Raw genomic sequence first — 72089 nt, forward strand, 5'->3', positions numbered from 1 at the left:
TATAGCGCCACCAGGAGGCCGCTTTGTGCAAAACAAGTTTTTGGACAGTACACCTACAGATTTTGTCCAAACATCACGCAAATTGGTACACAGTCTCTCTAGAGCCATTCAACGAAACGGGTCTTTCAGATTTCTCAGACTCTATCCTGATTGGCTAAGATTGGCTTCCAAAGCAAGCAGGAGTGCTCAGTTTCAAACAAAATGCTGCAAATCATGAACACATCGTGTGATTTCCGTGAAATTGTGCACGCACATTCCCACTAGGCCGAGGAAGAAATGCCACATGAACATTTTCAACTCAGCCTCATGGTGGCGCTATAACTGGCAGAAACGTGTTTTTACCTCTAACTGCACGGATCTGTGGATAACTTTGTATGCCAACTCCCTAGAGGCCAAGGAAAAACCTTTGCCTGGAATTTTTCACATCTGCTCTTTATAGCGCCACCAGGAGGCCGACATATGTAAAACACATTTTCTAATATTACTCCTTCAGATTGTATCCAAATTTCACGCAAATCGGTACACATGCTCTCCATAGTCATGTAATCAAGACGGGTTTGTTTTATTTCTCATAATCCACCCTCATTGGCTACGATTGGCTTCTAAACTTTTCAGGAGTAGCCGTTTTGTACAAATCGCCACAACTACTCAACACAGCGTCCGATTGTGGTGAAACTGTGCATGCATATTCCAACTAGGCTTTGGAAGAAATGCCACTTGACAGTTTTCAAATCAGCCTCATGGTGGCGCTACAACAGGCCAAGCCACATCACACAAACGTACGCATGTACGCACGCGCACACGCACACGCACACACATGTTTATATTGCTCCTAAACATTTTGCCAAACATCACACTCACACTCCTATCCTCCTGGTGGAGACCTGTGCCCAGAAGGGCATTTTTCTAGTTGGTATTGAACCAGGAGTGGACAACTACTCAACTTCAGTACTTCAAAGTATCCAATCAATTCAATTTATTTATAACACATTTCACAAACACAAGGTTTCCAAGGTGCTGCACAAAAGAAAATACATAAGAACAATCATTAAAAGTAATACATAAAATAATGCAAAATAAATCAAATTAAAAATAAGAACCCATAAAAAAGTGAAACATCAACTACCAGCAAGGAGATTTAGTTCAAGCTGGATTAAAAGCCAAAGTATAAAAATTTGAGTTAAGGCAGCATTTAAAAGTGTCAACAGTAGGGGCCAATTTGATATGGAAAGGTAGATATTACTTAAGGGCTAAAACAGAAAAGGTGTGGTCCCCTCTAGTTTTCAAATGTGTCGTTTGGACAATTAATTCGTTTTTTCTGACGTGTGGCTCTCAAGGCACTATACTAAAGTAGGCCTATAGATACTCCTGATAAATATTACTCATCTACAAGTGAAATGTGCTCTGTCAAATTTGTACTAGAGTTAAAGTACTAATGCGCCCAGACACTAATGTGACAGGGGTCACGGTGGTACAGTCTGTAGTGCTGTCGCCTCACAGCTAAATGGTCCTGGGTTCAATTCCCACTAGGGACGCTGCATGGGGGTGTGTTGTGTTCTCTAGGTGGCGTTGGCGAGGTGGGGTTGGCGAGGTGGGGTTGGCGAAAGGGCCTTTCTGTGTGGAGTTTGCATGTTCTCCCTGTGTCTCCTAGGTCTCCTCACAAAAAAATGCAGTATCCTGGTCTCTAAACTGCTTTCCCCCTGGTCAGCCAGGGCACATGATGGAGGGGAAAGGAACTGGTCAGAATAATGTGTTCCTTCCACGTGCGTATACATCCAACCAGGGAAACTCCCCCCTGTCAGGTGAAAAGAAGCAGCTAGTCCAAGCTGCCTCCTTCACCTGACAGGGGGAGCTTCCCACCTCATGCACTGAAGGAAGCCAGAGGTCAGTCCGTTGCTCTCCCCAGGTTGGCAGAGGGAGTGTAGAGCCCAGGATAAAAAAATATTGAGAAAAAGAAAAGAAAATATGTTTGACCAAGTTGGTTGTTTTACGAAGTATAATTTAGCCTACTTTTCAGGGGTAAAAAAAAGGTAAAGTATAGGCCTATAGTTTGTTGATTACATTTGACACAATGAGATAGAGGTTTAATAAAATAAAGTCCTTAAATTGTCACTTTAGAAATGTACCGATACACTGTATTCACTTATACAGGACCCACATGTTGAGAACCACTGTCCTAGACTACAGGTAGGCCTATAGGCCAAATCGCTAAAATAAGTAAATATGCGATTATACTTGCGATTAAAATAATTTATTGCGATTAATATAACGGTGAGTTAATCGATGATTGTATCTGTGATTAAATGAGTTAACTCGGACAGCTCTATATTATGTCACATATATTGTATATTATTATAATGTATTATTATATATACAATTTTATATATATATATATATATATATATATATATATATATATGCCTGTAAATCCAGATCAGTACACATTACTGCAGTGATTCTAGTGATCAGCTGGATTCATTCATCACATTTCGGGACCACTTGGGGTGTCTTGCATTATGACGTAACTTTTTCTTTTTTGTACGAGAGTCGAGACTGAGGATACATTTTTTTTCTCGTGCTTATTGGTTTCTTTCTCTCGTGTGAGCGTTTTCGCCGCCGTAGAGTCACCGGGGGGCACATGCACTCGCACACACTGACACACACGCGCGCACACTGACACACAAACACAGTACACACACACACACCGTACAGAGTACACACACGCACAACACTGACACATACACGATAATGCATTGGAGGACCTCGCTCCTCCAGCGGGGATTATTCTTGTGAATGCAACGCTGGGTCCGCTGTGCTGTGCTGCGCTCTGCTCTCTGCTAGGCTACTCGCTCGGTCGGTGTGTTGGCTGGATTGGAGAGGCTGAAGACATGAGATGAGGAAGATCCTGTGGATTTATTGCTAAAGAAAAGAAAGGAATAAAGGCTGCATGTCCAGCAGCGTCGGGACGGACCCTCCTCATCATCACCCTCCTCCTCATCATCGTCATATTGTGTATATTATTGTTTTAGGACGGGCGGTAGGCGCCTGCCCGCCGTGGCCCCTCCGTCTCCGTCCGACGTAGTTTTTAGTTCATGAACATGGCGACTGTACCCGTGTATTGCATCTGCAGATTACCTTACGACGTAACGCAGTTTATGATCGAGTGCGACGAATGCAAGGACTGGTTCCACGGCAGGTGAGCGGGCTCCTGTGGGTCGCGGGGGTTCTGGTGGGCTTTGCACCGCAATAACGCTGCTATATCGCCGTATTAACAGCCTGTTTGACAGCTTTGTTGCTCCATTAGGAGACCGAGGCCGCCTGAACAAGAAGAAGAAGGCGGAGTTATAGCCTCTCTCTAACACACAGAGCTTGACTGAGGGCTATGTGTTGTATGGGGACGATTTTATTTAATGTGAATACTTGAAAAAAAAACAAGATTTCACCCCGCTTTTTTTTGTTATTGTGAAAATACGCCGTTATCGCAGAGCGATCGGATCGCACGCCGGTGCGATTATCGATCGGGACGTATTGTGTGGTGACGGTCACTGTGGTGTTGAGTGTTGGTCTGTTGGATCATTGTTGTGAACAGCAGAACGGGACGGATCGCTACAATGTAGCAGCGTCTGTTCTGTCGGACGAGAGAGACATTATGTCTCTCAGCCCGCCGTCCATATAGACTGCATTTGATGCGTCTGCACACGCTGCATTTAATTCCATGTATTTACAACCACAACGTTCCAAGAACACTACATATTATACACCGATCCAATATGCTGGGAGCGAGCTCAGCTGTAGCTTAGCTGCCAGCAGCTATGGCTGACAATAGCTCATATTCAATATCCATATAGGCTATAGCTGTGAAGAAAAACATACTTTAGTGGATATAGTTTTGTTTCATGTTTATTTTATTGTGTTAAAATCTACTGTAGGGCAGTCAGTCGCGTCACCCATGCATGATGTAGCCTATATCACCCACATGAGCTCCGACAAATGACAAATCCATCTTATTATATCAGGCTATCAGCTTTATATTTTATTATTGCGTTACTGCAGTGTCATTATTGGGCGGTCATTGATTGCACATTGCAGTGTAATATCTGTTGATCATATGAAACGGATCCTTGTTGAACTTAGATGCTTCTTCACGCACAAGCATTTCCGACCATTGAACGGTATTTACGCGCCTGAACATTAACCCTTTGCTGCTGTACTGTTTTCCATGTAGTTATAGGCTACACTATATGAAATTGCCATGCAGTGTTCATTTATCTTTGAGACTCAGTGTCCATTTGCATTTACAATTGCATGTACATTTAACTAAGTTACAAAATTAAACGGATGCTTGTATTGTGTAACAAGCCCCAGACTCAACCAAAGAGTGATGGAGCTTATATTAAATTAAATTATTACAGTATTATTACTAGGCCTATACTGTTTGAGCTGCCTCTTAACTAAACTGCAGGATGTTGTCTCTAAAAAGTGGGATGTATTTGTCCAAAAATGGTGTTATAGCATGTCATTGTTATGATGATGATGTTGATGATGATAATAATAATAATAATAGTGGTGAAATTAATATATGCCTATAGTATCTTTACTGTAAAATCAGTAGGCCTATCACAGATATTCAAAGCCATTCTAAAAGTGTTAATCTAAAACTGCAAATAAACAAAAAAAAATCTTCGTTTACATACTACGTATAGGCTATACTATACGTTATTATATGGAACAATACTCAAGAGCAGTGAAGTTTTATATGCAATTGACCACCAAACCCGATTTGATATGATTTTCATGTCTGGGACCTACACTGTAGTTACAGACCTGTATATGGTTCCATTTGGTTCCTTAACTATCATAAATCATTTAACTAGGGACCCCTCACCCCCCTGGAACCCTCTCAAGGACTGTAAGGGCTGTAGGGTCTATAATACCCTTGTCTGATATGATGTTGTGAAAGTGAGTGTGAAAGTGAGTTGAGTTTTAAATGGGTGTACCGGTAGTTTAAGGTACTGTTAGGCTACGTGATTACATTTTTGTTTTAATTACGTTTCAAATAGCTCTATATTCTTATAGTAACCATTGCAAGAGTGTTTGTATATGGTTATTTAAACAGCGGTCTCCCTGTCTCTCCAGCTCTTGAGTACACGGAACAGAGCTCCCATCATCTCCTCTCAAATGTGTTGTAAACTTTATGTCCTCCTTCATGTACTGTACTGTACTGTACTGTACTGTACTGTACTGTACTGTACTGTACTGTACTGTACTGTACTGTACTGTACTGTACTGTACACAGATGCACTAAAGATGACTGATCTGTGTCATGTTCCAGGACAGTAGTGAGTGTAAATCACTGATTCTTAACCTCTTTTTATTTATTTTTGAAGGACCCCCAGTTTGATATGCAACAGGCCATGGTCCCCATTTGACACCATTTTTTTTTATCTCGGGGAGCCCAAACTACACTGTACATTGTACAATTTAACTCTGAGAGTGTGCAAATGGAACCAGGTCCATTTGGTTCCATTGTGTACACACTCAGTTACAGACCCGTAATAGTCCATTTGGACCCCTGGTGGTCCCCGGATGGACGCCACGGTGTATAAATATGGTGTCAGCTCCATTGTGTGGTTTAGAGAGCGCTGTATGTATGATGATGCTAGTGTCAGCATGGTCTGAATGTTCTCAATGGCTTTATGCTTTATTACCACTGTATCTCCCCCGCCCACACACCCGCTGTTTCCTTGATACAACTACGGAGGAAGGGAGGGGATTTGAACCTGCCCCTTCAGTTTTATATCAAACTGTTATTGCTCCGGGGGGGAAGAGAGGATTGGAAAAATGTTACTGCAACAATATCCGGTGTAGCTTTATTTTATTTGCCAGGTAATCAAACACTGAATAAGACTGCATTGCAATTAATGTAGACAGTTGATTTAGCTCAGAATAAGTTTTATTTGTCACGCCACAGGTGTACATGGGTAAATAAGTGGTTGAATTCTTTTTTTTTTTTTTTTTACATGTACACTCCATCAGTTTGTCATTTTCCTTGAGATGAGAAAGGATAGTGAGAGCCAAAGGGAAAGGGATAGAAAGCAGGTTAACCAGTAAGATGCCCTGAGGGCGAGAAGCGACAGTTCGCGTGCACGCATCCGCCTGGGTGACGGCAGACTGCTGGGCGAGTGCTGGCGCTTTGGCATGGCGGGGTCAGATCAACATATGAATTCTGTACTGGCCATATATGGAGCATGTCTTGAGTGTACAGGGTTTGATGAGGTCAGATCAACATATGGAATGTCAGAACAGGTCAGCTCCATATATGGAGATCTAAGGGTGGCAGCGGGGGCAGTGTCTTGAATGTACAGGGTTTGATGAGGGCCCAGTTAGGGCCGGGCCTTAATTTTCGGGCCTGTTGAGAACTCTAGTTTTTGCCGGCTGCCGGGTGCGGCTACACTAATAACTTTGGGGCGGGCCCGTATAGAGTTTGAATGGACAGGTATCAGTCAAAAGTGAGACATCGAAGAGGAAGTACGGGTGGGGAAGGATCAACATATGGAATGTCAGAACAGGTCAGCTCCATATATGGAGATCTAAGGGTTTGAGGTTTGAGGTCAGATGAAGAGTTGCTGGCCAGCTCCATGCAGATCTAGGTGATGATCCAGTCATCTCCATGGCTATCCAGGGTTTGATGAGGTCAGTGTCGTGATCGTCATATATGGATACGGCCATATGGAGCGTGTCACGAGGCGTGATGGACTGACGGCCATATATGGTGGCGTGATGTGTCACGAGGCGTGCGGGACTGACGGCCATATATGGTGGTGTGACGGAACAACTAACGGAACGACTGACATGTTTTGCAAGTTTTCCTAGTAATCTGCGACCTACCGTCGCAATAAATCTCCATGATTTCAGGGCTTCATAGGGTGTGTAATTGATAGAAAATAAGTTCTTTTTTGGGTGAACTACTCCTTTAAGGGGCTGTTTCAAAGACCAGTTTGTGATGGACATTGGTGTGACATTGTAAATGAAAGTGGTTATTCTTGCTAATTTAAATTAGTGCTTGTAAATACAGCGCCCTTTAAACAGGATTATGGAGAATGATAATCCAGTGAGTGATGTTGTTAATTCTTAAGTGGAGGGACATTTACATGAGAATGGCAGAAGAACTGAATCTCTGAAAAAAAGGGGATTTAAAGTTTTAGGTAAATTAGGGTAGCATTTCTTTAGACCACTGGTTCTCAACATGTAGTTCTGGGGACCCCCATGGGTCCTTGAGGGGGTTCCGGGGGGTCCACAGCTAAATGGGCCCTATGGCTCTGTAACTCTGAGTATATCAGATAATACTCTGCCATGAGAATGTTCCATTTGTACATTAGAGTTAAATTAAAGGGGTATGTATATCTCTTTAAAACACATCTGGGGACATTTTAACGTCTACTCTGGTGTTTGTGTGCACCCAGTGCACCCCTTTTTAAGTTGCTTGAGTCAATATTTACTAGATATTTGATATTAAAGTCATGAGACACACCCCCTCCTATATTGTAACTTCACCACTGTCACCATTTTAACCATGTTGGACTAATTGAAAACACAGTTGAAGTTTAATGGGTTTATATAGGAGGGGCCGGCGTGACTGATGAAACTTATATATCTAAATATTGAATCAAGCATCTTTTTTTTTAATGTTGTTTTTTGTGGCTTTCACCTTTATTTTATATTTTTTATGGAGGGACAGACAGTAGGCTGACAGGAAATGGGGAGAGAGATGGGGGGAAGACATGCAGTAAAGGCCGTCGGGATCGGGAGTCGAACCCGCGGCACACTGCCAGACTGGATTACCAGCCAAGGTGCCTGGACCACTGAGCCATGGCCCAGGCCTGAATCAAGCATCTTAAACCTGTCTGGGATGCACATACAAGTAAATGTTAAAATGACCCCAGAGGTGTTTTAAAGTGAAATACCCCTTTAACACTGAGGATTTTACAGTGTAGATTAGGATCCCAGAGATAAAAAAGGAGTCAACATATCAACATATAATTTAATTAATATAAAACTGGGTGTCCTTGAAATGAAAATGCGTGCTAATCAGTGCTTTTCATAAATCCATGAACAGTGCAGTAGTAGTTTGTGTTGGTCTTTCTGCATTGAATGTTTGGGGACAGGGAATTCCCTCTGCTGGTCCTTTCATTAGCGTCTTTGTCCTTTACAAGTAAGACAGCATAATAGTAGCTCATGTTTCTTTTGCATTGTAACAGTGTCATTGCAGTGAGCGCGCTGCGTTGCATGCATGGCCCCAGTGTGTGATTAACCATGACCCCCCCTCTTTCGTCCAGCACACAGTTTGTGTTCGAATCATTACGTCATGCAGCTCTCCGAGTCCCACTCGTTGCGGAGCTGCACCAAATCAAACTCATTGTTGTCTACCTCAGTGGTTCCCACACTGGGGATGGGGACCCCCAGGAGGTTCGTCCCACACTGGGGATGGGGACCCCCAGGAGGTTCGTCCCACACTGGGGATGGGGACCCCCAGGAGGTTCGTCCCACACTGGGGATGGGGACCCCCAGGAGGTTCGTCCCCAAATTACTTTGGGAGGTCCCGAGATGATTAGCTTAATGTGCAACATAGTTTTCTCACTCAACAGTAAACAAACCAACATGCAGTATAAGTGTGTAAGTTATCTGCACATTTCCAAAGTTACAATCTAATGACTTTTAAAAGATACCAAATTGGCAAATATTACATAAAAAAGGTAATTGTAATTGTAAAAGTGAATTGCCGATCTACAAGCTCTGCGAGGCGTTGTGAGTTGTAGATTGTCTATTTTCACAATAGTTATCTGGGGAACCGAGTCAAACTAAATGTGAAGTCTACAATTCCAAGTGATTGTCAGGGTGGGGGGGTCCCAAGTTCAAATATCATTATTTGAAGCTGCAAAGTTTGGGAACCCTTGGTTTACCTTATGATCTAATTTTCATATCGGGTCGGGAGACCTGATATGAGAGAGAGAAGAGAGACGAGAGAACCCCATTTATCAGCTTCAGTTTTGCTTTTATAGTGTTCCAGTTCCAATTTTGTTTTGTTTGTTTTTGTTTTGTTTCATAACTTCCAATTTCACTTGTTATCTTGTTATATGAGTAAATGTAGGCTACTTAGATAGTGTCATCATTGCATAGTTGTCATACATCATGTGGCACCCTGTTATGTTTTCTGATAGTACACTGTTGTAAATGTAAACCCATATAAGCTATAAATCTATATACCGTAAAGCTGTATATAAACCCATATAGTATGGTATAGTATAATATAAATTGTTCAGGGGGCCGGACTGCCCCCCTGAGCTATCAATCTCATATGTAGGCCTACACTTGACAACGCGCTACCATATTTTCATAACTTTTATTTAAGACGCTATCTAGATGTTGACAGTGCAGCAACAGCCTTCCTTGATGCATTAATGATGGTCAACGACCATCAGCTGGACACACGCACACACACACACGCACAAACGCACGCACGCACGCACGCACGCACGCACGCGCGCGCATGCGCGCCCTCTGCAGTGCTCTACTGAAAATGACTGCATGGAGTCTGTCTCATGTCTCCAAAAGCCCTTGAATATGATGGAATTGATTAAGGATTACTGTGATTATGGTAAGCTCACATTTAGAACTCTTCCGCCAGCCGGTCCAACTTGATTAGCGGGCGGATTTGGCCCGCGGACCGCCTTATTGGGATAAGCTATATTGCCTATAAGCTATACTGTAAAGCGGTATACTACTACAAAGCCATATATACTATAAGCTCACCATAACCCTGTGTGATCAGGAAGTATTACAGCATTCTTCTAGAATGAGAAGGAGAGATTCTTCACTGACACCTTGACCAATTTGGGCCTGCAACTTTTGACAAACGATTATTCTATCGATTACTTTTTTGATAATACAAATAATACAATGTATTAAAAAAGGATTAACCACCCATTTTATGCTTTGCCACATAATGGTGTCATGCAAAAATAGTTAAAATAGCCGATCTACAAGCTCACAAGGTGTCACAGCCCCCTTGTGAGCTTGTTAAGTTTAAGTCTATGAAGAATTTTTTAACTTTTCGTCATACAGCTTCACGCAAAATTATCAGAAAATAGCAATACACTTTGAGCTTGTAGATCTCCTATTTTGCTACATTTGAATTTGAATCCTGAAAAGTAACAGTTTTGGACATGAGGTTTCCACCCGACAGAGACGCTACAATATCATGCCCAAAATAGGATAAATTATTTCTTAAAATTAACAATTATCAATCAGTTTTTAGAACACATAATAAAACACTTTTTTGCTGATTTAACTCCATCTGGTCTCCCCTCTTTGTTATGGCCTTAGAGCCAAACCATAACAATAGATTAACTGTTTCAGTGCTAAAAATACGTTGTGTTTTTTGTTTACCCTCCAACATGTGCTATTATTATTATTAGCAGTGTTTGCTACAGTGAACCATGGCGTAGGTTAGCTGAAGGTCTCCTGAACAGATGTGATAGATGGCCTGCTCTGCTCTCATATGCATTAAATGTAATTAAGGCCAGCAGCCGAACACGTGCTTCGTTACGTCTCTTATGGCCTCTAGGAAGGTATTTGGAAGATGCCAGTTGGTCCCCAAGTTGTGGGAATTTATTTATTGCAGATCTAGAGCATCCAAGAGACCAAGAAAGAAAGGAAGAAATATGCATGTTTACCAGAAATAATACACCTGTTTTGTGTCTGGTGATGGACTAACTAAAATATTAGTCAACTAGAAAAAGTGCCCTTCTGGGCACAGGTCTCTCTCCACCAGGACGATAGGAGTGTGTGTGATGTTTGGCAAAATGTTTAGGAGTAATATAAACATGTTTTTTTGTTTGTTTGTTTTTTGCAACAATTTTCTTCATTTTGTTGAGGAAATGCAGAGCCAGATCACTCATAGAATCTCTGAGGATAGAATTGTGGATGAGCAGGACATGTGCAGCATTTTGAACGAAACGGGCCACTCCTGAAAACTTTAGAAGGCAATGTTAGCCAATCAGTGTAGAATCTGATAAATCCAACAGACTCGTCTTGATCACATGACTACAGAGATCATGTGTACCGATTTGCGTGAGATTTGGATGAAATCTGTGCGACTAACATAAGCAATGTGTTTAGCAGAAATCGGCCTCATGGTGGCGCTATAACCGGCAGATGTGGAGGGATGCAGAGACAATGTTTTTCCATGGCCTCTAGGGAGTAGGGATACATAAGTTGTATACAGATTGATGAAGTTATAGCTAAAAACAGGAATTGGCCTGTTATAGCGCCACCATGAGGCTGATTCGGAAAATAATGAGTGGCATGTCGTCCTCGGCCTAGTGGAAATGTGCGTGTATAATTTCACGGAAATTGCACACTGTGTTTGTGATTTGTGGCATTTTGTTCGAAACGGACCAATCATGTGAGCTTTGGAAGCCAATATTAGCCAATCAGGATGGAACATGGGAAATTGTGCAGATCTGTGTTGATCACATGACTATGGAGATAGTGTATACCGAATTGTGTGATGTATGGATAAAATGTGTATGAGTAATCTACAGAAATGTGTTTTGCCTAAATCAGCCTCATGGTGGCGCTATAACGGGCCGTTGAGGAATATTTGGGGCAGAGGTTCATCGTTGGCATCCATGGAGTGTGTGTGCAAAGTTTGGCATGGATCGGGCCAACGGTACCGGAGATTAGCTGATAACGGACGGACGGAAGGACGGAAGGAAGGAAGGAAGGACACACACACGGACGGAGTGAAAAACATACTCTCTCCCAATGCCATCGGCCTGGTGGAGACAATTACAGTGAAAGTTGCTCTGTCAAATTTGTACTTGAGATAAAGTACTGCATTATTTGCTTTAAAAATACATACTATTTTAGTATTCAAAAGTGTAAATTACAAAGTAAATTTTCTTTTTAATATCAATGCATTATTTACTGAGATGGGCTCATTAGGCTGTAGGGCAGTAGTTGCTGCAGTAATGCTGCATTCACATGGAATCAGGCAAGCGGTTGACAGCAAACGGCAAAACCTGCTGGACGGCACGGAACGGTAAAAAGATTCAATATTTTAACATTGATGCCGTCTGCCTTTACCGTCGCCGGTTCTGGCTGCCAGGCTGCCGCGCCGTCCTGCATGTTCCTTTTACCGTCCTGCTCCCGTCCACAAAAATAAAGTCTGGTTTGCCGTCTACCGCTTGCCTGATTCCATGTGAATGCAGCATAAGTGCGGTTCGAGGCCGGGGGTCCTTGAGGGGGGTCACCACTACTAACTAAAGGACTGATGGACCATTATGCTGCGTTCACACTGGCAGATTCAAAAGATACAAAGTTACACAGCATATAGCTTTTCATCTTTGTAGCTGAAGTCGAAACCAGCTCAACCTTTTTTGTAGCTATGTAGCTGTTGCTTTTGTGGCAGCTGCAAACGTTCTTTGTACTATCTTCATGTGCTTCATGAGCATAGCATTACAGGTCTGTAACTCTGAGAGTGTACACTCATAGAGTTATGGGGGTCAGTGGCCTAATGCATTACCAAACTGTGGATCCTTGAAATTAAAATGGTTAAGAATCACTGCTGTAGGGCATCTGAAAGGGACACAGTAGGTGAAGCATACAGTTTAAGAGTCTCAACCCAGAGACCACTGGATGGGACATGTCTCATGGGGCCTTAAAGGCATAGCATGTAACTCTTCCTGTGTTTACATAACAAAACAATAATTACATTTTTGTACCAATCATTTCCCTCTATACCAGCAGAACTCAGTCACTAGAGTAGTGTGGTGGTGTTTACCAGCAGAAACACGTTGCCCTCTCACTGCATTTAGCTGTGTTCACTGTTTTCACTGTTTTTACAGTATAGTAAGTTGGTCGGAGGGGCTTATTGTCGGTATCAGCCGAGAACGCAGGACGTTATCTACGGTACAATGCGCTAGACCCCTGGGAGATGGATTGCTGAGTTGGAGTGCCACAGCTCCCAGTATGTACCGCACGACTTGTGACCTTGTCGTCCAAAGGCGAGAGCTCTACTGACTGATAGGAAAGTATCAGCAAGAATGAAAGGGAAGGTGTACAAGATGGTGGTGAGACCAGCTATTTTTAATGATTTTTAGAGACAGTCAGTCGCACTGAAGAAAAGTCAGGAAGTAGAGCTGGGGGTATAGCAGAGACTCTGTTGTGGTTCTCTGGGAGTACCAAGGATGGATAGGACCAGGAACAAGTACATTACAGGGACGGCGCATGTTAGATGTTTTGGAAATAAAGCCAGAGAGGCCAGACTGATGGTTTGGACATGTACAGAGGACTGGAGTGAGTATTATAGAAGGTAGAAGGATGCTTACAATTTACAATTTACAATTTAGGCATTTAGCAGACGCTCTTAATCCAGAGCGATTTACATTAAGCAAGAACAAAAAGCATGGGAATACATCACATATGTAAAATGCATTTATCGCGAAACATGCGTAAGCTAAGAACGTAACTAGAACATATCTATATAATGACACTATACATAAATTATAACTAGAACATATCTATATAATGACACTATACATATAAACTATACATATATGCTATACTATGCTGTACATATATACTATGAAGTGCTATGACTACATACAATGCACTTATTGTGCTGTCTACATGACATGCTATAAGTCTGTTTCAAATGCTATCTAAGTCTAAAAAGTGCTGTCTAAGGGGGTAGGGTAAGTGCTATGGGCCATCCATGATGGAGTCTGAAAAGGTGGGTTTTCAGACTACGGCGGAAGATCGGGAGTGATGCTGCAGTTCTGATTGCAACGGGAAGTGCATTCCACAGTTTTGGGGCCAGAAGGGAGAAGAGTTTGGGACGTGTGGAGCGTTGTCCCGGCGTTTTTAGTGAGGGTACTTCCAGCTTCCCTGCGTTGGCTGATCTGAGTGCGCGGGAGGGTGCTGAGGTTGGAACTAGGCAGGAGGCCTATAGAGGACATGAAGATAGTTGGTGTGAGAAGAGGAGCCAGAGGACAGAGTGAGATTGAGACAGATGATTCGCTGTGGCGACACCTGAAAGGAAAAGAAGATCTATGTATTTGTTTTGCAAATATAGCCGCAATGTGTGTTGATGACACACTTTCACTATAACTTTGTAGATCGGCTATTTTATTTGACACCTCTGGGGGTCCCCACTCCCCATACCCCACATTGAGAAGCACTAGTAAACCTCAACTATATAGCTTCTCAACTATAGCATTCTAATTCAATATGAACACTCAGTACTCTTAATATTGAGTTAGAATGCTACTTTACAGTCTCTGTGTCAATGGCTTTGGGTTCTGTATAGATGGGTGAACATGAGCAGGCTGGACACCGCCCTCTGTTTTATTTTGACAGTGGAAGCCGTACGTACGTGCGTGTGTGTGCGTGTGTGTGTGTGTGTGTGTGTGTGTGTGTGCGTGCGCTGCGCACATGCGTGTGTGCGTGGTTGTGTGTGGAATGGAGTGGAACCAAAAGAAAACACACAGAGCTGCCCGCCTGGGGGGAACTCCCAGGACAGTGCGTTTGGTCGGAGCGCCCTCCCGTGGAAAGAATGTGCTTGTGGCTGTGGCAGCTCTTGACTTTCTTGACCAGGGGTCATCCATATGTCCGTACACAGACAAATGTCAATTGTGGAATGTCATTCTCCAAATCTTCCTCAGAATGTGTATGACACACACAGATTAACTACGCCACTATACAGTATGGTACATTAGGAGTTCACTGGAACAGTGGTTCACAAACGTTGTAAATTTGACTCTTTGGCTCTGTCTGTTCTTTTTCCCCCTCTACATCAAATTTCCTGGCCTAAAATAACAAGATCCCAGCCGTTGTGGGCTTGTAGATCTGCTATTTTCTGAAAATGTTCCCCCAGAATAGCAGAATAGGGAATGCTAGGGTTCAACTGGCTAATGTAAAAAAAAAAAGTAAAGAAACAACAACAAAATGGTTCGTATTAGAGAAAGATTTGGCCGCCCCCCTGTAGTAACTCAGAAGATCACCTAGGGGTCCCGCACCCCCGGTTGAAGACCCCTGCATATTGTATGACCATTATCCCCCATTTGATACCATTTTATTTGTATCTCTGGGAAACCAATGTCAAAACAATGTTATTGTTGTTGGGCATGATTTGGTCTGATATGGTCTGTCATTTAGTCCAGAATTCCTTTACTGTGTATTAGACAGAGGTACATGAGTAAATGCCCCCAGGGATATTTGTGTCCGGGTAGCTCAGCCAGTAGACTTCGGACAAGGTCATGGGTTCGACCCCGGCCACCGCCAACTCAAGTGTGCTGTAAGTACTGGGAACTGATGGTAGGTGTTGCAATGCATTTCCCAGGGATCTAGCACATTGAAATGGGGATAGACTCCCCGACTTATACCGTCAATAAGCCTCTCCAGACCTACAGGAATGCTCTGACCCTGGAGGTCAGGTTTGCAGAGTCTGTCTCGTTTTAAATCAGTCTCGTTTTAAATCAGTCCATTACAATACATCAAAAACAATCATAGTAATAATATTAAATAAATAAAGCAAGACAGGTACTTTACCATTGGAAAAATAAAATTAAAAGAAAAGAAAATAACAGTCAGAGATGTTGGCATGATTTAAGTTTTTCTAATGCTGTGGCTAAGATGTCAAGTGTGTTTTCTTGTGCCCCATTGGATCGAGCTCTAGAGAGTTCCAGAGCGATCATGTCCATTAATGAGACGATCCATTGTGAGACCTCAAGTTTATGGGGAGGTTTCCATCTTAGGCCTATTGATGTATGTTGTGTTTTTTTGCGCTCTATTTCTGTTAAGCACGGTGACGTTGTGACTCTGTTCTTAAAAGGTGCTATACAAACAACGTTTATTATTATTATTATTATTATTATACTTACTGGGGAAAATAAATAAATGAGCTCGCACAAACGGTGAATGCATGCTGACAGTCTCCTGTCAGTCATTTGTATTGTGTGTGCATTTAACTGTTAAAGGAGGCTGTTGCTGTGGCTCACGCTGTGGTCCTCCACATTCCTGTACATATTACTACTACTTCCTAGTAAATAAAATGTAATTGTATTTATTTCTTATCATTTCAGTTGTGTTGGTGTGGATGAGGACGATGCTCCAGATATTGATATTTATCACTGTCCAAACTGTGAGAAGGCCCATGGAAAATCCACATGTGAGTTAGCTACAGTACAGTACACTACAGTTACATTAGCACTGTGTGTGTGTGTGTGTGTGTGTGTGTGTGTGTGTGTGTGTGTGTGTGTGTGTGTGTGTGTGTGTGTGTGTGTGTGTGTGTGTGTGTGCGCGCGCGCGTTATGAATGCACACAGCCTTATCATATGTTGTGTGTGTCATGTGCGCTAACGACAGTGTCCACTAACATCTTTTGTTTTAACTTGTTCTTTGCTTTTAATAATCAGTGAAAAGGAAGAAGAATTGGAACAAGCAAGACACAGGGCAGAGCACAGACATCAAAGCTGTTCAGAATGGAAGTCAGGTTTTCATAAAGGAGCTGCGCAGCCGGACGTTTCCCAGGTAAGAGTCTGTCTGTTGGCTTCTTTTAACCCAGAAACTGAAATGTTCCAGATCCCGTGAAGTTCTGTCATGGTTGTATTGGTTACCTTTCACAGTGGTTCTCAACCTGTGGGTCGGGACCCATAGCAGGGGGGTCTCCACATGATTTTGGGGGGGTCCCCAGATGACAGTGAAGTGACACTGTCATCTGGGGACACTGTCATCAAGGACTTTTAAGACCCTTTTTAATAACTAAAAAAAAAAGAAAGAAAGAAAAGAAAAAAGAAGGTGCATCAAAAGCAATCAACAAACTACTATAAAAACTGGTCAAACAAATTGTCAAATAATATAAGAAAGAGGCCATAATCTGAAACAGAGGTTCTGTGGGCCCTGAGCATGGTTCTGTGGGCCCTGAGCAGGGTAGGGCCCAGAGCAGGGTTCTGTGGGACCTGAGCAGGGTTCTGTGGGCCCTGAGCAAAGTTCTGTGGGCACTGAGCAGGGTTCTTTGGGCCCTGAGCAGGGTTCTTTGGGCCCAGAGCATGGTTCTGTGGGCCCTGAGCAGGGTTCTGTGGGCCCTGAGCAGGGTTCTGTGGGCCCTGAGCAGGGTTCTGTGGGCCCAGAGCAGGGTTCTGTGGGCCCTGAGCAGGGTTCTGTGGGCCCTGAGCAGGGTTCTTTGGGCCCTGAGCAGGGTTCTGTGGGCCCTGAGCAGGGTTCTGTGGGCCCTGAGCAGGTTTCTTTGGGCCCTGAGCAGGGTTCTGTGGGCCCTGAGCAGGGTTCTTTGGGCCCAGAGCAGGGTTCTTTGGCCCCAGAGCAGGGTTCTTTGGGCCCTGAGCAGGGTTCTGTGGGCCCTGAGCAGGGTTCTGTGGGCCCTGAGCAGGGTTCTGTGGGCCCAGAGCAGGGTTCTGTGGGCCCTGAGCAGGGCCCACAGAACCTCATCTGAAACAGAGCCATAGTAGTGTATGGAAACAGATCCCAGAATCTTGTAAATACAAGAGCTATATGGTGTTGAACCCAGTGACCCAGCACCTTTCACTCTGCTCTGTACTGCATCAAACATCCCACAAGAGGGCACTGTATCACTGCTTGTCTATGTCCTCTGCTAGGCTGATTGAACACTATCAAATTCTGTAATATGATGAATATAATTTAACAAACAATGACCAATGAAAGATATTGATATGATATTCTTGTTTTCCTTGTGTGTATCAACAGTGTAAAGGTCTTTGCACACTGGAAGTATCACAAATAAATGGGGGGAAAAATGCGTTTGTGAATATTTCACATACAAATATGGTACAGATTCATGCTTTTATTCGCAGTAAAAATGTATTTCGTTTTAAAACACAAATTGTGTGCTTTAATGCTGTGTAATATTCACATTTTGTGTAGATGACACTTCTGATTGCTACTCACACAAAATAAGTACGCCCGGTGTGTGCGTATCTTAAGTGGACAATTATTAACCAAAAATATCTATCTGTTACTTGATTCCCCTTTGTGTTATTTAACTTATTTCCAAATATGGTTTCACTCAGTAAATAAATTAAATACACATAAAATGTGGCAGTATATTGTTGAATTGTCCTAGTTACAATTACAACTTACAATGTAGAATCTCTTGTGGAGCAAGATGACAGACCAGTCTGCATGGTCACTATTTATTCAGCACAAAGTACAATTTAAAACACTGGTTCTAGGTCTAATCTAGCACACATGAGAGCAGGCAAGCAGTCTTCTTCATTGAGTTTCAGGCTGCTTATATACTCTTTCTTAACCTATCCAGGCAGACAGAATCAAATCTATTCTTATCTGCCAATCACTTTGTTTCAATCCTATGAGCATCCTGCATCCAGCATCAGCATCCATGTTGCTATCCTAATATGTCTACTTTTTGTCTAGACTCCTAGTGTGTCCTGTCTCCTTCTCATCTTTATTTAAACAGAGACCTTTAGTGACCAGTAGGCTACACACAAGTGTCCAGTAGCTTGTCAGTGTGACCCTGACAGATCATGTTGCATTACTCCTAATATAGCACTTCAAGCAGGCAGTGATGAAGCAATCTTCAAACTAGTCTTTAGTCTGTCAGACTAATAAACATAAAACATATGAGTATTTACTCCAATACATACACAGTGCATAGTATGAATCTTGCATACCACTGCATAGTATTGCAATTCCCTTAACAGTAGGCATTTAGCAGACACTCTTATCCTGAGCCACTTATACAAGCATGAGGTCAGAGTAAACATGATCTCTAGTCAATAAACAACAACGTAAATAGTCACACAAGTAGAATGCAGAGAGAACAATGCAATGCCTCCAATGGAAACAATGAAGCTAGCATCTGCCTAAACAACATGCCATCTAAATAACATTCTCAACATTTGTGATCAAGCTAAAAACAAAAACACAAGAACAAGTTACCAAGATCTATTTGCAAAGTAAACTAGCATCAATGGAAAAGAAAGGTGACAAGAGCAGATATAAGGAGAGTAAAGTGCTAGGGGTGAAATGGAGTCTGAAGAGGTGACTCTAGCGGAAAGAGTGAAGTCCCTTATTTGCGTGGTAATGTCCGCAGAACACGGACACTCCCAACCCCTTTCGTCTCCCTGTTAGAACTTTACAGGAGCATAAATGGGCCCTGAGTCTGTGGGAGCCAGGAGGGACAATAGTCTAGGACGGGGGTCGGCAAACCTTTTGACATGAAGTGCCTTTGTTTTATATTTTCTTGATAATCAGTGTGCCATACCAACACAAAATGTAATTATGACACCATGTCAACATTCTAAACATTTCCAACATATTTAGATTTTCCATATTCATAACAAGCAATAATGAAGTAATTACAGTGAGAGTTCAGAGTTTGTATGAATGTAGAATTATGTGAAGGATGTAACTTTCATAGAGACATAATTCCACGTTTAGTTTTTCAAATATTTTACATAAATCCTTATGCCATTCTGCCAGAGAAGCACTGATCAGCCTCCCCTGTGCCAATGTTGTAATTTAGATAGCATATCATGTATACATAGCACTCTATATAGTGTATACTCATAAATGGTAAATGGTGCATTTATATAGCACCTTTATCCTAGGCGCTTTACATAGATGCATTACATTCACCCATTCATACACTGATGGCAGCAGAAACCATGCAAGGTACCAACCAGCACATCAGGAGCAATTAGGGGTTCAGTGACTTGCTCAAGGACACTTCGACACTAACTCTGGGGGAGCCCGGGTTCGAACTGGCGACCTTGCGGTTACCATCCGGAAACTCTACCCCTGAGCCACCGCCGCCCCTCATAGTTTCATTGTACAGATATTCTACTGTTAGATGGATGATAGGTTCTTAGCTTGCTTATGATCCTTATTTCTTGATGACTATTTCTATGTATTTGATGTATTATGTATTATGTGTTGTTCTTGCTTACTGTAAATCGCTCTGGATTAAGGCATCTGCTGAATGCTAAATTGTAAATTGTTGCCTAATGCCTACCCCTGGTCTAGGATGTGCGGAGCGTTGTCCAGGGTGTTTGAGAGAAGAGTCTACAGTAGCGTTAACGTAGATTGGTTGTGTTCCAGTGCTGATGACGTGGTGGTGAAGTTGAGCGGCAGTCAGCTGACCATGGATTACCTGGAAGAGAACGGTTTCAACGAACCCCTCATGGTTCTGAAGAAAGACGGCCTGGGCTTGTCCATGCCGGCGCCCACCTTCTACATCAGCGACGTGGAGAACTATGTTGGTATGTGATTACATTTTCTTTCATTATTCTCACTACAGTGTGCATTTGTACAATGTATGTACAGTATATATATGTTACAGTATGATTGGAAAACCAGTCAGATTTAAAAAGGAAGGAAAGAAATTAAATTACGTCTTGCAGGTACCAAGACGGGGGGGGGGGGGCTTTGCGATTCTAACATACAGTAACTCGGACAGTGCTGATGGCTGAAGGTGACTTCGCAATGCTTGGCACCGCGAGTCGGCGACTTGATCTCCTAAGCTCGCACAGCGGTGGCTCAAGTCACCCTTAGACAGCGTGCCTCTCTCTGTGAAAACGAGTGCTCCTTTTTCAATCTGACTGGCAGCACAAAAAGGTCAGCGTAGGGCATCCAAATGGTCAGCAGCTGCCCTGACCTGTAATCCTGTGATGTGACAGTAAAACTGATTCTGACTGATTTGGATTCTGCTCCTCAAATCCACATGAGTCCAATTGTCTTAAACTATACTTTGATTCCTCTACAAAATAAGCTTATTTGACATAGTATTGTTACTGTGGTTGTTTATAGTTTATGTTACCTCGTTTAGCATTTTACAAGTGCTTTGTTTGTCTCAGCCTTTGATAGATTCCTTTCAGCTGGTGATGTGGCATCAGTCTGCCAGTAGAGGGCACCATTTGACTACATTCTGAACAACTGGGCAGAGAACATGACACATGAACAGTGGTGGATAGTTTTGTATTGGAGAAAATGTACTTTGTAATTTGTGCTTTTGAATACTTGAATATATTTTTTAAAAGCACATGCTTTAGAATACTTTAATGTTTTTAAAAGCGAGTACTGTACTTTAAATTTGACCGAGCAACTTTCACTTGTAGTTGAGTATTATTTGAACATTGAACATGAACATGTTCAAGTTGAACATGAACAGGAGCATTTCATCGTCGGGTAGAAACCTCATATGTCCGAAACTGGTATTTTTCACGATTCAAATAAAAATAAAAATAGCAAAAATAGCAGATCTACTACTTTTGATGCGTTTTGTGTGATGATCAAGTAGGGCATTCATTTACTAAAATAAATATTATATTAAAATATGGAGATAGGAGGTTTCTGCCCCAACATAGCTACGATATACTTTGACTACTGGGTGTTGAGTATACGTCTTCGTCCACCACTGCATCTGAAACAGTGTGGGGCCCATGCGTCGGTTCTGTATATGAACAGTGTGGTGCCCATGCCTCGGTTCTGTATATGAAGTGCTGCTTGCTAACGTCTTTTTGTTCCACCAGGTCCCGACGTAGGTGTGGATGTGGTGGACGTGACCAAGCAGAGTGACGGCAAGATGAAGTTGAAGGAGTTTGTGGACTATTATTACAGCACAAACAGGAAGAAGGTTCTCAACGTCATCAACCTGGAGTTCTCAGACACCAGGTACACACAAAAAATACATACATGAATAAATAAATACGTAAGCAAATACATAAATAAATACAGTAGATGATCACTGTTGTGCAGAAACCTTGTATCTCCATATTTTTTATTTAATTAATTAATTTTTTTTGTTTGTACTGACGTACAGTACAATGACGTTACAATAAATACAATGTCTCAAAAGAAGGAAACATGGCCGATCTACAATGGTCACGACAAAAGTGAAAGTCAAGCTGATTGATTTTGTTTTAGGGCTTTATAAATACTAATGAAAAGTAGTAACAAGAGATTGTGACTAAATAATAACTACAATTTGATCTAATGGAACACAGGTTATTTTATTTATTTATTATTATATATATTTTTGTATTTCCTGTTTGCTACATACAATGTTTCCACCCAACAGTGATGATATTTGTACATTATCTCATAATTAATAATTGCGATTACGTAGGCTAATAATAATAAATAATTGTGATAGGCCTATAGAGTCCAGAACATTGCCTCCACAGTAAAATCCTCAGTGTCAAATTATAGATAGATATACAAATCATATTTGTATCGTACCCTCAGGATTTCACAGTGTACATATTGTGTACGTGTGTGTACGAGCGTGTGTGTGTGTGTGTGTGTGTGTGTGTGTGTGTGTGTGTGTGTGTGTGTGTGTGTGTGTACAGGATGGACAGCATCGTGGAGAGTCCTCAGATCGTTCGCAGGTTGTCGTGGGTTCAGAACTACTGGCCGGACGACGCACTGCTGGGGAAACCCAAAGTCACCAAGTACTGTCTGATCTGTGTGAAGGACAGCTACACCGACTTCCACATCGAGAACGGTGGCGCCTCCGTGTGGTACCACGTCCTCAAGGTACCAGCACCAACATTCACACAACGTTGTCAACACTTTGAGAAGTACTGCACTGCTTCACCGCAATAAGACCCGAGGCCCAATCTAAAAATTCCTTCTAAATCAGTACTTCTCATACTTCTCATACTACATCCAGAATTTGTAAAATAAATAGCAGAAGATAGCGTTGTGAGCTTGCACATAATACATAATATAAGCTCAGTGCTTGAGTAAATGCACGTCGTTATTTTCCTCGGCTGAACTGAACCCAGAGAGTGTTTAGGAGTTAAATTATCACCGAGGATTTGACTGTGTAAACAGGGTTTTGTTTTCAATTGAATTCAATCTGTTTAAATTGGAACGAGTTGTTTTTGAAGGTCAGGAATGCTCTTGAAGTTTGACTAAAGTGCTTCAAAATGCTTTTCTTTGAATCACTGTCTGTAATTTATAGACATAATAGGTATAATAATTTTAATCGTTACATGATCTCATAAGAACAGTCCTATAGAAGCTAGATTGTAGCATGGTCTAATGTCACTTACAATTCCATTCACTAGAGTTAACCTCTAAAACCCCAGCATCCTCGTTTTCGCTGAAAATAGACAATCGCTGATCACATTCCCCACAATAACAGAAAACACAAAATACACTAGCATAATCCTTGCTGTCCGGAAGAAACCACCAAACTTCACTTTTGAGGTTTTCGATTCTTTTTTAAATTTGTATGGTTGGTTAAAAAAATATTGAACCAATGGAATGTATTAAAAAGAGCTTAGGCACAAACCTCCTAACTCCATTGGATCCTCAAACTATCTGCCAAGCCAGCAATCTTTTTTTTTCTTTTTTTTTCAAACCTCCTAACTCCACTTGAGCTGGATGTTTTTTAATTTCCTAAAACATGAACATTTTGGAGTTTGGTTGTTTTTTCCAGACAGCACAGATATAGCCCTGAGGGACTCCGGTTAACCATATGGCATTAAACCTATTTAGACTGGCGACCAAAGGACCAATTCTAAAAATGCCTTCTCAATCCTAACCTGAGTTTTTGGAACAATTTTATTATTATTATTATTTGAATAATGTTGCTCTATATTGTTGTTGTCAGGTGGAAATATTTTAAAAAACAATTTAAAATAGTGAAAATCTACAAGCACACAAATCTACAAGCACACAACGCCTTGCGTTGCTAGGCATTGTGCGCTTGTAGATCAGCTATTTTCACTACTTTTGTGTGACACGCTTGTGTGATGACGTAGAGATTTAATTTATGAACAATGTAAAACTTGGAGATGCAAAGTTTCTACCCGACAGTGCCGTCTGCAACCATTTATTTTAACATCGGAGCTCTTCCATGACACATTTTGTTGTTTTTGTTTGCTCAAAAGCACAAATTGACCCGTACTATTCTAAATGTATGATTCAATGTTTCCAATTTCTCATGTACAATTATGTCATTTAGACAGTTTAATTTAATTCAAACAAAGACATATTTTCATATCAGGGTCATATAGAACAGGATGCATGGTCTAATGAAAGCCTATTTCGTGGGTCAGTGACATGAAATGGTTGCTGAATGTTTTGGAATGTGTTTGTGCACACTACAGATGTGGTCGTTTAGTTGCATGTCACTTGAATGAAATGGCTGGGTCCACATTAGGCACCTCTGAGGTAGCTGGACGACCATGCAGTCTGGTGCAAAAGGTTTACATGTCATTTAGTTGGCATGTTATTTAGAAGATGCCAGTCCATTTGTTGACCTGGTTGATCCTTTAGTTTGTATAGTTCCAATGCATTGATTTTATTATTATACTGCTAGGTTGGTTTATCTATGATCCTAGATTACTGAGGCTCTCACTACACTGTCTCTAATAGAGACATGCATTTTACTGTATCCTGTTTACTGTAAATTGCTCTGGACGAACCCTTTGAAACCAGGAAAGCATCTGTGTCATTTTAGATTGTAGCGTTGTTGGCAATTCAAAAATAGCAGATATACAGTACAAGCTCACTGAGAGTGTGTGTGTGTGTGTGTGTGTGTGTGTGTGTGTGTGTGTGTGTGTGTGTGTGTGTGTGTGTGTGTGTGTGTGTGTGCGCGTGTGTGTGCGCGTGCGTCTGCAGGGAGAGAAGATCTTCTTCCTGATCAAGCCCACCTCTGCCAACCTGTCGCTGTATGAGCGCTGGAGGTCCTCGTCCAATCACACAGAGATGTTCTTTGCTGACCAGGTGGACAAGTGTTACAAATGCACTCTGAAGCAAGGCCAGACGCTGTTCATTCCATCAGGTCAGTGCAGCAGGACAACACTATTATGGCATGTTTCTAAGTACCCAATGATGATTATAATTATAACACTATCATAACGTGATCATAACACCATCATGACCAGCATTGAGACTAATGCTTTATTAACACGTTACTGTAATGCAACTAGTTTTTGTGGTAACTAGTGACGCAAATAGTTACTTTTTCCAACTACAGTTATTGACATTTGAATGGCTGCGTTTCTCTTTATTTCTGCGTTTATGTGAAAATGGCCGACAACTTCATAGGATTAAGGGTTTAATTATGATCCGACTTTGGCCTGTGCCAAATGCATATTCATTTTGAGGGTCTTTGACATGAAAATGTTTGAGAACCACTGAGAGTAGAGTGACAAGGCTTGTAGTCCCAGAAACAAATACCCTGTTTATTTTCTTTTTGTATGAGATTTTGGTTGATTAAACAAGGTATGTGGTTAACATGGTATTAAGGAAATGGCACGTTTTGTTCAACTACAAAAAAAATACTCCTGCCGATTGAATTTAAACCTCTACCTTACAAATTGGCTAAAATAACATTTTAGTAAGTTCCGGTGTGCAGCTTTGAGTATTGCCTGCGTTTACAAATGGATTATGGATTTGACAGTGTGTTACTGAGGTTTAGTACTGTGCATCTGTACAATCTCTAGTGGTACATACAGTATACATGCGTGTTTTGTCTCATTTCTACTTTTGATTTGTGTTTCTTTGAAGGTTGGATCAATGCAATACTGACCCCAGTAGACTGTCTGGCATTCTCTGGACATTTTATCCACAACCTGAGCGTGGAAATGCAAATGAGGTGTGCACATTCATTCTTTATAACATTCTCTCCACACACACACACACACACACACACACACACACACACACACACACACACACACACACACACACACACACACACACACACACACACACACACACATCCTTCATTCCCTGTAGTTGCATCTAGCCAGTTCCAGTGATTCCAAAGTTTGATTCCATAATAAATTTTGATGATATATGTACGTATATGTAGAGGGACTTGTGTATTCTAGCCCTGATGACATGATGGCGTGTTTTACTTAGGTTATTCTTTAACCATCTGTGTATTCCACTAAGACTGTTTATGAATTCTCCACAATCTTTGGACGTGTGCTGTAAACAGCAGAGTTTTGACGCAGTAATCCGCTGTGCGATGCATCATGGATGTCCTCTGGGTGTCTCTCTCTCTCTCTCTCTCTCTCTCTCTCTCTCTCTCTCTCTCTCTCTCTCTCTCTCAGGGCGTACGAGGTGGAGAAGAGGCTGAAGGTCAGGTCACTCACGCCTTTCGCCAACTTCGAGACGGCGTGTTGGTACGTGGGACGACATTACCTGGAGCGCTTCAAAGGTGAACTCTCATTTCATCACCAATCAACACGTTAAGTCTATTGAGTGCACATTCTCTACACAGTCTACACCAGTGGTTTTTAGTCTTTTTGTTCACAAGGTTTTGTATGCTTTATTTATATTGCAATAATAATGTGTGTTTGCTCTACACTTGGTTTGGTTTATTCTTTTAATGTGTTTTTTATGGAACATCTTATCTTTATTTAGCTCTCTGTTTCCTCCAAACAAACCATGCACACAGCAGAAAATACTCTCTCTCTCTCTCTCTCTCTCTCTCTCTCTCTCTGTGTGTCTCTCCCTCTGATCACCCATGGTTCAGTGTGTTGTGTCGCGTGTCTGTGGTGCAGATGAGGAGGCTTGGATGCAGAGATATTATTTCAGTCATTAAATCGGTGAACGGAGGAGTTCACAGATAATTAGCATCAAAAGCCTTGGCTGAGCAAGAATCACTTGCTCCATTACAAGCCTGTGTTTAAAAACTCCCCTCACATGGCTTTGGGCAACTGTTTATGTTTCCACAAAATGTCTGTGTGTGTGTGTGTGTGTGTGTGTGTGTGTGTGTGTGTGTGTGTGTGTGTGTGTGTGTGTGTGTGTGTGTGTGTGTGTGTGTGTGTGTGTGTGTGTGTGTGTGTGTGTGTGTGTGTCTGCGTGCATGCATGCGCGTGTGTGTGCGTGCGTGCTTGAGTGCTTGCCTGCATGCGTGCGTGTGTGCATTATTTTATTACTTGTGAGGGCCAAATAGCAGAATTTGTGAAACACATTATGAGTAGAAATGGTTTTTGGGTTAAAATGATTTGGGGAGTTAGGTTTAAATTAGGAAAAACAATTTGGGGTTAGAGTTTTCCCTATTTTACATTTAGTTTTGTGCCAAATTCTGCCAATGTCACACACTTGGAAAAATAGGCAATCTCCAAGCTCACAACTTGTTTGTATATCGGCTATTTTTTATTTGCTGTTTACAATGCTGCTAAAATTATGATGTCAATTATGATGTCATATATATACATTTTGGCCATTTGAAAATAAAGCTCACATTCACGTTTTATACATTTGAAAACTTGTGAATGGTCTATCTTTACTCAAGTAAATTTAGAATTCCGGACTTCTACATACAGTATTTCTACATTGCAGTATTGATACTTTTACTTAAGTAAAAACTGTGAGTACTATTTCCCCCATTGTTCATTAGCATCGTGTTGTGCTTGTGATCATAGCGCGCTGTAATCAGTGCTGAGGCAAAGCCTTCCACGGAGGCATTTGGTCGAACGCAATGCCCCCGAACGGCCTCTTGTTTGATAAATACCTTTCATGAGCTGACAAGTCCTAATCAGATAAGCTGCTGATTGTTTTCTATCATCAAAACACCATTAAAGGCGGAAAGCCACATTAAAACTTCATTCCCATAACTGAATTTTATGGTCTGAACCGCTTATTTGAGAACACAGCGAGTTCCTCAACGACTTTTGCAGAGTGGGTTCTGACTAAGGAAGAGTTTTGATCTCCAAGTGGGAAACAAAAGGAGGTAAAAGAAGAATCTGTTCTTATTGTCCAGAGACGCAGCCTTGGAGGCCGTCCATACACAACAAAACCGGAGGCCAGGGGTTTTGGGACGGCGCGCTTGTTTCTCGTCCAAATAAGTTCTGTTTCGCTGCACTGCGTCTCGAAACAGAAAATGTAATTATATCCTCAAGCAAATCACCACTATTACTGATTGTCCGTGAAGTCGTTTCGTTTGACGTTTGACGAATGGGAGCCAGAGTGGCTCGCGGGGAGCGAGCGGAGAGAGGCCGAGTGTCTCACTCAAGGACATGTTGTTGAATGTTGGATAGAAAGTTGGCGGTGTTGACGGACATGTTGGGTTGTTTCGGGGGCCCTAACTACCAGGCCGTCCTGGGGCCAAAGTGGCCCCGCTCCAGACTGTCTTGATAATATCACAGCGCAAGCTATTACAGTTTAGCTTTATTAGAAACGTGAACGCCGCTCTGGGAGAGATAATACGCATACTGTGTCGTTTTTTATTTTAAATTATTTTAGTTCTTCAACACTGTGCTCTCAACTTCTACAAAATTGCTTCGCAGGAAACTCTTGAGTGTTGATTTAACTCTGAAACATCCTCAGACTCAGAGTCAAATTAACTCTCAGGATTTATGCTGACCTTATCTGATTAAAATATTGTGGTACTCACTAAGGTAATGTTTGTGCCTGTGTTGCAGGTTTACACAAGGCTAATAAACAGCCGGCTCCCTACTTGGTACACGGTGCCAAAATTATCAACGGAGCATTCAGGGCATGGACTAAAAAACAGGTGAATATACGCACGCACGCACACACACACGCACGCACGCACGCACGCACGCACGCACGCACGCACGCACGCACGCACGCACGCACGCACGCACGCACGCACGCACGCACGCACGCACGTGCACACACACACACACACACACACACACACACACACACACACACACACACACACACACACACACACACACACGCACAAATGTTCTTCCCGTGTCCCCTAGGGTAGGTACCCTCACAAAAAAACATGCAGTAATGCTGGTCTCTAAACTGCCTCCCCCTGGCCAGCCGGGGCGCCTGATGGAGGGGGAAAGGAACTGGTTGGAATAACGTGTTCCTTCCACGCGCTACGTCCAACCAGGGAAACTCCCCCCTGTCAGGGTTAGGAGCAACTTGGACACTCAGGCATGAAGGAAGCATGAGTTCAAGTCCGTTGCTCTCCCCATGTCCCCCATATATGGGGACTAGGTTGGCGGAGGGTGTGTAGAGCCCAGGATTACATTAGATAATTGACACAGGGGTGAAAAATGGGTTACAAAATCATGGGATAAAAATTATAAAAAAAAGAAAAAGAAAATGGAATTAGTCTGGGTTTTTTTTCTGTATAACTTTATAATGCTACTGTATTTTACGCAACACTCTGGAAATAAAGTATTGCATTGTGGGTTTGAGCTGACTGCAGGCCCCTTTGGAATCAATCAAGTCACCTTAATTCAAGTGGCAGATGCAGATTGTTTTTAAGGGCATGTCATGTGTTCTACCTGCACAGCCTTTGTGATCTACTGGTAGATAGCGATCTACCTTTTGGGCACCCCTGTGCTATATAAGTGCTATGTTCTGATAGTAATCATTAGTGTCTGTTCAGTAACAGGGCATTCCCCGTCTCTCCAGTTCATCTCCAGTTTCATCCAATCAGGAATGAGAACCTCACAAAGTTTATCAGCTTATATTCTAGTTAAAATTGTCTGCAAAATTTTTTGTGTCATTATTACTTCCAATGTTTTCTCCTGTAATGTGTATGAGTTCCTTCTCCACTTACAGCACTAGCACAATGTAGGTCTATTTAAGTTACTGTATCACAGTACTTATTCTAACAAGAACTTGCACTACCTATGATGTATCCATTTGTAACTCTTGAGAGTGTACAAATGCCACTTTCTACACTCTCAGAGAGTCAATGCTGTTAAAGCTAACAGTGACGTGGTTGTTGTCCATCCCTACAGGCTCTTCTAGAACATGAAGATGAGCTCCCAGAGAACATGAAACCCACCCAGCTCATTAAAGACCTGGCCCGGGAGATCCGCATGTCAGAGGTCTGTCTCTCTAATGCCGTCTCTGACTCTGTCTGTCTGTCTGTCTGTCTGTCTGTCTGTCTGTCTGTCTGTCTGTCTGTCTGTCTGTCTGTCTGTCTGTCTGTCTGTCTGTCTGTCTGTCTGTCTGTCTCTCTCTCTCTCTCTCTCTCTCTCTCTCTCTCTCTCTCTCTCTCTCTCTCTCTCTCTCTCTCTCTCTCTCTCTCTCTCTCTCTCTCTCTCTCTCTCTCTCTCTCTCTCTCTCTACGTTCTTTTGACATGTGAATATTCCATTGTGAAGACACGTAACTTTCAGTGTGCCCTGGAGAAACAACGTAGACAGTCAGTTTATAATTGTTGCAGCGGGATGAATGTTTATTTGAAGACCTTTTTTTGACAGGGAACTTTATTTCTTAAAGGAGAACTGATGTTGATGTTCACTTCGGTAGGCCTACATTGTCGATGGTTGTCATCAACAACGTCATCGTTGCTCTCGGACAGAAACCTATTATCTCATATTTTAACTTTTGTGTTTTTTGGTAAATTAACGGCCTACTTGGTCACACAAAAGTATCAAAAATAACAGATCTACAAGCTCGAAACGTGCCGTGAAGCGATGCACTTTGACCTTGTCGATCTGCTATTTTTTAATTGGAATCCTGAAAAGTAACAGTTTTGGACATATGAGGTTTCCACCCGACAGTGATGATATTTTATGAAGACGTCATCACTAATTTACTGTAAACACTGAACATGGACAATGTTACACATTGGCTAAAACACTAGGATCATGTAAAGAAGGATATGACAGACGTTCTATGCCACAGCATGCGCCAAAGATTCACTGGAAGGCTAACAAAAAACGCCTGGGCTCCTGAGGCTACCGGGAGGCTAACTGGCTCCGGAAGTTCAGAATCTTTATTGTTGTATCACTAATCGAAAAACAAGAAACCAGAAAACAATGTGTGACATGTCTTCTATTTTCCTGAAACAATTATTGAACGCAGGTGGCAATCATTAAACAATGGTGTTTATTCTTAAACTTGTCTACCCGGATCTCATTGACTTCAATGCATTCCATCCAAACTTCCGGCTCCAGTTTGCCTCCCAGTGCGATGAATCTGCCAGCTGGAATTGCCAAGAGAGTTTCTGTCCAACTGTAGTTTCTGTCCAACAGTTGTAGTTGTATTTGTAGTGGAGGTAATGTTTTCGTCACAACTTCAGCAGCATTTCAGAGACACACAGAAAACTGCTGCTCAGTGCTACAGTATGATGCTATACAAATGGTACATTAACCCATTTTGACCTGAGATCAGATTCTAAAAATGTCTTCTACATCCTGACAGTTTTCTGAAAAAGCTATGTTTCTATGTCAGTCGTTCTTCGATTTTTCAAAAATAGCAGATCTACAAGCTCGTAGCGCGCCACTCGGTGGCGCGCTATGAGCTTGTAGATCTGCTATTTTTCAATAGCTAAAGCATAACATAATGCTAACACCAAAAGGGACATAATGGTGAAAATGGTGGGGGGTTTCACTTTAACAATCAATTCAGATGCCTGAAGAAGGTATTTTGACCGAAACATTGCTTAAATAATAAAAGTGTTCATATTGCAAGTGCAGACAGTGCATTTGTTTTAATACGTTGATCCCTGCCTAGTACGCACCCATCTCTGAGCCGATCAGGTGTGCATAAGACTTTGTTTCCTTTAACAATCACGCCGTCGTTTTTCATTCGCAGAACGCTACAAAAGAGCCATTAAAAAAAGCCATTAAGAGCGAGCCCCCCATCGCCAAGCCGCCGGTGGAGGAGGCTCCGTCCACGCACTCTGACCCGGAGGAGCCCGTGTCCCCGGCCCACGTCCCCTCACCCTGCAGGGACAAGGAGTCTAGGAAGAAGAGCTCCAGCAAGCCCCCCAAACCCCCCAAGATGCCCAAAGCCCCCAAACCAGCCAGGGTATATCCTATGGTTTCAAATATACAGAATGTTATTTTGATGGCATGTCTCACAAGAGACAGTGGTACATTGTTTCCCATGTATCCTATAGTTTCAAATATACAGAATGTTATTTTGATAGCATGTTATTTAAACAGATGCAGGGTTCATTGTTTAACTGGTACCCTATAGAGCGGCGCAGTTCCGCCTCCTACCCTGGACCAGGAAATGAAACCCAATGCATTTTTCCCATAGACATTTCTTAAAGTATTTATTTAAAGACGGTTACGCCGCGGACAAAGCCAACTCGAGTCGTGACAACTCATGACAACACAAACAATATTTTGGACCAAACAAATAATTACAAAGAAGAAAAACAACAAAAAAATTGTTGTAACCTGACGTTTTTTTCTTCTTTCTAATTATTTGTTTGGTCCAAAATATTGTTTGTGTTGTCATGAGTTGTCACGACTCGAGTTGGCTTTGTCCGCGGCGTAACCGTCTTTAAATAAATACTTTAAGAAATGTCTATGAGGAAAATGCATTGGGTTTCATTTCCTGGTCCAGGGTAGGAGGCGGGACTGCGACGCTCTATAGTTTCAAATGCTATTTAGACCATTGGTTCCCAACCTTTTTATACTGAAGTACCAGTACCATCTCAGAAAATATTTGGCTCTCCATGTACAACCATAATAACTGATGTTAAAATAGAGGACCTTATAATAATACCTGCCCTTTTTGTTCCATTCCTAAGCCAATAATGCTGCTGCTCTGACAAAACTCTGTCTAATCACTAATAAGCACAACTGATGATATGTCTAATGTGATTTATCCGTTCTCAAATCTTCTATTGACGGGGGACTCCTCTGTGTACCACCAGAGGGGGGCTCAAGTCCCACCAGTGGTACACGTACCAGTGGTACACGCACCAGTGGTACACGTACCAGTGGTACACGCACCAGTGGTACACACGTACCAGTGGTACACGCACCAGTGGTACACACGTACCAGTGGTACACGCACCAGTGGTACACGTACCAGTGGTACACGTACCAGTGGTACACGCACCAGTGGTACACGCACCAGTGGTACACGTACCAGTGGTACACGCACCAGTGGTACACACGTACCAGTGGTACACGCACCAGTGGTACACGCACCAGTGGTACACACGTACCAGTGGTACACGTACCAGTGGTACACACGTAACAGTGGTACACGTACCAGTGGTACACGCACCAGTGGTACACACGTACCAGTGGTACACGCACCAGTGGTACACACGTACCAGTGGTACACGCACCAGTGGTACACGTACCAGTGGTACACGTACCAGTGGTACACGTACCAGTGGTACACACGTACCAGTGGTACACACGTACCAGTGGTACACGCACCAGTGGTACACACGTACCAGTGGTACACGCACCAGTGGTACACGTACCAGTGGTACACGTACCAGTGGTACACGCACCAGTGGTACACGTACCAGTGGTACACACGTACCAGTGGTACACGCACCAGTGGTACACGTACCAGTGGTACACACGCACCAGTGGTACACGTACCAGTGGTACACGTACCAGTGGTACACGTACCAGTGGTACACGCACCAGTGGTACACACGTACCAGTGGTACACACGTACCAGTGGTACACGCACCAGTGGTACACACGTACCAGTGGTACACGCACCAGTGGTACACACGTACCAGTGGTACACACGTACCAGTGGTACACGCACCAGTGGTACACACGTACCAGTGGTACACGCACCAGTGGTACACGTACCAGTGGTACACGTACCAGTGGTACACGCACCAGTGGTACACGTACCAGTGGTACACGTACCAGTGGTACACGCACCAGTGGTACACGTACCAGTGGTACACGTACCAGTGGTACACGCACCAGTGGTACACGCACCAGTGGTACACACGTACCAGTGGTACACGCACCAGTGGTACACGTACCAGTGGTACACGCACCAGTGGTACACACGTACCAGTGGTACACGTACCAGTGGTACACGCACCAGTGGTACACGTACCAGTGGTACACGCACCAGTGGTACACACGTACCAGTGGTACACGCACCAGTGGTACACGTACCAGTGGTACACGTACCATTTCCTGGTCCAGGGTAGGAGGCGGGACTGCGACGCTCTATAGTTTCAAATGCTATTTAGACCATTGGTTCCCAACCTTTTTATACTGAAGTACCAGTACCATCTCAGAAAATATTTGGCTCTCCATGTACAACCATAATAACTGATGTTAAAATAGAGGACCTTATAATAATACCTGCCCTTTTTGTTCCATTCCTAAGCCAATAATGCTGCTGCTCTGACAAAACTCTGTCTAATCACTAATAAGCACAACTGATGATATGTCTAATGTGATTTATCCGTTCTCAAATCTTCTATTGACGGGGGACTCCTCTGTGTACCACCAGAGGGGGGCTCAAGTCCCACCAGTGGTACACGTACCAGTGGTACACGCACCAGTGGTACACGTACCAGTGGTACACGCACCAGTGGTACACGTACCAGTGGTACACGCACCAGTGGTACACACGTACCAGTGGTACACGCACCAGTGGTACACACGTACCAGTGGTACACGCACCAGTGGTACACGTACCAGTGGTACACGTACCAGTGGTACACGCACCAGTGGTACACGCACCAGTGGTACACGTACCAGTGGTACACGCACCAGTGGTACACACGTACCAGTGGTACACGCACCAGTGGTACACGCACCAGTGGTACACACGTACCAGTGGTACACGTACCAGTGGTACACACGTACCAGTGGTACACGTACCAGTGGTACACGCACCAGTGGTACACACGTACCAGTGGTACACGCACCAGTGGTACACACGTACCAGTGGTACACGCACCAGTGGTACACGTACCAGTGGTACACGTACCAGTGGTACACGTACCAGTGGTACACGCACCAGTGGTACACACGTACCAGTGGTACACACGTACCAGTGGTACACGCACCAGTGGTACACACGTACCAGTGGTACACGCACCAGTGGTACACGTACCAGTGGTACACGTACCAGTGGTACACGCACCAGTGGTACACGTACCAGTGGTACACGCACCAGTGGTACACACGTACCAGTGGTACACGCACCAGTGGTACACGTACCAGTGGTACACGCACCAGTGGTACACACGTACCAGTGGTACACGTACCAGTGGTACACGCACCAGTGGTACACGTACCAGTGGTACACGCACCAGTGGTACACACGTACCAGTGGTACACGCACCAGTGGTACACGTACCAGTGGTACACGTACCAGTGGTACACACGTACCAGTGGTACACGCACCAGTGGTACACGTACCAGTGGTACACGCACCAGTGGTACACACGTACCAGTGGTACACGTACCAGTGGTACACGCACCAGTGGTACACGCACCAGTGGTACACGTACCAGTGGTACACGCACCAGTGGTACACACGTACCAGTGGTACACGCACCAGTGGTACACGCACCAGTGGTACACGTACCACTGGTGCGTCTGACTTAGACAGCATGTAGTGTTTAGTCAGATACTAGGTTCATTGTTTACCTGGTATCCTATAGTTTCCTGAGGCACTACACACTGCATTCTTGGTATGTGATTATTTGCCTTGCTTATTGTTAAGTAGCTCTGGATAAGAGCATTGTAAATTGTAATTGCATTAAGGTCCCCAAGGTGAAGGAAGGAGGGAAGAAGAAAGCCAAGAAAGTGAAAGAGACGCCGGTCACTCCTCCTCCTCCCAAACCTTCCAGCTTCGCTGCTCTGGAGTCTCACGCCAAGGACATCCTGAGCAAGATGGACCAGCAGCCCAAGAAGGCAAAGGTGAGCGTATACATCATACATACAACACATAATGTAGAGATAGATCACTAACATATCGTTGCCGTCAGGCAGAAACTTCTCATCTCCTTATTCTGTTTGTGTTCTTTCGTAAATGCCCTGTGTGTCATGCTACACAGCATCACTCAAAAGTAGCAGATCCATAAGCGACATAAAGCGACACGTTTCGAGAGATCTGCTACTTTTCTTTTTGCTATTTTTGAATTTGAATCTTGAAAAGCAACAGTTTTGGACATATGAGGTTTCCACCCCACAGAGACGATATATTGTATACTGTAGATAATACCGTATATCAACAAGATATACAGTTCAGCTATGTTTTGTTTTTTGAATGTATGATAATCAGATAATAGGTTTAACTCTCCTACCTCACAGTATAGACAGTTGTAGAATTATGTACTTAACCCATTTTGACCTGAGATCAGATTCTAAAAATGTCTTCTACGTCCTGACAGTTATCTGAAAAAGCTATGTTTCTATGTCAGTGGTTCTTCAATTTAAAAAAAATAGCAGACCTACAAGCTCGTAGCGCGCCACTCGGTGGCGCGCTATGAGCTTGTAGATCTGCTATTTTTCAATAGCTAAAGCATAACATAATGCTAACACCAACACGGCTTCCCGCCCAAAATGGGTTAATCTAATCTAACAGCTAACATCTTCTCTTCTGTTCAAATGGGAGTCTGTCATGCAAATGTTTGTGACTTTTTACTTATGTGACGCTCTCCTTACATCCCCAGGCTGTTAAGAATGTCCTGAGCGTGTCAGAGAAAGAAGTGTCCAAGCAGAACAACGTGGACAAGTTTGAAATCAAAGAGCAGAACAAGAACAAGACGGAGGCCAAATGGAAGTACAAGGTAAAGAACGCAACGTTGCCATAGTGGGGTTGTGAGATCAGATGGCCCCATAGTGGGGTTGTGAGATCAGATGGCCCTATAGTGGGGTTGTGAGATCAGATGGCCCCATAGTGGGGTTGTGAGATCAGATGGCCCTATAGTGGGGTTGTGAGATCAGATGGCCCTATAGTGGGGTTGTGAGATCAGATGGCCCTATAGTGGGGTTGTGAGATCAGATGGCCCTATAGTGGGGTTGTGAGATCAGATGGCCCCATAGTGGGGTTGTGAGATCAGATGGCCCTACTTCAACACAACGTTGCCATAGTGGGGTTGTGAGATCAGATGGCCCCATAGTGGGGTTGTGAGATCAGATGGCCCCATAGTGGGGTTGTGAGATCAGATGGCCCCATAGTGGGGTTGTGAGATCAGATGGCCCCAGAGTGGGGTTGTGAGATCAGATGGACCTATAGTGGGGTTGTGAGATCAGATGGACCTATAGTGGGGTTGTGAGATCAGATGGCCCTATAGTGGGGTTGTGAGATCAGATGGCCCTATAGTGGGGTTGTGAGATCAGATGGCCCCATAGTGGGGTTGTGAGATCAAGCCAAACTAAACAAAACAGCACAATAATCCTTTAAAAGTTCAAATAAACTGAAGCATGGTGTCTTTTCGCGAGAGGTAATCGTGCAGTCGTGAAGGTCAGGTGCTATAAGGACTCGAACAGAAAAAAACGAAGGATCTTCCGAAAGCGATTTGCACACTTCACTTCAAAGCGCTCGCGGCAGATCGCGGCGTGCCCGAAAGTCGCAGGTTTAAAAGGCCTGCGGCTCATCAAAGCCGCTGCAGAAACATTTCGCCCTTGCAGAGTTTACCTAACAGAATTACACTCATATCGTCATATCCACTGCAGTGCGTCTAAGTATTTACATATGCCCTTGTCCTTTAAGGAGCTTGTTGTGTCATTACCGTTGAACGACATGGAAAGCATTTTCAGAGCAAAAGCACAACTCTCCAATGGGAGACATTAGAGGGATTCGGTTTCATGGAAAATCCAATGCCAAACTGCTTTGGAATGCTTGTACTCACTCCCAAGGTTCCTGATCCAAAGTGCTCCTTCACATCAAGACAAGCATTCGCAGATGGTAGGGATTGTCTTCTATAGATACAGAGCAAGGTCACTGCCGCATGCATCTTCACGTTGGACCACAGCTGAGGCTGCCAAAGCTATCACACAGCTCTGCGTTTTTAGTTTCTTTATAACATTGAGTAGAGCATTGAGGCCTGCCAGAGTGGTGGACCGTAACGTAACCAATTAAGCCATATATCAAATATAGTGAAAATAGCAGATCTACATGCTCACAGCATGTCTTTGTCTTGACTTTGAATTTTCAGAGCAACTGTCACTTTAGTTGAGTACTATTTGACCAAGAGTATCTATACTTTGAGTTTAGAGTACTTTGTCCACCACTGGGCATGGATGTAAACATTGTTAAAACATGATTCTACGTTATGTAAGATGACACAATGTCACAATTACTAAATTAACCTTAGCGCATCCTGCCAATATAGCAGATCTACAATTGTGTCATGACATGTGGTGAGCTTGTAGGTCGGCTATTTCCCTCAACAATATTATGTGGATGGTGAAAACAGGAGGAGGCCTAGTATAAAGACCTGGGGGACTCCGGTCCATTAAGTGTATAGGGTTTAAGTGGTTAAAATGAATCAAGAGTTAAGTGAGTAGGCGTAATATTAACAGTAGCACTTGCATGTTCTGACTTTTCCATAATGTCTTGATTCCATTTGGCATTTTGTGATGTTCCCTTACGGTAATATTGTGGTTTGGTAGAACCGGGCACACCAAATGAAAAACAAAAAAGGCAGGAAAGTGAAGCCTTTTAAGTTTTTTAACATCATAGGGTTTAGATTTAGATTAATCCCTTCTTTATGTCACCATTGTTTTTCACCAAAGTGTCTTTTTCATTTTTACAGAATAGCAAACCAGATTCCCTGCTGAAAATGGAAGAGGAATGTAAATTTGACAGAACGCCGCTCATGGGCAGTAAAGACAAGTTCAGCTTTACAATGTCTCACAAGAAAATGCTGGGGTATGTATGTATGTATGTATGTATGTATGTACGTATGTACAGTATGTATGTATGTATGTACTGTATATCTATGTTGCCAGGCGGAAACATTGTATGTCCAAAACGGTTACTTTTAATGAAATGTTCCAAAAATGTTCCAACAGATCCAATAAAGTTATTATTTTATCCAATTAAAGTATTATTTAGTCACAAGCTCTTCTTAATACTTTTAATTGGTTACATATTACACCTACAGACACATTTAACTACTTTCACCCACCAAAATTATAATAACAAAAGAAATTGCTACAAGGCTACAATGCACCGCGATGCAACTTGTTGTGAGCTTTTATACCAGCTACCTTTATGTGACAAATTAGGGCATTCATGAAAAAAAGTAAACGTAAAAAGTTGAATTATGGAGATACAAGGTTTCTGCCTGACAGTGACGATATTAATTGCCACATAATGTCTCCCCCCTCCAGAAGGGAGCATGTTAACCTTGTCCTGCGGTGTATTATGATGATCATATCGTTTGCGGCCATCAAGCGCTGCAGCCATTACGCTCGGCTCAAGGCCTGCCTGCCTGCGTGCGTGCGTGCGTGCGTGCGTGCGTGCGTGCGTGCGTGCTTCCAGTACCAGCCCCTCTTATTGTGCTTTGCGGTTCCCCCACACCAGCTCAAAGGCACTGAAACCTCAGACCAACTCCAGTGTTTTTGGATCGTTACAAAACATCAAAGAGGACAAAGCCAAGCCAGTGAGAGACGAGTACGAGTACGTCTCGGACGAGGGCGAGCTGAAGATCGACGAGTTCCCCATCCGCAGGAAAAAGAACGCCGTGAAGCGAGACCTGTCCTGTGAGTACTGCAGCACTTCAGCAACATTACACGGGTATGCGCTTACCGTGAGATTATTGGATGACAATGATGCAGTCAGGAACGAGGCGGAGCAGAGTTCCGCAACCATCACTGAAGTGCCAATAATCATGGCAAAACCACCCTCGAGTTTAATATATAATTGCGATTATACAGTACAACAGTTGAATAGGCCTACATACAAAAATATTATTTTTTTGGGGTATTTCGCTCTCAAAATATGTTTTATCTATTATTTATATATTTGATACATTATATTGTGCTACAGTAAGCAATTTATATTGCTTACTGTACATTTCTCTGGATTAAGAGCGTCTGCTAGATGCCTCAATTGTATATTGTAAATTGTATTATTTAGGAAAATATATGGGGTCTGGCAAAAGTGAGACAGAGTCTCAGCCAGTCCAGTCAGCGCTAGACAGACAACTTTGCCCAAACTGAACACACAGAGAAACAAAACTGTCTAGCGACCTTTTCTTTATCGTCCTGCAGTTTTGTCTAACATCAGAGAACCCATACAGCCAGCAAAGAAACCAAAGCTACAACCACCAGTTACTAAGGTACTGTATGTGCACGCACGCACGCACGCACGCGCGCGCGCGCGCGCGCGCGCGCGCACGCGCACACACACACACACACACACACACACACACACACACACACACACACACACACACACACACACACACACACACACACACACACACACACACACACACACACAGGTGTGTACCAGGGCTGTGAGAGTGTTCCCATAATGCAGCTCCATGCGTTGATTCAAAGAGGAGTGAAGCTGAGGAGATTGTGCCAAGGATCACCACAAACTGATGATGGGGAAATAGCAGTGGTACAAATGGTGGATCAGAGCTCCACCAGATGCACGAGTGTTTACTAAGCGGGAGGTTACGGCAGGCCAGATAACAACCATGGTCTGTTTCAGGCAGTGTTTTTTTTAAAACTCACTCTTTTGGGCCAAGCTGGTGTCGTGGTAACGGCTAGTTAATGTGATCAGCGACAGAGCAATGCAAATGCAGGAAAACATTAACGACATTCAAGGCGGAGAAAATGGGCTACACATGACATGTCACACAAAATGTGAATTTGGATGCAATACTTCTGTTTTTGGTGGATATTATGGGTATTTATCTGTTGTTTTTCTCCTCCGAACCCCCTCCAAAAAACAGAGTGCCGACTCCTCAGATGAAGAATCTCTCCACATAGACACCGAGGCCAAGCCAGAGGTCACCGTCAAAGGTCGAAATTCTAAGGTCAAGAAAAAGGCCGGCAGCGCGGCCGGGATTCTTGACCTGTTGCAGGCCAGCAAGCAAGTGGGCGGGGTCGACTACAGCGCCAACAGGTACTGTAACCTCATCTCAACGTCACCAGTTCCATTACATAAAGTGACACTTATAATCCCATAATAATAAGGCAGTGCTATACAGTTGGGTGCCACCGATATTGGCCCTTATCATTTGACCCATTTAGGCCTGACCTCAAAATTTTAAAAAATCCTTCTAAATCCTCCAGTTTTCTGAAATAAATATTTTCACAATTTTTCAAAAATAGCAGACCTACAAGCTCGTAGCGCGCCACTCGGTGGCGCGCTATGAGCTTGTAGATCTGCTATTTTTCAATAGCTAAATTATAACATAATGTTTAAAACACCAAAAGGGGTTCCCGCCCAAAATGGGTTAACTGTCCTTTTGCGCAGATCACGCAAACCTCAGCAAAAAGAAAAGGACAATATCGATGGCCTCCAACTGTACATCTTAGCACTAATCAGTGGTTCTCTGTCTCTGGACTAGTAGCATATCTCATACAGTCTAGAAGCGCTCTTCCCGGGTCCAAAATGACAGACCCAAACCCTAATTGCAGCCATGAGATTCATTCAGAGATCTTTGTTCATTTGTTCTGAGATATTACAGAACCGACCCCAACACTGGTGGGCATTATATGGACAAACCTGACAGTTACAATTGCTGGGAAAAATGCAGTTCTATGCCAGTAATCCATAATCCATAATGGAATCTAGCAACTACGACTTGGCCTACAATAATAGACAATTACATTAGATTGCATGTTTTCACCTCGCTGAAGAAGGAATCCATGATCACACACGCTGTGCGCAGCTTTGATCCCATGGAGGTGTAATTTGATGCATTCTGACACTCAGCTGTCAGCCTGGCACGCATGCACAGCTTGGCTTTTTGCCTCCTTGTTTTGAGTACATTTTGCAGTAAATATGATTCTAGTTCAGCCTAATCATCACACAGCACTTCATGCCTTTCTGTCCTGATCAGCACTGAGTAGCGCTTCTTCTCTGAGTAAATGGTTGAACTACTCGTTTAAAGCCAGATTTTAACTTAGTCGCGCCAATCAGTGTTGCACAATATATATCAAGATCTTAACAGTCAATCTCTCATTTCATGCTCATTTCCTACATTATGACTATTGCAGTACATGAATGAAAGAGTACAATATATCATTTAAAAACATTTCCCCATGGAACACTGTAATTATGCCATGGAGTGGAGTCTGGACCACTTGTGGTCCAGGACACCACTGGGTGAGAAACAGTGAAATATCCACATGGACTGACTCAGCCCACTGTGCCACCAGCTACCTCATTCAGTCATTCATTTCGCTCTTCGTTCTTAATGGACAGAGCCACTGACAGGCAAATGGCCGCTTCAGTGACAGATATGATCGGCCCTATACTTCCGATCTCTCTAGGCCGAGAAAATCGTCTGGGAATTGAAGTAACAATTTACACAGGTCCTGTTAGCGGTTTACGCGTCGGCTCTGCATTTGTTTAATCTGCCGTTAATTTGTCAAGCATGGCGGTGGCCTGGCTCAAGCCCCCCCCCACAAACCCCCCGTGTGTCCCACTGTTTGCTGTTGTTTTCCACTCTTGATGGTCCACTTCCACCACAGTGAAAGCTACAAATGAGCGACGAAGGGCCGAAGCAAAACACAGCCGAAATGTGTTATTTTCTTCAATCCCCAGCCCCCCCAACCGGCCCCCCCTGCGCCTTGAAAGCGGACGCATGACACAGCGATGACAGGTCACCAAATGACCAGGGATCATTATGGTTGCGCTTAAAGGAGCCTTTGTTACAGCTCACTGCGTAATGGCTTTAATAGCTGCTAATCTGGACAGTCTGAATTAGCGTTTAAAACTGCTGCTATAAACGGCAAGTAGTCCATGGAGAATATTTATATATAGATATTACACATACTTTTTCTTTGGGCTAAATTAACACTTGGCTAAAAGCGGTGCAGTAGGCTAAGTGATATGGCTATTCTAAAACAGCCGATCCACAAGCTCACAGAGCGTCACAATGAAATGCATTGCCGTTGTGAGCTTGATATTCTTTTAAATTATTTTGTATTAATAATTTATTATTATATAATAATATTAAGTATTTATCGAGCAACTAAAGCTGTCAAATAAATATAATGGAGTAAAAAGTACAACACTGTGTGCTGTAGTGGAGAATTAGTATCAAGAAATAGAAACAGAAGTAACATAAAAGCACTTAGAAATTGTACTTTAGTGCAGTACTTGAGTAAATGTACTTGGGTAGTTTACACCACTGGTTCTCAACGTCGGGTCCAGGGACCACCAGGGGTCCAAATGGACCCTAACAGGTCCGTAACAGGTCTGTAACTCTGGTATGTATACTGTCTCAGAATTTAAGGTAGGTTAAGTGATATTGTTTGGTTAAAACAAAAGTTTTTTGTTATAAGGTACAAAGCACTATATTCTGATAGTAATCATTGCTAGTAAAGAGCGTTTGTTATCTGTCTCTCCACCTCTTTAATAAACAGAAAATACATGTTCAAGTAGGTGACACAATCTCAGCCAATCAGGAGACCGAGGAGATAGTACCCATTTATCAGCTTAATTTTTGTAGTGTTCACCGTCACTTCTTTGTGTGAACCCTTCCAATTTCACTTGTTTAATCTCTATCCTGTAAAATTGGTATCCTGACTGAAAAAGCACTTTCTGTGTTGAATAAAGAGCTGGAGAGACAAGGAGACTCCTGTTACTGAACAAACACTCTACTGTATGTCAATGAGTACTATCAGAATATAGAGCTATTTAACACTTATTTTAACCAAATAATATCACTATCACCTTTAAATGAACACGGCAGATTTTACAGTGTAAATCAGGGTCCCAGAGCTGACCCACCTGCTGACACACTCAGAGTTACACAGACCCTGTAGGTTCCATTAGGACGCCCGGCGGGTATAGTGCTCGGACCAGGCGTTTGGTTGAGAAGCAGTGCTTTATAACACCAGAGGTTGCAGGGCTGGCTCCCGGGCTGTGCGTGTAATGTCTTGTGTGTTGTGTGTTATCTTCTTTATTGACGTACTTACAGTCAGCCACCTGCATCCCCCAGCACACAGGAGGCCATCCAGGGCATGCTGTCCATGGCCAACCTGGCCTCACAGGACAGCCTGCAGCCGCCGTCCTGGAGCAACAGCCAGTCCAAGGGCAACGGCCAGTCCAAGAGCAACAGCCAATCCAAGAACAGCCAGTCCAAGAGCAACAGCCAATCCAAGAGCAACTCACATGGCGGGGGCGCGCAAGGAGGCAAGAAAGGAGGAGGAGGTGGAGGTGGCGGAGGTGGAGGAGGAGGAGGAGGAGGAGGGGGCACCAACAGCAAGCGGCCCACCAAACGCCTCCCGAAGAAGCCGCGCAAGAGCAGCAGCATGGACAGCGCAGACTTCGACGATGACCAGGACCACATGGACGCCTGCTTCAAGGACTCTGACTATGGTGACATGTCACACTGACTAGATACTAAATACAGTCAACCCATTATAAGACCTGAGGTCCAGTCTACCTATGCCTTCTAAATCACTAGTTATTGCAGTTTCACGATAAACAACTAAAACTAAAAGTTTAAAAATAGCAGATATAAGCTGTGAGCTTGTACTGTATATCTTCTATTTTTTTCACTGACGAGCTGGATTAGACACAAAAAAGCTTGTTTCCATTGTGGTCCGCTATGAGACAATACAACACACAAAACAAACGATACAGTGATAACATCCATAAAACACAAATAATTATACAGTTTAGTATAACTCAGGCTTGTGCTAATTATGTGTTATTAAGGAGAAAATATGACAAAGCAGCAGTGGAACGGACAGAGACATTTTCTTTTCTTTTGTTTGATTTGAGGAAAATGATTATCTGCCATGTCTCTCTCTCTCTCTTTCTCTCTCTCAGCACTGCTGTTAACAGGTGTTGTTAAAAACAGCGTGACCTTGGCTAGTATCAACATGTGGGTCCTTTAATGCTAAATGTGGCTTCAGGAAGTTTTCATTAGCAGTAGATGATAGGCCGCGCTGTTTACTTTGTGTGCGTTCCTTTCCAGATACACTCTTTAGTGTAGCTCCAATTTGCTAAATTTTTTCCCCCCGCGCAACTTCCTCCATGTGAAGCCCGTCCAAAAACAACATGGCTGACCCTCCCCGCTTGTTAATAAGCCATTAACATGAGCTCACGATGGCTTTCTCCTCTACATGCTTTCTCAACTGATTTTCTAATTAGTCATTAGTTAACACGAACGTTCCCCCGCGCTCTCATACCACCCCCACCCCACTCAAACGCCACAGTTCCTTTCTTCTCTTGTAAACAGGCCATTTTTTATCTTGATCAACCAATTATGGGGAATTCAAGTGCACATGTTTTAAACGCTGGTGTTGGGGGGGGTTGCAGAAGGCAGTGAGTGGGGCGGGCAGTCGACAGCTGTCTCACAGCTGACCGGGGGGGGGGGGGGGGGGGGGTGTGGATGGAAACGAAGTAGAACGCATGCATGCGTCGCACATTATGAACAAAGTGAATTAAAGCAGTGTCTCTCAACCTTTTTCCATTTCAAGGACCCCCAGTCTGATATGCATTATGCTGCGTTCACATTGGCAGATACAAAGTGACAGGCTACCATTCATTTTCAATGGAAGCCAGCGAACCAAAGCGACACCCGACGTTTGTAACTGCTACAAAAAAGTGTTGTAACCATTTTCCACTCGTATACAATATCTGCTTGTATACTTTTTATACTTTTGTGTGCCACTGTATTGTAAGGATCAAATATAGGGTGTTTACGACAAAACAGAACATTTTTAAATATGGAGATGTTAGGTTTCTACCTGACAGCGACAATATTGTCCTTTATATGTTTCGCTTGCTGACCTCAACGAGCATATTGATAAGAACTTGAACAGCGACGCAGTGACAGATATGTAGCCTGTAGCTTTGTATCTTTTGTTGCTGCTGGTGTGAACGTAGCATTAGGCCACAGACCCCCATTTAATACCCCTGGGACCCCGATCAACATTGTAGAATCAGGTCATTTAACTCTGAGAGTTTACAAATGTAACAAATGGACCGTTGGGGTTTACATTTCTACACTCTCAGAGTTACAGACCCTCAAGGGTCCATTTGTCTCCAAGGGTCTCCGGACCCAACATGTACATCACGTTCATTTTGACTCAAATTCTTCACCTTCTTTTTTTCCCTTTAGTTTACCCTTCGCTGGAGTCTGAAGAGGATAACCCCGTCTTCAAATCCAGATCGAAAAAGAGGAAAAGTACAGACGACACTCCGTACAGCCCCACAGGTAAACAAAAACAGCCAAAAGGGTTCCTTCCTTACTGAAAGGTTTGGCCAGAGGTTCTGACGTGGGTTCTTCTGTGTTGACAGCGCGCGTGGGCCCGTCGGTTCCGCGCCAGGAGAGGCCGGCCCGGGAAGGGGCCCGAGTGGCCTCCGTAGAGACCGGACTGGCGGCAGCCGCGGCCAAACTCTCCCATCAGGTGAGCCAGTGTTCATTTTGACTGCAAATTTTGATTTAGTTTGATTTAGTCATAGCCTTTTGAATATGATTTCATTTAGTTTCATTCATCGGAAAAGTTTTAGCGGTGCCTAACGTCTTCGGTAACCTGTGCTCGGCTAATCGTCTGTGGTGTCCAACATGTTATTATGTCTATATCAGTAGTAATTGTCTCCACCAGGCCGAAGGCATGGGGAGAGAGTATGTTTTGCACTCCGTCCGTCCGTCCGTGTGTCCGTGTGTCCGTCCGTCCGTGTGTCCGTCTGTGAACAGCTAATCTCCGGCACCGTTAACCCGGTCGATGCCAAATTTTGCACACACACTCCCTGGATGCCAACGATGAACCTCTGCCAATTTCCAGAATGGCCTGTTATAGCGCCACCAGGAGGCCGCTTTGTGCAAAACAAGTTTTTGGACAGTACACCTACATATTTTGTCCAAACATCACGCAAATTGGTACACAGTCTCTCTAGAGCCATTCAACGAAACGGGTCTTTCAGATTTCTCAGACTCCATCCTGATTGGCTAAGATTGGCTTCCAAAGTTTGCAGGAGTGCTCGGTTTCAAACAAAATGCTGCAAATCATGAACACATCATGTGATTTCCGTGAAATTGTGCACGCACATTCCCACTAGGCAGAGGAAGAAATGCCCCATGAACATTTTCAACTCAGCCTCATGGTGGCGCTATAACTGGCCGAAAAGTGTTTTTACCTCTAACTGCACGGATCTGTGAATAACTTTGTATGCCAACTCCCTAGAGGCCAAGGAAAAACCTTTGCCTGGAATGTTTCACATCTGCTCTTTATAGCGCCACCAGGAGGCCGACATATGTAAAACACATTTTCTAATATTACTCCTTCAGATTGTATCCAAATTTCACGCAAATCGGTACACATGCTCTCCATAGTCATGTGATCAAGACGGGTTTGTTTGATTTCTCATAATCCACCCTCATTGGCTACGATTGGCCCCTAAACTTTTCAGGAGTAGCCCGCTTTGTACCCGTTTTGTACAAATCGCCACAACTACTCAACGCAGCGTCCGATTGTGGTGAAACTGTGCATGCATATTCCCACTAGGCTTTGGAAGAAATGCCACTTGACCCTTTTCAAATCAGCCTCATGGTGGTGCTACAACAGGCCAAGCCGCGACACACACACACACACACACACACACACACACACACACACACACACACACACACACACAACACACACACACGTTTATATTGCTCCTAAACATTTTGCCAAACATCACACACACACACTCCTATCCTCCTGGTGGAGACCTGTGCCCAGAAGGGCACTTTTTCTAGTTTATCTTTAATTTACCCAACAATATGCAGTAAATGTAGTTATGGTAGTTACTTTACACCACTGCTGAACAATCACCTCCCTCCCTCGGGTCCTCTGCGATGCACGCGTGCAGTTTGAAGTTGATCTTTCAGACGGTTCCTGAGATACGTGAAATAAAGCCACGCGTTCACGTGACAAACACACAGACAGACAGATTTTGTGCATTTACAGTAGGATCACGGAAATCATAAAAGCAGAACACACAATAATGGATGTTTTTTTTTAGTAGCGGGTTGCATAATATGTATATCTTATTTAAAATAATAATATATATATAGGAGGAGCAGCAGAAAAGCAAGAAGAAGAAGAAGAGCACCAAAAAGAAGGCTCCTCCGGTGCATGCGGAGGACACGCCGCGGACGGGCGGCAAGTTCAGCCAGGACAGCGGCGGCAGCTCGCCGGAGCACCACCCGCCCCATCGGCACCACCAACCGGACGAGCAGGACGGCAGCCATGAGTCCGACCAGGAGGAGTACCACCACCACCCCGGCACGGGCAAGTCGCCGGGGGCTCCGCAGCCCATGGCGCCGGGGGTCTTCCTGTCCAACCGACGGCCGTCCACGTCCTCCCAGAACACCAACAACAGCACCAACACCACCACTAGCAGCACCACCACCACCACCAACACCACCAACAACAACAGCAGCAGCAGCAGCAGCAGTAAGAATGCCACAGAAACGGCAGCGGCGGCCAAAGCAGACCGCGGGGCTGCCGACGCTAAAGGTGAGCTGAGGTGGAGGTGGAGGCAGGGGCGGTGTGGTGCGGTTAGATTGTTACAATCGTTGGCATCTTACTGAAGCGACAGGATGTCTTAGATAGACAGATCTTAGTAGGTATAGTTCAGCGGTTCCCGACCTTTTTTTCTATAGTGTTATATCGTCAATTAAATCGTAGTGTTTTGGCAATTATTCGGGGGGCCCACTTGCAATATCCTCGTGGCCCACAATTGGGTCCCGCCCCGGCACCCACAGGTTGAGAATTGCTGAGTTATAGACAGGCCTTCATTTAACAAGATAACTAAGAATAAAAAGAAGCAACATGTGAAGCAATACAGTGGTAATATATAGTACAGTAGAACACAGTATCATAGTCAGTGTCAGTACAGTATTGTCCTCAGAATCTTCAGAATCTTACTTATATAGTTCTTATATCACAGCTTGTATCACAGCATGGCACTGAGTATTATCAGGAAAGGGGTGTGTGCATGCGTATGTGCGTGCATGCGTGAGTGTGCACATGCGTGCATGTGTGCATGCGCATTTTTGCGCAATATTGTTGAGCATATTGTCAGCCAAAACGTCTCCATGTTACTTATTTTACTATAGCAACATTCTTCGCACAACTGACCAAAAATATTTTGTTTACAACTATTATGCCTGCAAAGTCTTTTGTGTCAAAAAAGAAGAATGTGGCATCATTTCAGTTACAAGACTTTTGTAACTTATGTTATGGCAGCAAAGATGAACCAGATGGAAGTCCTTATGTGTGTGTGTTTTTTTTCTCTCTCTATCCTTTGGTTCTTCACAGCGAAGCGGCTAAAGAAAGGAATGGCAACAGCCAAACAGAGACTTGGAAAGATTCTAAAGATCCATCGAAACGGAAAGCTCCTTCTGTAGCCCGCAGTAAGACTGTCGTAAGACGCAAACTCACCCTTCTTTAAAAAGCCAACCATTGACAAACAAACAAACACAAACAAACTGAAAAACAGAGGAGGGAACAAACGGAAGACAGAACGAAGAAGACGCAAAAATCATGCATTTCTTTCCTCCGAATTTCTAAGAAGAACATCACTTCAAATAGGTTTTTGCCTCTTACTTATACTTTATAACTTTCAGATATTAAAAGTGTACAGAACCTACTATAAATATTTTTTAAGAGAAACACGTCTCATTTTACTACAGCTGTCCGTTTATCAGGGGTTGCAAAAAAAAACAAAGAGAGAAAATATGAGAAAAAAACAAACAAAAAAACAGGAAGTTAGAAATACATTGCAGTCATTCCAAGACTTTGTGAAAGTATCCCTTGCATGTATTCAGTTGCATGTGCGCTCGGGGGAGGGGTGGGGGTGGGTCTTGGGGGGGTAGGGGTGCTTACAGGTTAACTCCTACTATATATGGATGCAGCTTATCATTGCCACTCAACCATCCGTTGATTTATGATGGAATAATTTATACTCCCGTCGCGTGACGCAGCGCGGTTCGCCAGCAAGACCCGAATCTTCGAGTGTGTTAGGTTAGACTGAAGATCAATGTCTTGTCGCAGAGAGATTACTTATAAATTACCGTATGAATATTGTGCTTTAGAACGATAGATAAGCAGGACTTGTCCCTCCATTCTGATCCACTGGTCTGTGTCATAGACCCACAGCTTTCAACCTGGTGGCCGGCCTATCTTTGGCATTGTTATTATAGGAAATAGGACACATTTATAGGAAAATGCCGTAGGACATTTTTCAAAAATGTTTCCCAAATAGCAAAAATAGTGAACGTACAAGCTCACAACGTGCCACGACGATGCGGACCGCTGTGAGCTTGTCGTTCTGCTATATGCTTGGTATTCGGCGTACAACAAAGTATATACTGTAGGACCTAAGTTGTTAATTCAACCTTCATCTTGTGTTATTTTTTTTCTTTGTCACACTTTGATTTGCAAAGCACTATCAGCGATAATATTTATTTATGTTAAGGACAGCACTCCAAAACGGCACTTATGAAAACAACAGCAAAGCACAAAGGACAGACCCTTACCGGAGTACTGTCAGACCTAACAGTGGATCACGCCGTTGAATCGTTTATCTTCTTTTTCTGTTGAGGATTAAACATTTCCACCGTACGTACGCAGTTCCATTCAGTGTAAACCATGCTGTCGTCGAAACAAAGCGATTTTTCATCTTTTCTTCTTACCAAACGTTATCTTATATGGACGGACTGCTGAAATGGAAACATTGGTGGAAATTTGCAGACATTTGCAGTCTTGTAATTTTTAATTGGGTCGTATTATGCAGCTGTTAACCCGTTAGCTCTTAGATGCTCCTCTCTCACTGACATGAAGGGGAAACAGTCAAGTCTGAATGGTGTACTAGGAGGTGCAACAGTTATCTGAGCTTATACAGTAGGTCGGCTGTTGTCTGTATTTGTACGCAACACCATTGTATGACACAAGTATTAAATAAGTGGTTAATCAGAATAATCATCTTAGTCAATTATAGAAAATCAATTGAAAATATTTTACGTTGCTTCACTGATACTTTTTTTTTAACTCATTATCAAAAAACATGCTTCGCCATTATTCGTCTGATCGGAATAGAAAGTAATTGCAAAGAAAATGATCAATTGTTTCAGCCCTATTATGGTCCCCTTCCAGGTCCATCTTTACTCTCCAACTACCACTCCAGATTTGACTGTGTAGGATTAGTGAATCTCCAACACTAAACGGGGAGAGGAAGTATAGTGAATTATATTAATGATGATAATGATCATTATGATCATGATGATCGTCATAATTATCATAATGATAAGCCTCATCCATGTCAGTTACTATGGTTACATGGGGATACTTTCTTAGCTTCTCTTGCTTTCCCAGGCAACACCAGCATCATCATCATCATCACATACAGGATGTAGAATGTAGCTTGTACATAGCCTTTCAAATTAATACTTTTTGTATCCTTTTTTCCTTTACGACTTAATTCTACATTTGTACCAATTTTTGCTAATTATGAACAAATACATATATATATATATATGGATATATAGTCATGACTTTTCCATTTTGGAACCTTTGTTTTTTTTATTAAAGATAGCAGAGTTCCATTTTTAAGCATTTTTATTTTCCTGTTAGTTTTTTTTCTCGTTGTTTTTGTTTAAGACCGAGGTGTTGCCTGGAAACCAACGGAAGAAATAGTACATTTATCGTCATATGGCCTTACATACACAAAGCTAACTGTATTGTGATTCCGTTCGAACAAGAGACGAAGCTTTGGGGTCGGGTGGGGGGTGGGGGAGACAACAAAAGGCAAACAAAACAAAAAAAAAAACACAAAAACAAAACAAAAAAAGTAACCTTAACAAAGTTTCTATGACCAGCCTCTTGTTTGAACTCTACTATCCTAAAAGGGGGTTCAAGAGTTATTTTACTAGCACCTTGTGAAGTGTTTCAGTGTCAGTGATGTAATTTATTAATGTTTGTAGCTTTTTTATACTTGTACAATTCTTAAGAGAGTTTGTTTGTTTGTTTTTTTGAATATTTCATCGACTTGTGAAAATGCCCTTATTATAGGCAAACTCCACTTGTTTTGTTTTGTTTTGTTTTGTGTGGGCAGGGTGTTTACTGGGCCACACTACGTTTTCACACACACACTAGGACGTCCGTTTGTGTTAGTATACCATTTTTTATATTCATCCTGTCAACACCCTGTCAATGTTAATCATGGTCAACATTGAAGATGTTACATATTATTATTGTTATTATTATTATTATTGTTAATATTACTATTAAGCAGCTATGTCAAAGGTTCCATCAATCATGACATTTTTATTTTTTCAGAAAAGTTATGTACATTTTTAACACGGTTTTAATGTGCTATACTAAAATAGCAGTGTTTTAAGTCACATCATTATGTATCATCATGAAATCCACTTCTTCAAAATGAGATCAAACATGTCAACAGGACATTTTTCAGGTTATTTCTTTTCTTTTCTTTTCTTTGTACAAATACGTGTGATTCTTTGTGGTGGTTTATTTTTGTATGTCCAAACCTTATTAAAATGCATTTTTCACTGTGCCAGGGCAGTGAAGGAGAGCTGTTGTAGCTGTCTTCCCTTTCTGTATACTCTACAGGACGCATAGGTATTTACAACCCCTTTTTCTTATTTTGTTTTTTGACCCAAATTTATATTTTTCTGTATTTAAACGGTTCTGTTCAAGGCAATGATGACTCACTTTTCTTTTCCTTTTCTTTTCTTTTTTCTTTTTTTTGTACATGGAGAAGTGGAGATAAAACTGGGATGAAACAAAGATTATTGTTGTTCAATGATGATAATGATTGTCAGCCTTGTTTACTTTTGCAATACAGTTAATGTGCAAAACCTTATTTTGTAATGTATTCCTCTACCCGTCACTGCTTATGTGAACATTTCTGTACAACTACGCCATACTGTAGTCATCACTAAAACATTTTGATTTTCCTGATTTACACAGTACTGTCATGCTTCTGGATAGAATTCTAACTCGACAGTGTCTAATTCAACAGTGAATGGCGTTGTCCGAAAGGGATTCCAAAAAAACTGATTTTTCTCCTCAAAAAGGGGGTCGAGGCTGGGGGAGCCTCCCTGAGTGGTCAAAGTTTTTTGGGGCCCCCGGGACCTCCGAGGAGGAACAGCCGAAGCTTTAGCCAAGCCGTTAATTCCACCCCAGCCAAGGTCAACACCATTACAGCCATGTTAACGTACAACCATTCTCTTCATTGATGGTTGACAGCAGCAACCATCAATGAAGAGAATGGTTGTACGTTAACATGGCTGTAATGGTGTTGACCTTGGCTGGGGTGGAATTAACGGCCCTTCCTACAGTATAGCTGCTCATTTACATTTCACATTGAAGCCTAAATTATATTCTGTAGTTCAACGTGTCGCTTGGAAATAACTGATCTACAAGCTAACAACACGTTGATGCATTGTTAACCTGTAGATCAGTTCTCGCTTTCAAACAAGGCTGCCATGATGTGGTTTCATTATGAATTAATGACTGGATTATAAATTAGGCTAAATAATACGTTTGGTTCACTGAAGGCTGGAGTCTTCTTCTTTGACAGAGCCAAGTTACCAGATTTATTTATTTTTTGGTTGTTTTTAGATTCAATTTATTCTGGTTTACTTTCATTCAAACGTCCAAGTAAATGTGAAGCTTTGTTCAAGCAATTGCAAATCACTACCACTAGATGGCATTAAAATAGACTTTCCAATTGAAGTGGAGAAAGGTTATATTTTATGGGCAATTGTTTTGTTTTGTTTATAATCCGTTACACATACGTTATTTTATAATAATCTAACTGCAAGCCAGCAATCCATTATTCTGTATTTCAGTATAATATGCAGATTAATTCCCTCTTAGTTAGGGCAATTAAGAAGACATTAGGTATTAGAAGTAGCTCTATATCTTGTCTTGAATTTAAAAAAAGAAAGTTCCATATCAAGAACATTTCACACGTATTCAGCCTAAGTAATAAATGTTGACATTCATTCTGGAAACAGTGAGTTTATTTTCTGTGTTTTCAGATGATTACACGTATGCGTCCAATATCGACTTCCGTGTGTGTGTGTGTGTGTGTGTGTGTGTGTGTGTGTGTGTGTGTGTGTGTGATGGGTGTTACTTTGGTGATCAGTGATTGGTTATTATTGCAGCTTGTTGTGGTGAATGTATGAATCATGTCACATTGATCATGTCACATTGTTTTGACAATAATACATCAGGGTATTATTGTTTGTAAGATAATTATGGTTGTGAATATTTTTATTTAACTGGTCTAATTTTTCATTTTTCCCTGTTGTTGATCAGGTGCGTGTGTGTGTGTGTGTGTGTGTGTGTGTGTGTGTGTGTGTGTGTGTGTGTGTGTGCGCGTGCTATGGCACGCACGCACACTCACGTGTGCTTATAGTATAATTAGTATAGTATAACAAGTATAATTACTATACTTGTGAGGGCCTAATGTCTCCAATAGTAGAATTTGACAAATAGACATTGTGAGGGCAATTGTCTTGGTGCTCACGCGAGAAATGTTTGTTTTATGGTTGAATATGATTTTTAGCGTAACATTAACAATTATAAAAAGACTCAGGTTGGGGTTCTGGTTAAACAGAGGTCAGGTTTAGGGGTTCAGCATAGCGTTTGACTATTTTAGACGGCATCTATACGTAACAGCGGAAAATAGCCGACCTGAGCTTGTGGATTGTCAATCTTGACTATTTTCAGCTATTTTCAATGCTGTCCTAAAATTGTTATGTTCTCACAATTATAAAGGCGTGTGTGTGTGTGTGTGTGTGTGTGTGTGTGTGTGTGTGTGTGTGTGTGTGTGTGTGTGTGTGTGTGTGTGTGTGTGTGTGTGTGTGTGTGCGTGAGCATGCGTACGTGCGTGCGTGTCATTGGTGAAGGGTCGTGAGTCGTGACCCTGTTTCCACCCTGCTTAGCATCAAAGTGAGTTGTTATTGTTGGCTAATTGTTAACACCAGACTTGAAGTGTTCCCAACACCACTAAATGAAACAATCACATCATTTGTCCTCCCAGACACACACAACATGAAAGGACATTTATGAAATTATTTGTGTCCAGCGTGACACACACACACACACACACACACACACACACACACACACACACACCAGCCAATTCAATATGCAGTATGGGATTGGCGCATATATATATATATATATATATATATATATATATATATATAAAATACATTGTGTGTATAAACATATTCTCGCGAAAATATGCCTTGCTTCCTTTATTCATTTTCATTTATGATTATTTGACAGGCGGGATCTATGTGCATCTGGGCCATTGCAGAAAGGACCAGGCCTGCATCATTATTGCTATTAGGATTCTTCTATAACAAAGCCATCAGTGTTGGTGTATCAGTCTATTTCTCTTCTTGCCATAATGTGTTTTGGAAGCACATTTCTCATTGGTGTGTCAGAGCGAGGCACCGTGGTGCGGTTGGTGCCCTGGAAAAGGGCAAGTGGGATCACAATTTAACCGTCAGTGTATTAACAACAATGCCTGCGGAGTGTTAGGGCCTAACTGCATTCACGGTCATTGTGCACAGGGGTTAGTGATCACAGATGTGAGTCCCAGACCCCCCCCCCCCCCCCCCCTGCCTTTGAACCTGGCCCCCCCACGCCTGCACACTGGTCTCACATGGGATTCCCCTGTGGTGGAGTGAAACGTGCCATGTGAAAGATGTCTTAATTACACAGGAATGTCAGGTTCAAGCTGTGTCTCTGTGTGGCCGGCCGCTCACTGATGCAAACATTACCGTCGGTCGCACCATGCACCGCCATGTTAGATACACTTAGAGCACTTAAGCCCACTAAAATACACTGTGTGACGACTATAGCGGAAACAGCCCATCTATAAAGCCCACGTGTCATATTGTGGCGCGTGTTTTGGGCTTGTAGATCTGCTATTTTTTTATCGGAAATGCTGGGAAATGTTGGAAAAGTTGTCTTTGACGACATGATGGCGGACATGCCCAAAATAGGAAGACTGCATATTTAAAGTGGTTATTTACACAGAGAGGAATGTGGGGTCTAAGCTTCATCTTTTGTATGTAGCCGTTCAATGATGCAAGCTTTTTTAATTCACGTTTTCACACACATCGTTATTCGTTATTGTTGTATCTCTCCAGCTTGACTTTGTTTATGAAGACATGCCTGGTAGAGATTACTTTTTGAAAGACGAATGCAGTCCCATTAGTGTCTCTGAGTTCTGCCAGTGACTGTACATTATGACCCAGCAGGACCTCAGCGGTTTCCTGGAAGCATGTCACCCATAGTTCGTCCGTTAGAGTCTTCTATTTGGATCTTCAGTAGAAGTCTGTATTTAAAGTCTGTAAAGGTTTTTTGCATTTGGAACATTAGTATTTTCTACCAGTTCCAGTTCTTCAACTTTCTTGTTACAGTCTGCACTGGGACACGCCTTGTATATGCAGTTGTACATTCGAATGTCGACAAGCTTTGCGACATTCCATATGTTGATCGTTCCCCATCCATCCTTCCTCTTCGATGTCTCCCTTTTGACTGATACCTGTCCATTTAAACTCTAGACGGGCCCGCCCCAAAGTTATTTGTGCAGCCGCGTCTGGCAGCCGGCAAAAACTACAGGCCCGAAAATGAAGGCCCGGCCCTACCTGGGCCCTCATCAAACCCTGTACATTCAATACACTGCCCCAGCTGCCACCCTTAGATCTCCATATATGGAGCTGACCTGTTCTGACATTCCATATCTTGATCTGACCTCATCACACCCTGTACACTCAAGATACGCTCCATATATGGCCTCGCCCTAAAGGGCAATGTCGCTGGTACAGTGGTACAATGTCTGTCTGTCTGTCTGTCTGTCTGTCTGTCTGTCTGTCTGTCTGTCTGTCTGTCTGTCTGCCTGCCTGCCTGCCTGCCTGCCTGCCTGCCTGCCTGCCTGTCTGTCTGTCTGCCTGCCTGCCTGTCTGCCTGCCTGCCTGTCTGCCTGCCTGCCTGCCTGCTGCTACACGCCTTTTATCCACTTCATTTTTCCTTGCCAACAGGAAGCCGTGTCAAGGCTCATTCATAGTCTGGATTTTCGGTGGTGAAGTGACCAGGTGACCACCGGAGCTGAAATAACGTTGAGCGGTGGTGAGTAAAAACAGAGAGAAGGGCTGGGGCGGTGGCGGTGGCTCTTCACCGCGGCTTGTGACGTCATGTTGTAGTTCGGTGGTCACCTCACCACCGAAAATCCAGACTATGAATGAGCCTTCAGTGGCAGCCATGATGAGCAGCATGGAGAAGCTCTGCGACAGTCGAGGACCGCCAAATTCATAATGTATTTTTGAGTGGTGTAAACCACTCCTACAACTGGCTTTTGTGTGCAGAAAAAAATGAGCATGGTTGCTATGTTCAAAATAATTTCTGACGTAATTAAATCACACCCGGGTGAACTGGATGACCGTAGCAACCATGGTCATTTTCTCTGCACAGAAAAAGCCAGTTGTGAAATCACAACCGGGTGTGATTTCATTACGTCAGATCAGAGCTGATCAGGCTACATAATACCTTACCTTATTTCATTACGTCAGACATTACGTCAGACCACAGCTGATCATGCTATATAAAACCTTACACCACTCAGTTCACACGGGTGTGATTTTTTTTACAAATACTTGATACATAAGGCACATACATGGACAGTTGTATGTTTTTTTTATTTTTAGAAATTATGGAATAATTTCAATTAAAAGATATTTATGACAAAAATAATACATTTAAATTATTTAATTAATTTGAAAATAGATCTACAAGCTCATGTGTCACATCATTGCAATGCATTGTGAGCTTGTGGACCTACAGTGTGTGTGTGTGTGTGTGTGTGTGTGTGTGTGTGTGTGTGTGTGTGTGTGTGTTTGTGTGTGTGTGTGTGTGTGTGTGTGTGTGTGTGTGTGTGTTTGTGTGTGTGCGTGCGTGCGTGTGCGTGTGTGCGTGCGTGCGTGCGTGTGCGTGCATATGTGTGTGACATGCCCCAAAATGGCAGCCAGGTTGAAAGTTGAAGGAGCGCACACAGAATGTAACGCTTGTCAAACAAAGCAGAGCGACTGTTGGGGACAAAGAGGAAACCGTGGACGGATGACGTGAGGACTCGAGGAGTGTGAGCTTCACACATCTAGCTCCCCACACACGGGCTAACAAAGAGGTTACTGTGTTTTAAGGTGGTGTGTTGCTCTAACCTTTGGCAGGCCTGAACATTTGAACTGGAAAACAGTACTTCGTCCTTAATTTTTGGGGCCGCCCGTCAAGGGAGTCACTGTCATGACTCATGACTGAAGTGAGAGCCCACCCAAATATCATTATTATTAATGTGAATACTTGAGCCATGCAGCGCTCATTGACAAAGCCACTGCTGCTGCTCACGGCATGTTAGTCCTCAACTAAACTTATATCCATTATTATCACACAAGAACACCAATATGCCACATGTTATGCGTATACTGTAAAGTCAATGTTAACAAAATGATTGATTGTATATATCAGTGGCTCTCAAACTTTCTTAATTTCAAGGACCTCCGTAACTCCAAATGGACCACCTGGGTCCATTTGGAACCCCCTTAAGGAACCCTGGGACCCCACTTTGAGAGCCATTTGTAGATAGGGCTCCATCTTGCGCCACCCTTATCCCTTATCCCTTAACTTATTTGCCATTTTTTACTATTTTGAAAAATCTTTTAAAATAGTTCAACTAGCCGATCTACATCAAGCCGTTGTGAGCTTGTAGATCGGCTATTTGAACTATTTTAAAAGGTTTTTTTAAATAGTAAAAAATGGCAAATAAGTTTAGGGATAAGGATTAAGGGGTGGCGCAAGATATAGCCCACAATCAATTGTTTAATTAATGCAGACAGTAAAATAGTATTTATTTGCTCAATGCTCTTTAGTTTTTGTATTTACTATATTTTTGGTAATTATTTTTACTACAAGAAAAGCATGGCATAGGCCTTTGTTATTGTGTATTTCTATTTCCCCCAAACAAACTTCTCATTTTACTCACGTCATGTTTGTGTATTTTATTTCTCATTTTCACAGCACAACTTTGGATTTCCCAAACGTATTGTTTGTGTGTGTGAGTATTGTCTTTTCCCACAGGGAGCCACGTCAAATGGGCGACACACGCTCGGCCGTCCTCGGTGAACAAATGTGATTTTGAACGCGGCCTGCTCCGGGCGGGATGAGAAAGACTTTGAACTTGTGTTGCCCTGTTGAAAAAGTCAAATGAGTGAGTAGTGTGTTTTACGCTGGGATGAAAGCGTCCCGACATAAACACCTATGATCTGAAGCTCCTGACAGATCTTTGTAAACACAGAGAGAGAGAAGCAGGGCAACAGATGCGACATATTTAGCCTCGCAACACACAAATGCAAACATGTGGCGCTGCTATGCCGCACGTACAGGCCTACTGTGCCATCAGTAAACTCACTGCTCCAAAACGAAACCTAAAGGATGAATAAGAGTCTTAACAATTAAGGTAATGAATTACTATTAACATAAACTAACCCTAAGCCATATACATTCATTCACTGAACGAAGATAATATAAACAGAAAATACCGGTACACGTGATGCTAGAAATGTTATCAAAATGCATGTTGATGCTGACACCATCGTAATAATGTATGACAATCTGCCATGTATTTATTTATTTGACAGGGATAAAGTCATGTGACTGCTTTGTAGGACTATTCAAGCTAAATGGGAGTGAGTATTAAATGCACGCATCGGTGGGTATGACGTATGCATTGCACATGTTTGTATGGGTAGTGGGTAATAGGGTACATAACAAAACACACCTTTTTGTTAGGATCCTGTAGTGTTGTAGCAATAAACAATACAATAATTTTGAAAAACTAAAACAAAGAACAGGTTCTCAAACTCAGGCCCAAGTGGGTTCGCGAAAAAGTGACAGTGCGGTCACACATTCCAAATAATTTGTGAATGCATTTTATTCATGTTTTTTGAGTGGTGCAAACCACTCCAACAACCAGCTTTGTCTGTATGTTTGTGTACCTGTGTACGTGTCCGTGCACAGGTGAGCATGGTTGCTATGGTTAGTGTGTGACGTCACTGACATAGCTGATCAGACTATATAAGACCTTGCACCACTCAGTTCACACTATTTGTTTTTTTTTTAAATTAAGGTTCTGGCCACACATATGTAGACTAAACTTTATGCTTCAATTTACTAAATTGCACAGAAACTTTTTGTTACTATTGAAAGGCTACCAATGTATGCTTTATTTTTGAGGGGCGATATCCCCTCCTATATGTCCAGCTTTTAGTGTATGTGCTAACACAAACTCAATTGTCCTACACAATCATAAATGCCATTAACAATGAATGGACAATTTTGAGTGTTCGTGTTCGTGTAACTGTTAACACAAACATTGCGTAACACAAACATTGAAGACGAAGGTGCGGACGCAAATTCTGATTGGCCGGAATGAGATGATGTATGATGATGTACGATGATAAGATCGCCCCTCACTTCACACGTGTGTGATTTTTATTAAACTATGATTTAGCTCAATTTTGAAATTGCACTATTAATCAAGTGTGTGGTCACCAAAAAATGTGGGTCCTGGACTGGTATAAAAAGGTTTGAGAACACACCAATATATAGACGTTGTATATGCAATAATACACAACATCTGTGTACAATACAATAGCAGCACACAAATGTTCCTGTCTAATGTTCCCATCTATATACAATACCAATTCTAGTTCATAAACTCTTCATTTATCAATTTGTAACTTGTTAAATGATGTTACTGTGTAACATCATTACACTTCATATTGTAGTAATCATTAGTGAGTATTATTATTGTTATGACTGTCATTGCTCACATCAGAGAGGAACTGACTTTCATAGTGGATGTCATGGGAATAAATTGCATTCAGCTGGCACTGGGAGTCTCCCACAAGAACAATTACTCTGTTTACATACAGCAGTAAGGGATGGAAATTGCTTTTGAAAGCGCTCTTTAAGGTCATGGGTTTGTTGCTGCGCATAAGCCCAATATTTACGGGACTATTTAAAGGAAACTCAATGCCGTGCCACGCGTCAACAATCGCCTAGAAAAGGTTCCGCTGCACAAAAAAGGGCCCCGGGTTTTTCTTTTTTAGCCGTGCTGAGGCTGAACGCTCACCTAATTCCTCTTGAGAGGCTGAGAGACTGTGACAGGCCTCCTTCAGAGCAGAGGAACCAGCCACTTGAAGCAGGCGCTCCAGTCACTTAACGCTAAATAAACAAACAAACAACTCCTTCCTGACATAAGCGAGCTTCCTCCCGCGGACTCAATTCAATGAACGCTCGTTACACACACCAGGAACGTTTGTTTTGTGTGATTCAAATTTGCATTGGATTTAATTGATGTCTGTGTCAATTGAGTATAGCTACATCCACACAGAACGTGAATATAATTTGCGTGAATATTATACAAGTTTTCTAACGGGTCTAACGGGTATCCTATACAACACTGGTTCTCAAAATTGGGTCCAGGGGGTCCTTGCGAGGGTTCCAGGGGGTCTCCAGGAAAATGAGGAACAGTTTAAACACTTTAGCCCATAATATATTTGTTTCGGTATTCAAAGTCTACCGGTACTCTTCTTCTGGCACAAAAGCTTTTCAAATGGGGTACGGGACTGTCAATTTGGTGGTCCTTGACATGAAAATGTTTGAGAACCACTGCACGGTCTATTTACCGGTTGTGTCCAAAAAATTTAACCGTTCCTGCGTGGTCATCTGTTGTTAATCATTCATCTTTCTATATGGGAACGGCCACTGCATCATCGCATCGCCCAGGCAGACGCTCTCCTCTCCCAAACAAACTCTCTGTTTTTCCTCCGTTGGACCCAGATTGCAAAAAAAAAAAAGCTTGTGCGTTTCTCCAGGCTGTGTAACAGATACCATCTAAATCATTAGGCCTCATTCACTGCCATGTGGCACGCCGGGGTCTTGGGTTCCCCTGACCCTGGGGTCAAGCGGCTGAGAGCGCCCTGACCCCCAGCACTTCCTCCCGATATTAACAGGGTAGTTATGCAGTCAAAAGCCCTGATATAGAACATTGATTCGTTTCGATAATAGCCAATCAGGGGCGGCTGAGCGGCGCAGAGTGCTGCGATCCGCTCCAGGACGGGCCGGGCCCTTCATGTGGCTTCACTGACGGCATAATGACAGCAAACAGAGGAAACGTTAGGCCCCTCTGCCTGAAATTATGTGGTCTCATGCCTGCTGGCTGTAATGCATTCCTCTAACCCAGCTCAATTGGCTGCTTAAAACCGGGGGGACAGATCCCAGCCAGCCTCCATTATGAAGATGAATGTTGTGCAGTTATCTTCCTCATAGATGAATGTTGTGCAGTTATCTTCCTCATAGATGAATGTTGTGCAGTTATATAGTTTTTGCCTGCAAATGCCAGCCAGGCTCCCTTCATTGATTTGTACTTGGTGTGGAACCAGTGGTGGAAGAAGTGCTCAAATAATAAAAGTTTTCAAATAATTGTAGTGGAGTAAAATTGTACAATGTGAGAATCGGATCACTTGAAACTCAATGAGGCAATGAGAGCTGCAGAGGGCAGAGAGGGATGGAGAGAGCTGGTCAACAGATCGTCTGTGGTGCTGCAACGACCCTCCGGGGTTATGGGATAGGTACAGGGTACAAATATTTGTGTCTGAGATGTAGTGTGGACTGTGGAGTAGAAGTATAAATCATTGAAAAATGTAAATACTCAATAAAGTAGAAGTAACCCAAAATTGCACTTAAGTAGTACATCACTTGAGTAAATGCACTTAGTTTACTTTGCACCACTGTGGCCCCTTTTCCACCGGTTGGGAACCGGTTCAGTTCTTTTTCGTTCTTAGTCCATGAGCCAGAGCTCCAAAATTGGAACGTTAATTATGAATTGAGTGTGCAAAACCATACCTATATTAAATTGTTATCACCATGAAACTTCCCAAGTTTATTACTTACACAAAGACAATGATTTATTGTTTTACAAATATTAAAATTTAAATATGAAAAAGGCATTATATAGGAAAATATGCAACTGTGGAAGGGTTATCATTATATTAATTTACTTCTATTGATCCTATAAACAATTTAAAATATGTATGGTTTTGCCCACTCAATTCATAACCTTCCAATTGTGGAGGTCTGGCTAATGAACTAAAAACTGGTTCTGAACTGAACCGGTTCCCAACCAGTGGAAAGGGGGTCTGTGTGCAACTAAGTATAAATGCCACATGGGGAGGAGACATTCAGTAGGAGAGAGGTGGGGCAGCGTGGCTGTGTTGGCCTCACCGTGTAACCTCTACACACCACTGTAATGCAAGTGAGAAATCATTCAAATGAATTTCATTTTATTTATCTTTTTCTTTGGGAAAAGCAGTGTAACTTAAAGATGGTGTAATTGATATCTTGTGTTAAAATAAATATCACTATATTGTGATTGTGCTACAGACTACAGAGTGTTATGTACCAGTAGTCTCCTCGTTTCTCCAGCGCAGATCAGGATACCGATTTGATCCAATCAGGAGAAAGAACTCATATATGAATCAGGATACAGGAAGGGCTAGGCCACTAGACCCTACTGGAGGGTCACAAGTGACATTTGAAGTCATTATAAGTGGATAAAATTGGAACACTATGAAATTAAAGGTCATAATTGGTAGCCTACTATCTCCTGATTGGATCAAATTCTCAAGTATTTTACTTTATGTTCTGTAAAACTACAGTACAATATCTGAAGAGTGAATATAGATCTATAGGCCTACTGTATATCCTTTTAATAAAATGACATCTGCACACTTAAATCTAACCAACTCAAAATTAAATTGATTTATTGCGGCTGTGTGGCTTGCCTTTCATCATGCTGTACCAAAGACACCCTGGTTTTTAGTGGTGTACAAAGTAAGCTACTCAACCCCACTGAGTCAATTCAGTCAGTAGATACTTTGGGTTGCTCATGCAGTCAACTCAAATTTGTACTATTAGAAATCGAAGCGAATGGCCCATACAGAGTTGCATCTTAAAATATTTAGTACAAGAAGAATTCATGTTTGAGAATCATTTAAAACATTTCTATGAATTACGCCTACATGCCATACCATGGAACATTTCAGTTTTTCACTGGAAGAAGAGTAGTAATAGAACCCCCTAGAACATCACATGCACCAATACATTATTATTAAATAAATAATAAGGTAATATAGCAGACTACTGTTGCATTGACTTGCCTATAGTGTGACGATGGGTTATTTTGTCTTAATTCACTATGACTGTATTCTCTCTGTTTAATTGGTACAATTGAATAAACAAACAAATGATACTTTCTCAGTTCAAATAATTTTCACATGCACTTTCTCAGTTCAAAGTATTTTCACATGCACTCTAAGTTCAAAGTATTTTCACGTGCACTTTCTCAGTTCAAAGTATTTTCACATGAACTCTCAGTTCAAAGTATTTTCACATGCACTCTCAGTTCAAAGTATTTTCACATGCACTCTCAGTTCAAAGTATTTTCATGTGCACTTTCTCAGTTCAAAGTATTTTCACATGCACTCTCAGTTCAAAGTATTTTCACATGCACTTTCTCAGTTCAAAGTATTTTCACATGCACTTTCAGTTCAAAGTATTTTCACATGCACTTTCTCAGTTCAAAGTATTTTCACGTGCACTTTCTCAGTTCAAAGTATTTTCACGTGCACTTTCTCAGTTCAAAGTGTTTTCACGTGCACTCAGTTCTATCTTGTGTGTGCTTGCTTCAACATCTGGGGGCAACATGCAAATGATCAATAGGCTATAGTCTTCAAAACGAAAAAAATAAAAAATAAAAAATAGAAAAAGAAAAAGAAAAAAAGAAAAAGAACAACAACAGCTAAACAGCGAATTGAGACACAGAATAATGGCTTTATATTGTCAGATACTCTAGAAAGTAGGCTATATAAGTAATTTGTACACACTCCCTATAGGCTTCAGGGCAATAATCTTTAAAATAAATCATCCGGTGTCTCCGCCCCTTCTACGCACCTGCTGCAATGCACATTATGTTTGGAAGTATTAAAGAAAGTGTGAAATAAACAACTTGTATAATGTTCAACCTTATGGAAGTAGAGGTAGATAGTAGAGCAGAGCAGAGTGAAAACTGCTGAGTCAAGTGACATGTGTGACAGTTGAATTAATTATCTTGATGACAAACTGCGTTTTGTTTTCCAACTGAGTTTATTCTCAAGGTGAGTTATTAGATATATGGCCTGCCCTTCAGTTAGCTTAGCATTAGCCTAAAATGTCCATGCGATAAAGAGCTGAAAGGCCAGATTTGAACTGAAATGAACAGACCATGATTAATATCTTATTATAAAGTTAACATAGCCTACTTCACTTACCGGTAGTAGCCTGTACTGCACCTGAGTTGGCTCCCGTTTTTGTTCTCTCTACAATCTCTGCGCCAAAAATAGCCAAATCTACAAGCTCACAGTCACAACAGAGTGTGTTGAGCTTGATTCTATTTTTTGGTATAGGGTAGAAATAGGGTCCTGGGGCTGGGGTTCAACTAAGGTGCTTGAAGGTGCTATGGGTCCTATATACTTTTCTAGTCTAAATAAATAAACACACAATGCTTTGTTGGGGTGTCACAGCACCAAATAATCTTGTATGAAACATCATACGTAACTTTATCAAATCATTGTTTAATTGAAAGTAAGGAGTAAAGGAGCAAAAGATGTTTGAGCCTTATTTCAAGGCATATTCCTTAGGTGCTGCTTAGCCTTTTATAATGTGTGCATGATTAAAAATGTGACTGGATAGACAGGACAATATAGACCAATATGTGTATGGAAATGAAACATGTTTACCACTATACTATTTGTTTGATGAAAGGCAATTTACTTTTTCAAGGTCTGCAAATGATGAAAACTAAAAACTAAAACAACATTGATTCACTATTGAAGGAGTCGTATACCATTGTATCTTCTGTGCATAATGTACTCTGCTCAATACCCATTATCATTTGCTTTTGTAAGTACAGTTCTACTGTTATGGCAATAGCCATTTTATTACACAATTTACAGTAACATAAAATGTGCTATATTCATGTAAAATATTACAAATATTATGAGAAATCTAGTGTAAGTCTGAGCGCAATATCTCATTTGACATAGAAGCAATTTAATTTACAAAAGACAAAGTTGAGTATAGCTCTGGTTAAAGTAGCTCTGTGGTTGAATATCTGTCAACTATCCAATATAAAAGTAACGTTATCACTCTAGTCTCAACTATCCAACCTACCTACCATGCAGGTACAAGAGCCAAGGTTACCCAAGATTAACTCTGAATGGCATGCCCAGCAGTGTCAGTCCTGTACAGTCCGTTCTCCTATACACCGTTGAATGCTGGACCGAGGACTGCGAGGAGGCTGTTCTACAGAAGTCCATGGCCCCTGTTCTACACCAGAATGCTATGTGTAGTACTACATTTCATCCGGGATGAACATGTTGCCAACAAGCATCTGTATGGGGGGCTGCCTAGCTCTGGTCCATAGCTCTAATGCAACGCATTAGAACTATGGACCAGAGCGAGGGGCTGCCATGGCTGAGTAGGAAGAAAGATGGCAGCAAGGAGAATGAGGCTGGTCCGTGCCATTGACACCGCGGGACCTCCCAGCAAGAGAGGAAAGTAATGACGATGGAGATGACTGGAGATGCCTGCATGAGTTCCAAAAGTTTGACCCTGGCCACTTACACATGATGAGGTCAAGTAGAAGATGGCTCAAGGTAGGAGACTTGTTTTGTTTTTTTCCTTGTGTTGTATGCTCTGTAGTCTGTACTAAAGTCATTCAAACTGTTGCTCTTTTGCTGCTCTCTCTCTCTCTCTCTCTCTCTCTCTCTCTCTCTCTCTCTCACTCATTGATTGAATAGTCTTTATTAACAGTTTGCAAGGACAAGCATAATACAAGGTCTGTTAAGAGGATTTTAAACCCGCAATTCATCTCTCTCTCTCTCTTATGATAGGAACCTTGTTTTTTGAGGGGTTCTAGCCCTCCTATATCCAGCTTTTGGTGTGTGTGCAGAAACTTTGTCCTACACAAACATTAAATTCCCATTGAATGGACAATTTTATGTTATAGTGTCTGATCAAATCCTACTATAAATGCGCCACGTCTCTGTGTGTGTGTGTACGGTTGTAATGCACGTAACTCGAAAACCGTTTGCCCCACCGACACATTTGATACACGCGTTCCACACCCCCGCAGGGAGTGCAGTGCCCAGTATCCAGTCGGATGGACCCACGGTTTTCCAGAACCACCACAAAAGGCTCTGGTCAGGCTCTGCCAGTGGGCCTAATCAGCCTAAATCCCCTCACCTGTGCAATTTCCAGCCTCTGCCTCAGCCAATTGATTGCCATGGCAACCCCACACCTGCCAATTGATTACTTAACCAGTCCACTTTTCACAGTCAGTTTGCACTCTTCACACACAGGCAGACAGACAAATACAGAGATCTCCATGTGGGACACAGACAGTGGGTGCTATGACAACGGGTATTGATACTACAGAGATCTCCATATACAGTATGGGAACAAAAGGGACACGGACAGATAAAACGTGTGCTATGACAAGTTGACAACGGGTATTATTAGGTTCCCAAGTCGCATCGTTCCCAAGTAGGCCAGAGGCCGACGGGCACGTACAGGTCTAGTAGACCTAGGGCTCCATTTTTGTCGCAGCCTTTACCCGCAGCCGCTGCCCGAAAATTACGAATATAGGAGCTTTCTCTGTCCCTTGGTATTTTCGTCCAGCATCACCCACTATCTTTTTTGCCGACACCGGTATTTGCGCCTAGAGGTTTGGTCATGGGCGTGCTTCCACGCTTTCTCCTAAATTGCTATTTTGGTCAAACACATTTGGGAAAGCGATTTTAGCAAGCACCCGTAAACCGTATGCCAAATTAGTTTGGTAAAGAGCGGCGTGCACCGCGCCTCAATGGAGATGTCTGCGGAGTGCAGGGCAGGCTGCGTCATCTCTCCTTATTCTCCTATGCATCTCTTTGTAATTTTCCTAGAATCAGCAGAAGTGAGTGTCTGCCACTTCCTTGTGTCCATTGTGTTTATATAATTGTATAGTCAAAGAAGTTATTTGTGCCAGGCGTGCGGCGCGATTCCATTTGCTCATTCAGTTCATCACCCCATAGCAGCAAATGGGGTTTTATGATGTATATATCCGAACTTTCCGAACTTTCCTTTTCGCTTCATACCGCTCCGTAGAGACGGCCTACACGCACGATCTATATACCAATTCCCTAGTTTACATAGAACTTTGAAATTTAAAAAATGAGCAATATTTGAGCAAGTTGTGATTCAATGAAAAGACGAGTGTTCTTGGCTCTGCGGGTGGAGAAAAAAAAAGAACGGCACGAGAGGGGGGGGGGGGGGGGGGGGGACTTCAAGGCAGCAGCGGGCTTAGGCTATGAAGCAATATAGCACTAACGGGCAACGCATAAGGGATCTATTAAAGGCAATGGCACGTGGACTGGTGATTCGTTTAATTATTGTAACGCCCAAACCACACCTATGCATAATATAACGGGTAACGGAGGTGTTTAAGGGATTTAGACGGCTAACCAAAATACCAACTTTAGTGGGGGAACACCCTTTCCCCACTCCTAAATCCCCAAATAGTGGCTTTAGAAAGATGAGACAAAAATGGAGCCCACAGTGTCTATTTTATGTCATGAAGATGTACGATGATAAGAGCGCCCTCACTTCACACGGGTGTAATTCTTTTTTCTTTACTGAGCTGCTTTTTGTGTGTTTTGTGTTTGTGTGCGTATACAAACGTAATTCACGCTGTTATCATATAAAAAGTAAAGGAAGGAAGGAAGGAAGGAAGGAAGGAAGGAAGGATGGATGGATGGGGGCAACATGAGGTCAAAATGTTGCAGCAGTTTTTTCTCTGCTCTCCTGAAGATGATGCCACAGTTAGGCCTGTCACAGGATGAACCTCGTGACCTGTTGTAAGCTTGTAGATCAGCTATTTCCTCATTTTTTAAGGATAATAATGAAATGTGTCAGTAATTTCTTTGTATATTTAAGTTATATCTATACCGTATAAAATGTGTGATTATGAAGCCTAAAAACCAAACGGAAATTCAAATTGTATTCACATGTTCCGATGTGTGCCAAAAACACAATTCAATCGTTAATCGCAATTATTTGTGCAGGGACAATTTATCGCCAACTTCAAGATTAGTAATCGTGACAGCCCCTAGCCACAGTATCAGCCACTGCTGCTGAGCAGCCTCACTATCAGGCCTTTAATCAGGAAAACATCCCTGGCTGTTTGTGAAGCTCAAATGTAGCGTGACGGCCGCTTGGACGCTCCCTGGGTGGGGGGGGGGGGGGGGGGGGGGTGGCGTGTGTGTGTGTGTGTGTGTGTGTGTGTGTGTGTGTGTGTGTGTGTGTGTGTGTGTGTGTGTGTGTGTGTGTGTGTGTGTGTGTGTGGGAGGGTGCGGGGGCCCACATTGTCACCCCCTGTGTTTAATTGGCCATGTATACTATCACCGAGATGTGAGCGATGACTGGAAGCATTGTCTGCACCGTGCAAACACTTGATGAGTGGCAAAGAAAACATCTGCTTTCCAAACGAGAAAAGAGGAGTCTGTCTGTCTGTGTGTGTGTCGGTGGTGTTGCGCGAACAGGGTTCAAATCCACCGTGACCCTTCCTGTTAATGGTTATTTGAAACCCAATCTTACTGCATTAGGTGTGCATGTTCTTTAAACAGGTGAACATTTGGCGAAAAAAGCTTGATATAATTTTTTTTTTATGTTATACTTATTTTATTTGAAAGTGAAAATGTCCTTATCTACTAATAGTTGGTTAGTAGACAATGTAACAATGTTAGCTGCATAAATGTATAAATCTTTTCAGTACATTTTTGTCTCCACCAGGCCGAAGGCATGGGGAGAGAGAATGTTTTGCAGGCCGAAGGCATGGGGAGAGAGTATGTTTTGCACTCCGTCCGTGTGTGTGTCCGTCCGTGTGTGTGTCCTTCCGTCCGTCCGTTACCAGCTAATCTCCGGCACCGTTAACCCGGTCGATGCCAAACTTTGCACACACACTCCCTGGATGCCAACGATGAACCTCTGCCCCGCATTTTCCAGAACGGCCTGTTATAGCGCCACCATGAGGCAGCTTTTCACATTGTTTAACCTAAAACTGCACCGATCTGCGTGAAACGTTGCATGCACACTCCCTAGAGGCCAAGGACAAACCTTTGACCTGCATTTTCCACATCTGCCTTTTATAGCGCCACCAGGAGGCCGAATTTTGTAAAACACATTTTTGGATATTACTCCTCCAGATTCTGTCCAAAAATCTCAAAAATCGTTACACAGTATCTCTATGGTCATGTGCTCAAGTCGGATCTGTCCGATATTTCATATTCCATCCTAATTGGCTATAATTGGCTTTCACAGTTTGCAAGATTGCCCCGTTTTGAACAAAAGCCTCAAATCATGAACGCAGCATGCAATTTACGTCAAATCTTTCACACATTTTCTTACTAGGCTGAGGAATATATCCCACCCTTTTCACATTGGCCTGTTATAGCGCCACCATATAGGTCGCAGTTTACAGTCAGTCGGTCGGTCACGCCTCCATATATGGTTACGCCTCGTGACATCCATATATGGTCACGCCTCGTGACATCACGTCTCGTGACACATCACACCATCATACTGTATATGAAGATCACGACACTGACCTCATCAAACCCTGGATAGCTATACATGGAGAAGACTGGATCATCACCTACATCTGCATATATAGAGCTGTTCAGCAACTATACATCTGACCTCAAACCCTTAGATCTCCATTTATGGAGCTGACCTGTTCTGACAATGCATATGTTGATCCTCCCCACCCGTCATTCCTCTTCGATGTCTCCCTTTTGACTGATCTGTCCAATGTGTCCATTCAAACTCTAGAGTGGCCCGCCCCAAAGTTATTAGTGCAGCCGCGCCCGGCAGCCGGCGAAAACTATAGTTCTCAACAGGCCCAAAAATAAAGGCCCGGCTATACCTGGAAAAGGTGATCCACTCTAGCCCAGGTGCTGGACAATACAGGAGAAAAGAATAGAGTTCACAACACTGGTAATACTCAGCTCCACTGGTTTATTAAGATTCAACCTTTCGATCACTAGGATCTTCTTCAGGAATCTACCTGGGCCCTCATCAAACCCTGTACACTCAAGACACTGCCCCCGCTGCCACCCTTAGATCTCCATGGAGCTGACCTGTTCTGATATTCCATATGTTCTGACCTCATCAAACCCTGTACACTCAAAACAGGCAGCGGCAGCGGCTATGAAGCAATATAGCACTAACGGGCAACGGTTAAGGGATCTCTTACAGGGATCTCTTAAAGCCAAGACTGGTGATTGGTTAAATTTGGTTTAATTGCAACGCCCAAACCACACCTAATATAACGGGTAACAGAGGTGTTTAAGGGATTTAGACAGGTAACCAAAATACCAACTTTAGTGGGGGAACACCCTTTCCCCACTCCTAAAACCCCAAATAGTGGCTTTAGAAAGATGAGACAAAAATGGAGCCCATAGTGTCTATTTTATGTCATGAAGATGTACGATGATAAGAGCGCCCTCACTTCACACGGGTGTAATTCTTTTTTCTTTACTGAGCTGCTTTTTGTGTGTTTTGTGTTTGTGTGCGTATACAAACGTAATTCACGCTGTTATCATATAAAAAGTAAAGGAAGGAAGGAAGGAAGGACCGTCACCGCTAAACCCCTTATCCTTAAACTTCTTTGCCTTTTTTTACTATTTTGCAAAATATTTTTGAATAGTTAAAATGGCCAGTCTACAAGCACACAACGTGTCAATGTAGATTGGCTAGTTGAACTATTCAAAAATGTTTTTCAAAATAATAAAAAAGGCAAAGAAGTTTAGGGATAAGGGGTTTAGCGGTGACGAAAATGGAGCCCTTAAACTTTACTCTCAGGCCCCTCTTGACAATGCAAGGCATTGTCATATGAAGGACATAGTTCTTATAGTTTAAATAGGTACTTTACCTTAGTTGGTACCACTTGAGAAATGCCATTGCCGGGTCTAAGCTTGAGTGCATGTCAAT

General features: G+C 42.7%; 1 protein-coding gene across 2 annotated transcripts; it reads left to right on the forward strand.

Moving 5' to 3' along the window:
* Positions 1 to 2821: 2821 nt before the first annotated feature.
* Positions 2822 to 49698, forward strand: phf2 (PHD finger protein 2). Of its 2 annotated transcripts, none has more exons than XM_079509954.1 (23): positions 2822 to 3196; positions 16146 to 16231; positions 16478 to 16592; positions 20157 to 20317; positions 21587 to 21728; positions 22406 to 22592; positions 24690 to 24852; positions 25581 to 25668; positions 26132 to 26238; positions 28451 to 28542; positions 29762 to 29851; positions 31567 to 31782; positions 35481 to 35636; positions 36392 to 36508; positions 38480 to 38595; positions 39253 to 39431; positions 39942 to 40009; positions 40634 to 40806; positions 43838 to 44238; positions 45992 to 46087; positions 46171 to 46280; positions 47933 to 48377; positions 49182 to 49698. In XM_079509954.1, exons 1-23 carry the CDS (start codon positions 3093 to 3095, stop codon positions 49268 to 49270), a joined length of 3501 nt encoding a protein of 1166 aa, XP_079366080.1. In that variant the 5' UTR covers positions 2822 to 3092; the 3' UTR covers positions 49271 to 49698. The 2 variants fall into 2 exon arrangements, with proteins under 2 accessions (XP_079366080.1, XP_079366081.1); XM_079509955.1 differs by having other exon boundaries at positions 43859 to 44238.
* The last annotated feature ends 22391 nt before the right edge of the window (positions 49699 to 72089 follow it).

Source organism: Electrona antarctica, assembly GCF_951216825.1.
Source record: "Electrona antarctica genome assembly, chromosome: 9".
Classification (NCBI taxonomy): Eukaryota; Metazoa; Chordata; class Actinopteri; order Myctophiformes; family Myctophidae; genus Electrona; species Electrona antarctica.

Excerpts from the sequence above, each read along its gene's own strand:
- phf2 (XM_079509954.1), top strand. The coding sequence starts at position 3,093 with ATGAACATGGCGACTGTACCCGTGTATTGCATCTGCAGATTACCTTAC. Across the intron at positions 36,509-38,479 it reads AGGCCAAATGGAAGTACAAG|AATAGCAAACCAGATTCCCT; the intron begins GTAAAGAACGCA and ends TCATTTTTACAG. Across the intron at positions 38,596-39,252 it reads TCTCACAAGAAAATGCTGGG|CTCAAAGGCACTGAAACCTC; the intron begins GTATGTATGTAT and ends CCCCCACACCAG.